Genomic DNA, 72,089 nt, shown 5'->3' with positions numbered 1-72,089 from the left:
GGAGAAGTGAGGGAGTTATTTCCTTATCCCCACTCCATTCCAGTAGGTGGCGGTAATGCAGGTCTAAGCTGGTTTGGTCAACCGCAAACCCACAAAAAGAAGAAGACGACGGAAAACTGTAATGCAGCTAATGTGGGTCAGATTGGATCGGATTACATTTTTTATTTATTTTCGATATCCGATCCATTAATTTAGGCCAGGATCGGACCGATACCGATACTGAATATCGGATCAGCGCATCCCTTGTTTATACCATAACATAATGTACTGTACCATACCAGCTTTATACCATACTGTTCTATACTATACTATACTGTATTGTACCATACCGTGCTGTTCCATACCAGCTTTATACCATACCGTACCGTACCGTACCATGCCATACCATACCATACCATATTGTACCGTACCGTACCATACCGTGCTGTTCGATACCAGCTTTATACCATACCATACCATACCGTACCATACCTGCTTTCTACCATACCATACTATACTGTACCATACCACCTGTTTACCATGCCACACCATACATGCCATACCATACCGTACGACACCGTACCGTACCATACCGTAGCGTACCATACAATACACTTCACAGTCTTTAAGTATCTTTGCCCTGAAGGGTTCTTCCAGCAAACATGAAACTATTTTCCAGAGAACTGACTTGGTTGTATGTGGTAGTTTTTTACATGCAATTGTTATTTCTTATCTTGAACAGAACCTGCTCCAGAGCAGTTTAGACCTGCATAGGTTACCATATCTATGTGGTAACTCACCTTTGCAGTACTGAAAATTCAGGATTAAACCATTTTCAGCTTTATACCATACCATACCACACCATAACATACCATACCATACCATACCATACGTACAATACTGAACCATACAAGCTTTATACAATACCATACCATACCATACCATACCATACCATACCGTACCTTACTGTACCTTAGGGTATCACACCGTATGGTTCTGTACCGTACCGTAGCGTACCTTACCGTACCTTACCGTATGGTACCTTACCTTAAGGTACCTTGGGTTTTGTACCGTATCGTACTGTACTGTAAGGTACCTTAGGGTATCGTACTGTACCGTACCGTACTGTACCTTACTGAACCATACCTTACCTTACCGTACCATACCGTATGTTACCACACCGCATGTTACCACACCGCATGTTACCACACCGCATGTTACCGTACGGTACCTTACCTTACAGTATCTTACCGTACCATACCATACTGTATCATACTGTACCGTACTATACCATATCTTACCATACCATATGTACAATACCATTTTATACATACCATACCATATCGTACCATACCATACCATACCAGCTTTATACCATACCTTACCATACCATACCATACAATACCGAACCATAAAGGCGTTATACCATACCATACCATACCGTACCATACCATACCATCCCATACCAGCTTTATACCATACCATACCATACCATACCATATTGTACCGTACCGTACTATACCGTGCTGTTTGATACCAGCTTTATACCATACCATACCATCCCAGCTTTATATCATATCATATCATATCATATCATATCATATCATATCATATCATATCATATCATATCATACCAGGTACTTGGATAAATTTTTAAAGTTGTCAGTTTGATTTCCGTTCTAAGCTAAAGTAATAGAACCCTTCCCACAGATTACAGAAGACTTTAGTTTTAGGAAATTGGACTTCACATTCTAGAGGGATTTTAATCCAGCAAATTTGGGGGCAAGTCGTTAATACATTTTAATGGTAAAACAATGAAAAAACTGTGATTTTATTCTACGATTTTGAAATAAAACGTAATACATCTTCAAATAGACTTTCAATCACTTTCTTAGCAATTGCACAGGTACCTATCACATTTAGGATTGCATTTACATTATTATGACCTTGGCATTAGCACTTAACCTGGACCTTTAACCTTTAAGGTAAAACGGTCATGACTGTGAAATTTTGATCATATCGGAAATATAGAAAGTAGTATATCAAAATGAAGGGAGTTTGACAAAGATTATGAATCTGCAAATGAAATAGGCTGATGGACTCATATAAGCCAGCAATTACTTGTAAAATCTCCTCCTAATACAAGTCAAAACTTGATTACCATAATTATCAATAAGAACATGTTCCTGAAAAGAAAATGAAAATTGAATTATTTATCATATTTTTATAATATCATATTCGGATTAAATTATTTATATTTAATATGTCTTTAATATAATTATTATTTATATATTTTAATATATTTATTAGAAATTCCCTTATGGAACTATACCGTACCGTACCTTACAGTATCTTACCATATCTTACCGTACCTTACCATACCTTACTGTATTTTAGTGTACCATACCGTATGTTACCGTATCATGCCATGCCTTAAAATACCTTACCGTATCATACCGTACCATACCGTACCGTACCATACCGTACGTTACCGTAACTTACCGTATGGTATCTTACCTTACCTTACGAAACTATACCGTACCTTACCGTACCGTACCTTACCGTAGCATACCGTACCTTACCGTATCTTAGCATATATTTCCATACGGTACCGTACAATACCATACTTTACCATACTTGTACTGTACCTTACCGTACCTTACCATACCTTACCGTATTTTACCGTACCATACCGTATGTTACCGTATCATGCCATGCCTTAAAATACCTTACCGTATCATACCGTAGCATACTGTACCATAACTTACCGTACCATACCATACTTTACCGTACTATACTGTACCTTACCATACCTTACTGTATTTCACTGTACCATACCTTATGTTACCGTATCATGCCATGCCTTAAAATACCTTACCATATCATACCGTACCATACAATACCGTACCATACCGTACGTTACCATACCGTACGTTACCGTACCGTAACTTACTGTACGGTATCTTACCTTACCGTACCTTACGAAACTATACCGTACCTTACCGTACCGTAGAATACCGTACCTTACCATATCTTACCATATATTACCATACGGTACCGTACAATACCATACTTTACCGTACTGTACTGTACCTTACCGTACCTTACCACAACTTACCGTATTTTACCGTACCATACCGTATTTTACCGTATCATGCCATGCCTTAAAATACCTTACCGTATCATACCGTAGCATACCATACCGTAACTTACCGTACCATACCGTACCTTACCGTAGCATACCGGATGGTAAGGTACCATACCTTACCGTATTTTACCACATCTTACCGTACCATAATGTACTGTACCATACCATACTTTACCGTACTATACTGTACCTTACCATACCTTACTGTATTTCACTGTACCATACCATATGTTACCGTATCATGCCATGCCTTAAAATAGCTTACCATATCATACCGTACCATACAATACCGTACCATACCGTACGTTACCATACCGTAACTTACTGTACGGTATCTTACCTTACCGTACCTTACGAAACTATACCGTACTTTACCGTACCGTAGAATACCGTACCTTACCATATTGTACCATATATTACCATACGGTACCGTACAATACCATACTTTACCGTACTGTACTGTACCTTACCATAACTTACCGTATTTTACCGTACCATACCGTATTTTACCGTATCATGCCATGCCTTAAAATACCTTACCGTATCATACCGTAGCATACCGTACCGTAACTTACCGTACCATACCGTACCTTACCGTAGCATACCAGATGGTAAGGTACCATACCTTACCGTATTTTACCACATCTTACCGTACCATAATGTACTGTACCATACCATAGTTTACCGTACTATACTGTACCTTACCATACCTTACTGTATTTTACTGTACCATACCGTACATTACCGTACCTTAACTTACCGTACGGTATCTTACCTCACCGTACCTTACGAAACTATACCGTACGTTACCTTACCGTAGCATACCGTACCTTACCATACCTTACCGTATCTTACCACATATTACCATACGTTACCTTACCATACCATACTTACCATACTTTTCTGTACCTTACCGTACATTATCGTACCATACAGTACCTTACCATACCTTACCGTATTTTACCGTACCATACCGTATTTACCGTACTGTACCATACCTTCCCGTATTTTACCGTACCTTACGGAAGCTTACCATACCATACTGTACAGTACCATACTTTACCGTACCCTACCGTATATCACCATACCGTATGGTACAGTACTCTACTGTACCATATCGTATGTACTATACCTTACGGTAACTTACCGTAACATGCAGTACCGTACCATATAGTACAGTACCATACCGTAAATTTCCGTACCGTAAAATACCATACTTTACTGTAGCTGACCGTACCTTACGGAACCATACTGTACCTTACCGTATGGTACCATGCCTTACCATATAATACTGTACCATACAGTACCGTACAGTACAGAATCTTACCGAACCATACCATACCTTACCGTACCATACCGTATCTTACCGTACCATACAATACTGTACCATACAGTACCTTGCCATATCTTACCTTATTTTACTATACCGTACAGTACCGTACTATATCGTACCTTACCATACCATACCCTACCGTACCATACCATAACTTATGGTACTGTACCGTACCTTCGGAACCATACCGTACTGTACCTTACCTTACCGTATCTCACCGTACTGTACGTTGACGTTGCATACCGTACTGTACCTTTCCGTAAGGTACCTTACCTTTTCGTACCTTACGGGACCATACCGTACAGTACCTTACCTTACCGTACCTTAGGGTATCATACCTTATGGTACTGTACCGTACTGTACCGTACCGTACCTTAGGGTATCGTACCGTATCGTACTGTACCGTACCGTGCTTTACCTTACTGAGCCATACCTTACCTTACAGTACCATACTGTACCTTACCGTATGTTACCACATCGCACGTTACCACACCGCACGTTACCACACCGCACGTTACCGTACGGTACATTAACTTTGAGTATTTTACCATACCATACCATACTGTACCATACCGTACCGTACTAAACCATAACTTACCATACCATACGTACAGTACCATTTTATACATACCGTACCATACTGTACCATACCATACCATACCATACCGTACCGTACCATACCTACCATACCATACCATACCATATCGTACCATACCATACCATACCAGCTTTATACCATACTATACCTTACCATAACATACCATACAATGCTGAATTATTTAAGCTTTATACCATACCATACATACCATACCATACCATACCATACCAAACTATACCGTACCGTACCATACCGTACCATACCATAACATACCATACCCTACCATACCATACCAGCTTTAAACCATACCAGGTTTATACTAGGGATGGCACAATACCACTTTTTTATGTCCGATACCGATAATTTACATTTGGATATCTGCCGATACCGATCCAATCTTTTTTTTATTATTTTTAAAAATTGTTTTTAAATACCTGGATCAATTTTACGTAAGTCAACAGTCTCTCACACAACAAAATTGAAATCTTTTAGTTGTCCCACATACAAGACTAAGGACTAGGGGTGCAGAGCTTTTCAGACAGTGGCGCCAAAGCTCTGGAACTGTTTACCATTCCATCACCTTTTAGGTGACTCTGTGCCATCTTTTAAAAAACAGTTAAAACTTTTCTGTTTAACCAGATGTTCTGTTGACTTTATTTTTTATTCTTTTTCTTTAAATATGGTAATGTTATGTTTTTAACATGGTGTTTTACCTGTTTTGTTTTTTTTTTGATATTGTGTTTTAATTATTTTACAGACTTTTTGTCTGTGTAAACCGCTATACAAATAAACTTTACTTACTTACAACAATCACTCTATCACCTAAATCCTGTTGCTCCTATGTGAGAAGGTGATGCATTGGCTTATGGTATGTTGCAAATTTCATTAGGGCTGCAACTATTGATTGTTTTAGCATTCTATCGATTATTCCATCAATTACCCGAGTAACTGGATAAGAAATACTTTTTTGTATTACCAGTACATCTGCATATTTTAACTTCTGTACTGCCGTTTTTCCCTGTGTGAAACAAACAGGGCGGATGAAGCAACTACAAAGTTCTCGTTTCTTCACTTACTGATCAGGTGGTTGATGAAGGACCTCCAGCTGTTTCCCAGTAAGGTTTAATGGAGGTTAAAGGGGGAAAGCTTCATCTGGATGCTAGAAAAACATTTCCTCCACTCCATCTGAGCTCACCGGCTCCGCCTCTTTGCGCTTGTGCAGACAGACTGCAGGTAAAACAGCTGATTGCTGTTGTCAGATTATCAGTGTTATATTGAAAAACTGGGGGCTGTGTGAGTGTAATCTTGTAATGCTTTATATTCACAAGTGTTCTCCTAAATATGTTTCTACTGCAGGTCTATATTTAGTCACTAATCAGGGAATAGAGTATAAAAAATATTTTGACGGGGAAGGGGTCCTTCCGGTACCGGACGCGACGTTCGCTAGCAGTATGTCTGGGAGCTGAAGTAGAGAAAAAAATAACAGCTGAAATTCTCAGCACAGTGAGCACAACACACAAACACGCAGAGAGCGGTGAAAGCGTGGAAAAACCTGTCAGCGACCATCCACTCAGTGTCAAAGGATATCAGTTGCAGCGACGGAGAAGTGAGGGAGTTATTTCCTTATCCCCACTCCATTCCAGTAGGTGGCGGTAATGCAGGTCTAAGCTGGTTTGGTCAACCGCAAACCCACAAAAAGAAGAAGACGACGGAAAACTGTAATGCAGCTAATGTGGGTCAGATTGGATCGGATTACATTTTTTATTTATTTTCGATATCCGATCCATTAATTTAGGCCAGGATCGGACCGATACCGATACTGAATATCGGATCAGCGCATCCCTTGTTTATACCATAACATAATGTACTGTACCATACCAGCTTTATACCATACTGTTCTATACTATACTATACTGTATCGTACCATACTGTGCTGTTCCATACCAGCTTTATACCATACCGTACCGTACCGTACCATGCCATACCATACCATACCATATTGTACCGTACCGTACCATACCGTGCTGTTCGATACCAGCTTTATACCATACCATACCATACCGTACCATACCAGCTTTCTACCATACCATACTATACTGTACCATACCACCTGTTTACCATGCCACACCATACATGCCATACCATACCGTACGACACCGTACCGTACCATACCGTAGCGTACCATACAATACACTTCACAGTCTTTAAGTATCTTTGCCCTGAAGGGTTCTTCCAGCAAACATAAAACTATTTTCCAGAGAACTGACTTGGTTGTATGTGGTAGTTTTTTACATGCAATTGTTATTTCTTATCTTGAACAGAACCTGCTCCAGAGCAGTTTAGACCTGCATAGGTTACCATATCTATGTGGTAACTCACCTTTGCAGTACTGAAAATTCAGGATTAAACCATTTTCAGCTTTATACCATACCCTACCACACCATAACATACCATACCATACCATACCATACCATACCATACGTACAATACTGAACCATACAAGCTTTATACAATACCATACCATACCATACCATACCATACCGTACCTTACTGTACCTTAGGGTATCACACCGTATGGTTCTGTACCGTACCGTAGCGTACCTTACCGTACCTTACCGTACCTTACCGTATGGTACCTTACCTTAAGGTACCTTGGGTTTTGTACCGTATCATACTGTACTGTAAGGTACCTTAGGGTATCGTACTGTACCGTACCGTACTGTACCTTACTGAACCATACCTTACCTTACCGTACCATACCGTATGTTACCACACCGCATGTTACCACACCGCATGTTACCGTACGGTACCTTACCTTACAGTATCTTACCGTACCATACCATACTGTATCATACTGTACCGTACTATACCATATCTTACCATACCATATGTACAATACCATTTTATACATACCATACCATATCGTACCATACCATACCATACCAGCTTTATACCATACCTTACCATACCATACCATACAATACCGAACCATAAAGGCGTTATACCATACCATACCGTACCGTACCATACCATACCATCCCATACCAGCTTTATGCCATACCATACCATACCATATTGTACCGTACCGTACTATACCGTTCTGTTTGATACCAGCTTTATACCATACCATACCATCCCAGCTTTATATCATATCATATCATATCATATCATATCATATCATATCATATCATATCATATCATACCAGGTACTTGGATAAATTTTTAAAGTTGTCAGTCTGATTTCCGTTCTAAGCTAAAGTAATAGAACCCTTCCCACAGATTACAGAACACTTTAGTTTTAGGAAATTGGACTTCACATTCTAGATGGATTTTAATCCAGCAAATTTGGGGGCAAGTCGTTAATACATTTTAATGGTAAAACAATGAAAAAACTGTGATTTTATTCTACGATTTTGAAATAAAACGTAGTACATCTTCAAATAGACTTTCAATCACTTTCTTAGCAATTGCACAGGTACCTATCACATTTAGGATTGCATTTACATTATTATGACCTTGGCATTAGCACTTAACCTGGACCTTTAACCTTTAAGGTAAAACGGTCATGACTGTGAAATTTTGATTATATCGGAAATATAGAAAGTAGTATATCAAAATGAAGGGAGTTTGACAAAGATTATGAATCTGCAAATGAAATAGGCTGATGGACTCATATAAGCCAGCAATTACTTGTAAAATCTCCTCCTAATACAAGTCAAAACTTGATTACCATAATTATCAATAAGAACATGTTCCTGAAAAGAAAATGAAAATTGAATTATTTATCATATTTGTATAATATCATATTCGGATTAAATTATTTATATTTAATATGTCTTTAATATAATTATTATTTATATATTTTTAATATATTTATTAGAAATTCCCTTATGGAACTATACCGTACCGTACCTTACAGTATCTTACCATATCTTACCGTACCTTACCATACCTTACTGTATTTTAGTGTACCATACCGTATGTTACCGTATCATGCCATGCCTTAAAATACCTTACCGTATCATACCGTACCATACCGTACCGTACCATACCGTACGTTACCGTAACTTACCGTATGGTATCTTACCTTACCTTACGAAACTATACCGTACCTTACCGTACCGTACCTTACCGTAGCATACCGTACCTTACCGTATCTTAGCATATATTTCCATACGGTACCGTACAATACCATACTTTACCATACTTGTACTGTACCTTACCGTACCTTACCATACCTTACCGTATTTTACCGTACCATACCGTATGTTACCGTATCATGCCATGCCTTAAAATACCTTACCGTATCATACCGTAGCATACAGTACCATAACTTACCGTACCATACCTTACCTACCTTACGGAACTATACCGTACCTTACCGTAGCATACCGTATGGTAAGGTACCATACCTTACCGTATCTTACCATATCTTACCGTACCATACTGTACCGTACCATACCATACTTTACCGTACTATACTGTACCTTACCATACCTTACTGTATTTCACTGTACCATACCATATGTTACCGTATCATGCCATGCCTTAAATACCTTACCATATCATACCGTACCATACAATACCGTACCATACCGTACGTTACCATACCGTACGTTACCATACCGTACGTTACCGTACCGTAACTTACTGTACGGTATCTTACCTTACCGTACCTTACGAAACTATACCGTACCTTACCGTACCGTAGAATACCGTACCTTACCATATCTTACCATATATTACCATACGGTACCGTACAATACCATACTTTACCGTACTGTACTGTACCTTACCATAACTTACCGTATTTTACCGTACCATACCGTATTTTACCGTATCATGCCATGCCTTAAAATACCTTACCTTATCATACCGTAGCATACCGTACCGTAACTTACCGTACCATACCGTACCTTACCGTAGCATACCGTATGGTAAGGTACCATACCTTACCGTATTTTACCACATCTTACCGTACCATAATGTACTGTACCATACCATACTTTACCGTACTATACTGTACCTTACCATACCTTACTGTATTTTACTGTACCATACCGTACATTACCGTACCGTAACTTACCGTACGGTATCTTACCTCACCGTACCTTACGAAACTATACCGTACCTTACCTTACCGTATCATACCGTACCTTACCATACCTTACCGTATCTTACCACATATTACCATACGGTACCGTACCATACCATACTTACCATACTTTACTGTACCTTACCGTACATTAGCGTACCATACCGTACCTTACCATACCTTACCGTATTTTACCGTACCATACCGTATTTTACCGTACTGTACCATACCTTCCCGTATTTTACCGTACCTTACGGAAGCTTACCATACCATACTGTACAGTACCATACTTTACCGTACCCTACCGTATATCACCATACCGTATGGTACAGTACTCTACTGTACCATATCGTATGTACTATACCTTACGGTAACTTACCGTAACATGCAGTACCGTACCATATAGTACAGTACCATACCGTAAATTTCCGTACCGTAAATACCATACTTTACTGTAGCTGACCGTACCTTTCGGAACCATACTGTAGCTTACCGTATGGTACCATGCCTTACCATATAATACTGTACCATACAGTACCGTACAGTACAGAATCTTACCGAACCATACCATAACCTTACCGTACCATACCGTATCTTACCGTACCATACAATACTGTACCATACAGTACCTTGCCATATCTTACCTTATTTTACTATACCGTACAGTACCGTACTATATCGAACCTTACCATACCATACCCTACCGTACCATACCATAACTTATGGTACTGTACCGTACCTTCGGAACCATACCGTACTGTACCTTACCTTACCGTATCTCACCGTACTGTACGTTGACGTTGCATACCGTACTGTACCTTTCCGTAAGGTACCTTACCTTTTCGTACCTTACGGGACCATACCGTACAGTACCTTACCTTACCGTACCTTAGGGTATCATACCTTATGGTACTGTACCGTACTGTACCGTACCGTACCTTAGGGTATCGTACCGTATCGTACTGTACCGTACCGTGCTTTACCTTACTGAGCCATACCTTACCTTACAGTACCCTACTGTACCTTACCGTATGTTACCACACCGCACGTTACCACACCGCTCGTTACCGTACGGTACATTACCTTTGAGTATTTTACCATACCATACCATACTGTACCATACCGTACCGTACTATACCATAACTTACCATACCATACGTACAGTACCATTTTATACAGACCGTACCATACCAGCTTTATACAATACCATACCATACCATACCATACTGTACCATACCATACCATACCATACCGTACCGTACCAGCTTTCTACCATACCGTACTATACTGTACCATACCACCTGTTACCATGCCACATCATACATGCCATACCATACCGTACGACACCGTACCGTACCATACCATACCGTACCATACAATACACTTCACAGTCTTTAAGTATCTTTGCCCTGAAGGGTTCTTCCAGCAAACATGAAACTATTTTCCAGAGAACTGACTTGGTTGTATGTGATAGTTTTTTACATGCAATTGTTATTTCTTATCTTGAACAGAACCTGCTCCAGAGCAGTTTAGACCTGCATAGGTTACCATATCTATGTGGTAACTCACCTTTGCAGTACTGAAAATTCAGGATTAAACCATTTTCAGCTTTATACCATACCATACCACACCATAACATACCATACCATACCATACCATACCATACCATACCATACGTACATACTGAACCATACAAGCTTTATACAATACCATACCATACCATACATACCATACCGTACCTTACTGTACCTTAGGGTATCACACCGTATGGTTCTGTACCGTACCGTAGCGTTACCTTACCGTACCTTACCGTATGGTATCTTACCTTAAGGTACCTTGGGTTTTGTACCGTATCATACTGTACTGTAAGGTACCTTAGGGTATCGTACTGTACCGTACCGTACTGTACCTTACTGAACCATACCTTACCTTACCGTACCATACCGTATGTTACCACACCGCATGTTACCACACCGCACGTTACCACACCGCACGTTACCGTACGGTACATTACCTTACAGTATCTTACCGTACCATACCATACTGTATCATACTGTACCGTACTATACCATATCTTACCATACCATATGTACAATACCATTTTATACATACCATACCATATCGTACCATACCATACCATACCAGCTTTATACCATACCTTACCATACCATACCATACAATACCGAACCATAAAGGCGTTATACCATACATACCGTACCGTACCATACCATACCATCCCATACCAGCTTTATACCATACCATAACATACCATATTGTACCGTACCGTACTATACCGTGCTGTTTGATACCAGCTTTATACCATACCATACCATCCCAGCTTTATATCATATCATATCATATCATATCATATCATATCATATCATATCATATCATATCATATCATATCATACCAGGTACTTGGATAAATTTTTAAAGTTGTCAGTTTGATTTCCGTTCTAAGCTAAAGTAATAGAACCCTTCCCACAGATTACAGAACACTTTAGTTTTAGGAAATTGGACTTCACATTCTAGAGGGATTTTAATCCAGCAAATTTGGGGGCAAGTCGTTAATACATTTTAATGGTAAAACAATGAAAAAACTGTGATTTTATTCTACGATTTTGAAATAAAACGTAGTACATCTTCAAATAGACTTTCAATCACTTTCTTAGCAATTGCACAGGTACCTATCACATTTAGGATTGCATTTACATTATTATGACCTTGGCATTAGCACTTAACCTGGACCTTTAACCTTTAAGGTAAAACGGTCATGACTGTGAAATTTTGATTATATCGGAAATATAGAAAGTAGTATATCAAAATGAAGGGAGTTTGACAAAGATTATGAATCTGCAAATGAAATAGGCTGATGGACTATTTGATAAGCCAGCAATAACTTGTAAAATCTCCTCCTAATACAAGTCAAAACTTGATTACCATAATTATCAATAAGAACATGTTCCTGAAAAGAAAATGAAAATTGAATTATTTATCATATTTGTATAATATCATATTCGGATTAAATTATTTATATTTAATATGTCTTTAATATAATTATTATTTATATATTTTTGATATATTTATTAGAAATTCCCTTATGGAAACTATACCGTACCGTACCTTACAGTATCTTACCATATCTTACCGTACCTTACCATACCTTACTGTATTTTAGTGTACCATACCGTATGTTACCGTATCATGCCATGCCTTAAAATACCTTACCGTATCATACCGTAGCATACCGTACCATAACTTACCGTACCATACCTTACCTTACCTTACGGAACTATACCGTACCTTACCGTAGCATACCGTATGGTAAGGTACCATACCTTACCGTATCTTACCATATCTTACCGTACCATAATGTACCGTACCATACCATACTTTACCGTACTATACTGTACCTTACCATACCTTACTGTATTTCACTGTACCATACCATATGTTACCGTATCATGCCATGCCTTAAAATACCTTACCATATCATACCGTACCATACAATACCGTACCATACCGTACGTTACCTTACCGTATCATACCGTACCATACCGTACCGTACCATACCGTACGTTACCGTACCGTAACTTACTGTACGGTATCTTATCTTACCTTACCTTACGAAACTATACCGTACCTTACCGTACCGTAGAATACCGTACCTTACCATATCTTACCATATATTACCATACGGTACCGTACAATACCATACTTTACCGTACTGTACTGTACCTTACCATAACTTACCGTATTTTACCGTACCATACCTTATTTTACCGTATCATGCCATGCCTTAAAATACCTTACCGTATCATACCGTAGCATACCGTACCGTAACTTACCGTACCATACCGTACCTTACCGTAGCATACCGGATGGTAAGGTACCATACCTTACCGTATTTTACCACATCTTACCGTACCATAATGTACTGTACCATACCATACTTTACCGTACTATACTGTACCTTACCATACATTACTGTATTTTACTGTACCATACCGTACATTACCGTACCGTAACTTACCGTACGGTATCTTACCTCACCGTACCTTACGAAACTATACCGTACGTTACCTTACCGTAGCATACCGTACCTTACCATACCTTACCGTATCTTACCACATATTACCATACGGTACCGTACCATACCATACTTACCATACTATGCTGTACCTTACCGTACATTATCGTACCATACCGTACCATACCATACCTTACCGTATTTTACCGTACCATACCGTATTTTACCGTACTGTACCATACCTTACCTTATTTTACCGTACCTTACGGAAGCTTACCATACCATACTGTACAGTACCATACTTTACCGTACCCTACCGTATATCACCATACCGTATGGTACAGTACTCTACTGTACCATATCGTATGTACTATACCTTACGGTAACTTACCGTAACATGCAGTACCGTACCATATAGTACAGTACCATACCGTAAATTTCCGTACCGTAAAATACCATACTTTACTGTAGCTGACCGTACCTTACGGAACCATACTGTAGCTTACCGTATGGTACCATGCCTTACCATATAATACTGTACCATACAGTACCGTACAGTACAGAATCTTACCGAACCATACCATACCTTACCGTACCATACCGTATCTTACCGTACCATACAATACTGTACCATACAGTACCTTGCCATATCTTACCTTATTTTACTATACCGTACAGTACCGTACTATATCGAACCTTACCATACCATACCCTACCGTACCATACCATAACTTATGGTACTGTACCGTACCTTCGGAACCATACCGTACTGTACCTTACCTTACCGTATCTCACCGTACTGTACGTTGACGTTGCATACCGTACTGTACCTTTCCGTAAGGTACCTTACCTTTTCGTACCTTACGGGACCATACCGTACAGTACCTTACCTTACCGTACCTTAGGGTATCATACCTTATGGTACTGTACCGTACTGTACCGTACCGTACCTTAGGGTATCGTACCGTATCGTACTGTACCGTACCGTGCTTTACCTTACTGAGCCATACCTTACCTTACAGTACCATACTGTACCTTACCGTATGTTACCACACCGCATGTTACCACACCGCACGTTACCGTACGGTACATTACCTTTGAGTATTTTACCATACCATACCATACCATACGTACAATACTGAACCATACAAGCTTTATACAATACCACACCATACCATACCATACCATACCATACCATACCATACCATACCATACCATACCGTACCTTACTGTACCTTAGGGTATCACCCCGTATGGTTCTGTACCGTACCGTAGCGTACCTTACCGTACCTTACCGTATGGTACCTTACCTTAAGGTACCTTGGGTTTTGTACCGTATCATACTGTACTGTAAGGTACCTTAGGGTATCGTACTGTACCGTACCATACTGTACCTTACTGAACCATACCATACCTTACCGTACCATACCGTATGCTACCACACCGCATGTTACCACACCGCATGTTACCGTACGGTACCTTACCTTACAGTATCTTACCGTACCATACCATACTGTATCATACTGTACCGTACTATACCATATCTTACCATAACATATGTACAATACCATTTTATACATACCATACCATATCGTACCATACCATACCATACCAGCTTTATACCATACCTTACCATACCATACCATACAATACCGAACCATAAAGGCGTTATACCATACCATACCGTACCATACCATACCATACCATCCCATACTAGCTTTATACCATACCATACCATACCATACCATATTGTACCGTACCGTACCATACCGTGCTGTTTGATACCAGCTTATACCATACCATACCATACCATCCCAGCTTTATATCATATCATATCATATCATATTATATCATATCATATCATATCATACCAGGTACTTGGATAAATTTTTAAAGTTGTCAGTTTGATTTCCGTTCTAAGCTAAAGTAATAGAACCCTTCCCACAGATTACAGAACACTTTAGTTTTAGGAAATTGGACTTCACATTCTAGAGGGATTTTAATCCAGCAAATTTGGGGGCAAGTCGTTAATACATTTTAATGGTAAAACAATGAAAAAACTGTGATTTTATTCTACGATTTTGAAATAAAACGTAGTACATCTTCAAATAGACTTTCAATCACTTTCTTAGCAATTGCACAGGTACCTATCACATTTAGGATTGCATTTACATTATTATGACCTTGGCATTAGCACTTAACCTGGACCTTTAACCTTTAAGGTAAAACAGTTATGACTGTGAAATTTTGATCATATCGGAAATATAGAAAGTAGTATATCAAAATGAAGGGAGTTTGACAAAGATTATGAATCTGCAAATGAAATAGGCTGATGGACTCATATAAGCCAGCAATTACTTGTAAAATCTCCTCCTAATACAAGTCAAAACTTGATTACCATAATTTTCAATAAGAACATGTTCCTGAAAAGAAAATGAAATTGAATTATTTATCATATTTGTATAATATCATATTCGGATTAAATTATTTATATTTAATATGTCTTTAATATAATTATTATTTATATATTTTTAATATATTTATTAGAAATTCCCTTATGGAACTATACCGTACCGTACCTTACAGTATCTTACCATATCTTACCGTACCTTACCATACCTTACTGTATTTTAGTGTACCATACCGTATGTTACCGTATCATGCCATGCCTTAAAATACCTTACCGTATCATACCGTACCATACAATACCGTACCATACCGTACGTTACCGTACCGTCCCATTACCGTACCGTAACTTACTGTACGGTATCTTACCTTACCGTACCTTACGAAACTATACCGTACTTTACCGTACCGTAGAATACCGTACCTTACCATATCGTACTATATATTACCATACGGTACCGTACAATACCATACTTTACCGTACTGTACTGTACCTTACCGTACCTTACCATAACTTACCGTATTTTACCGTATTTTACCGTATCATGCCATGCCTTAAAATACCTTACCGTATCATACCGTAGCATACCGTACCGTAACTTACCGTACCATACCATACCTTACCGTAGCATACCAGATGGTAAGGTACCATACCTTACCGTATTTTACCACATCTTACCGTACCATAATGTACTGTACCATACCATAGTTTACCGTACTATACTGTACCTTACCATACCTTACTGTATTTTACTGTACCATACCGTACATTACCGTACCTTAACTTACCGTACGGTATCTTACCTCACCGTACCTTACGAAACTATACCGTACGTTACCTTACCGTAGCATACCGTACCTTACCATACCTTACCGTATCTTACCACATATTACCATACGGTACCGTACCATACCATACTTACCATACTATGCTGTACCTTACCGTACATTATCGTACCATACCGTACCTTACCATACCTTACCGTATTTTACCGTACCATACCGTATTTTACCGTACTGTATCATACCTTCCCGTATTTTACCGTACCTTACGGAAGCTTACCATACCATACTGTACAGTACCATACTTTACCGTACCCTACCGTATATCACCATACCGTATGGTACAGTACTCTACTGTACCATATCGTATGTACTATACCTTACGGTAACTTACCGTAACATGCAGTACCGTACCATATAGTACAGTACCATACCGTAAATTTCCGTACCGTAAAATACCATACTTTACTCTAGCTGACCGTACCTTACGGAACCATACTGTACCTTACCGTATGGTACCATGCCTTACCATATAATACTGTACCATACAGTACCGTACAGTACAGAATCTTACCGAACCATACCATACCTTACCGTACCATACCGTATCTTACCGTACCATACAATACTGTACCATACAGTACCTTGCCATATCTTACCTTATTTTACTATACCGTACAGTACCGTACTATATCGTACCTTACCATACCATACCCTACCGTACCATACCATAACTTATGGTACTGTACCGTACCTTCGGAACCATACCGTACTGTACCTTACCTTACCGTATCTCACCGTACTGTACGTTGACGTTGCATACCGTACTGTACCTTTCCGTAAGGTACCTTACCTTTTCGTACCTTACGGGACCATACCGTACAGTACCTTACCTTACCGTACCTTAGGGTATCATACCTTATGGTACTGTACCATACTGTACCGTACCGTACCTTAGGGTATCGTACCGTATCGTACTGTACCGTACCGTGCTTTACCTTACTGAGCCATACCTTACCTTACAGTACCATACTGTACCTTACCGTATGTTACCACACCGCACGTTACCACACCGCACGTTACCATACGGTACATTACCTTTGAGTATTTTACCGTACCATACCATACTGTACCATACCGTACTGTACTATACCATAACTTACCATACCATATGTACAGTACCATTTTATACAGACCGTACCATACCAGCTTTATACAATACCATACCATACCATACTGTACCATACCATACCATACCATACCATACCGTACCGTACCATACATACCATACCATACCATACCATACCATACCAGCTTTATACCATACTATACCTTACCATAACATACCATACAATGCTGAATTATTTAAGCTTTATACCATGCCATACATACCACACCATACCATACCAAACTATACCGTACCGTACCATACCGTACCATACCATAACATACCATACCCTACCATACCATACCAGCTTTAAACCATACCAGGTTTATACTAGGGATGGCACAATACCACTTTTTATGTCCGATACCGATAATTTACATTTGGATATCTGCCGATACCGATCCGATCTTTTTTTTATTATTTTTAAAAATTGTTTTTAAATACCTGGATCAATTTTACGTAAGTCAACAGTCTCTCACACAACAAAATCGAAACCTTTTAGTTGTCCCACATACAAGACTAAGGACTAGGGGTGCAGAGCTTTTCAGACAGTGGCGCCAAAGCTCTGGAACTGTTTACCATTCCATCACCTTTTAGGTGACTCTGTGCCATCTTTTAAAAAACAGTTAAAACTTTTCTGTTTAACCAGATGTTCTGTTGACTTTATTTTTATTCTTTTTCTTTAAATATGGTAATGTTATGTTTTTAACATGGTGTTTTACCTGTTTTGTTTTTTTTTTGATATTGTGTTTTAATTATTTTACAGACTTTTTGTCTGTGTAAACCGCTATACAAATAAACTTTACTTACTTACAACAATCACTCTATCACCTAAATCCTGTTGCTCCTATGTGAGAAGGTGATGCATTGGCTTATGGTATGTTGCAAATTTCATTAGGGCTGCAACTATTGATTGTTTTAGCATTCTATCGATTATTCCATCAATTACCCGAGTAACTGGATAAGAAATACTTTTTTGTATTACCAGTACATCTGCATATTTTAACTTCTGTACTGCCGTTTTTCCCTGTGTGAAACAAACATGGCGGATGAAGCAACTACAAAGTTCTCTTTTCTTCACTTACTGATCAGGTGGTTGATGAAGGACCTCCAGCTGTTTCCCAGTAAGGTTTAATGGAGGTTAAAGGGGGAAAGCTTCATCTGGATGCTAGAAAAACATTTCCTCCACTCCATCTGAGCTCACCGGCTCCGCCTCTTTGCGCTTGTGCAGACAGACTGCAGGTAAAACAGCTGATTGCTGTTGTCAGATTATCAGTGTTTATATTGAAAAACTGGGGGCTGTGTGAGTGTAATCTTGTAATGCTTTATATTCACAAGTGTTCTCCTAAATATGTTTCTACTGCAGGTCTATATTTAGTCACTAATCAGGGAATAAAGTATAAAAATATTTTGACGGGGAAGGGGTCCTTCCGGTACCGGACGCGACGTTCGCTAGCAGTATGTCTGGGAGCTGAAGTAGAGAAAAAAATAACAGCTGAAATTCTCAGCACAGTGAGCACAACACACAAACACGCAGAGAGCGGTGAAAGCGTGGAAAAACCTGTCAGCGACCATCCACTCAGTGTCAAAGGATATCAGTTGCAGCGACGGAGAAGTGAGGGAGTTATTTCCTTATCCCCACTCCATTCCAGTAGGTGGCGGTAATGCAGGTCTAAGCTGGTTTGGTCAACCGCAAACCCACAAAAAGAAGAAGACGACGGAAAACTGTAATGCAGCTAATGTGGGTCAGATTGGATCGGATTACATTTTTTATTTATTTTCGATATCCGATCCATTAATTTAGGCCAGGATCGGACCGATACCGATACTGAATATCGGATCAGCGCATCCCTTGTTTATACCATAACATAATGTACTGTACCATACCAGCTTTATACCATACTATTCTATACTATACTATACTGTATCGTACCATACCGTGCTGTTCCATACCAGCTTTATACCATACCGTACCGTACCGTACCATGCCATACCATACCATACCATATTGTACCGTACCGTACCATACCGTGCTGTTCGATACCAGCTTTATACCATACTATACCATACCGTACCATACCAGCTTTCTACATACCGTACTATACTGTACCATACCACCTGTTTACCATGCCACACCATACATGCCATACCATACCGTACGACACCGTACCGTACCATACCGTAGCGTACCATACAATACACTTCACAGTCTTTAAGTATCTTTGCCCTGAAGGGTTCTTCCAGCAAACATGAAACTATTTTCCAGAGAACTGACTTGGTGTATGTGGTAGTTTTTTACATGCAATTGTTATTTCTTATCTTGAACAGAACCTGCTCCAGAGCAGTTTAGACCTGCATAGGTTACCATATCTATGTGGTAACTCACCTTTGCAGTACTGAAAATTCAGGATTAAACCATTTTCAGCTTTATACCATACCATACCACACCATAACATACCATACCATACCATACCATACGTACAATACTGAACCATACAAGCTTTATACAATACCATACCATACCATACCATACCATACCATACCATACCATACCATACCGTACCTTACTGTACCTTAGGGTATCACACCGTATGGTTCTGTACCGTACCGTAGCGTACCTTACCGTATGGTACCTTACCTTAAGGTACCTTGGGTTTTGTACCGTATCATACTGTACTGTAAGGTACCTTAGGGTATCGTACTGTACCGTACCGTACTGTACCTTACTGAACCATACCTTACCTTACCGTACCATACCGTATGTTACCACACCGCATGTTACCACACCGCATGTTACCGTACGGTACCTTACCTTACAGTATCTTACCGTACCATACCATACTGTATCATACTGTACCGTACTATACCATATCTTACCATACCATATGTACAATACCATTTTATACATACCATACCATATCGTACCATACCATACCATACCAGCTTTATACCATACCTTACCATACCATACCATACAATACCGAACCATAAAGGCGTTATACCATACCCATACCGTACCGTACCATACCATACGATCCCATACCATCCCATACCAGCTTTATACCATACCATACCATACCATACCATATTGTACCGTACCGTACCATACCGTGCTGTTTGATACCAGCTTTATACCATACCATACCATACCATCCCAGCTTTATATCATATCATATCATATCATATCATATCATATCATATCATATCATATCATATCATATCATACCAGGTACTTGGATAAATTTTTAAAGTTGTCAGTTTGATTTCCATTCTAAGCTAAAGTAATAGAACCCTTCCCACAGATTACAGAACACTTTAGTTTTAGGAAATTGGACTTCACATTCTAGAGGGATTTTAATCCAGCAAATTTGGGGGCAAGTCGTTAATACATTTTAATGGTAAAACAATGAAAAAACTGTGATTTTATTCTACGATTTTGAAATAAAACGTAGTACATCTTCAAATAGACTTTCAATCACTTTCTTAGCAATTGCACAGGTACCTATCACATTTAGGATTGCATTTACATTATTATGACCTTGGCATTAGCACTTAACCTGGACCTTTAACCTTTAAGGTAAAACGGTCATGACTGTGAAATTTTGATCATATCCGAAATATAGAAAGTAGTATATCAAAATGAAGGGAGTTTGACAAAGATTATGAATCTGCAAATGAAATAGGCTGATGGACTCATATAAGCCAGCAATTACTTGTAAAATCTCCTCCTAATACAAGTCAAAACTTGATTACCATAAATATCAATAAGAACATGTTCCTGAAAAGAAAATGAAAATTGAATTATTTATCATATTTGTATAATATCATATTCGGATTAAATTATTTATATTTAATATGTCTTTAATATAATTATTATTTATATATTTTTAATATATTTATTAGAATTCCCTTATGGAACTATACCGTACCGTACCTTACAGTATCTTACCATATCTTACCGTACCTTACCATACCTTACTGTATTTTAGTGTACCATACCGTATGTTACCGTATCATGCCATGCCTTAAAATACCTTACCGTATCATACCGTACCATACAGTACCGTACCATACCGTACATTACCGTACCGTACCATACCGTACGTTACCGTAACTTACCGTATGGTATCTTACCTTACCTTACGAAACTATACCGTACCTTACCGTACCGTACCTTACCGTAGCATTACCGTACCTTACCGTATCTTAGCATATATTTCCATACGGTACGTACAATACCATACTTTACCATACTTGTACTGTACCTTACCGTACCTTACCATACCTTACCGTATTTTACCGTACCATACCGTATGTTACCGTATCATTCCTTTCCTTAAAATACCTTACCGTATCATACCGTAGCATACCGTACCATAACTTACCGTACCATACCTTACCTTACCTTACGTAACTATACCGTACCTTACCGTAGAATACCGTATGGTAAGGTACCATACCTTACCGTATCTTACCATATCTTACCGTACCATAATGTACCGTACCATACCATACTTTACCGTACTATACTGTACCTTACCATACCTTACTGTATTTCACTGTACCATACCATATGTTACCGTATCATGCCATGCCTTTAAAATACCTTACCATATCATACCGTACCATACAATACCGTACCATACCGTACGTTACCATACCGTACGTTACCGTACCGTAACTTACCGTATGGTATCTTACCTTACCGTACCTTACGAAACTATACCTTACCTTACCGTACCGTAGCATACCGTACCTTACCATATATTACCATACGGTACCGTACAATACCATACTTTACCGTACTGTACTGTACCTTACCGTACCTTACCATAACTTACCGTATTTTACCGTACCATACCGTATTTTACCGTATCATGCCATGCCTTAAAATACCTTACCGTATCATACGTACCGTAACTTACCGTACCATACCGTACCTTACTGTAGCATACCGTATGGTAAGGTACCATACCTTACCGTATTTTACCACATCTTACCGTACCATAATGTACTGTACCATACCATACTTTACCGTACTATACTGTACTTTACCATACCTTACTGTATTTTACTGTACCATACCGTACATTACCGTACCGTAACTTACCGTACGGTATCTTACCTCACCGTACCTTACGAAACTATACCGTACCTTACCTTACCGTAGCATACCGTACCTTACCGTACCTTACCGTATCTTACCACATATTACCATACGGTACCGTACCATACCATACTTACCATACTATGCTGTACCTTACCGTACATTATCGTACCATACCGTACCTTACCATACCTTACCGTATTTTACCGTACTATACCGTATTTTACCGTACTGTACCATACCTTCCCGTATTTTACCGTACCTTACGGAAGCTTACCATACCATACTGTACAGTACCATACTTTACCGTACCCTACCGTATATCACCATACCGTATGGTACAGTACTCTACTGTACCATATCGTATGTACTATACCTTACGGTAACTTACCGTAACATGCAGTACCGTACCATATAGTACAGTACCATACCGTAAATTTCCGTACTGTAAAATACCATACTTTACTGTAGCTGACCGTACCTTACGGAACCATACTGTACCTTACCGTATGGTACCATGCCTTACCATATAATACTGTACCATACAGTACCGTACAGTACAGAATCTTACCGAACCATACCATACCTTACCGTACCATACCGTATCTTACCGTACCATACAATACTGTACCATACAGTACCTTGCCATATCTTACCTTATTTTACCATACCGTACAGTACCGTACTATATCGTACCTTACCATACCATACCCCACCGTACCATACCATAACTTATGGTACTGTACCGTACCTTCGGAACCATACCGTACTGTACCTTACCTTACCATATCTCACCGTACTGTACGTTGACGTTGCATACCGTACTGTACCTTTCCGTAAGGTACCTTACCTTTTCGTACCTTACGGGACCATACCGTACAGTACCTTACCTTACCGTACCTTAGGGTATCGTACCGTATCGTACTGTACCGTACCGTGCTTTACCTTACTGAGCCATACCTTACCTTACAGTACCATACTGTACCTTACCGTATGTTACCACACCGCACGTTACCACACCGCACGTTACCACACCGCACGTTACCGTACGGTACATTAACTTTGAGTATTTTACCATACCATAAAATACTGTACCATACCGTACCGTACTATACCATAACTTACCATACCATACGTACAGTACCATTTTATACAGACCGTACCATACCAGCTTTATACAATACCATACCATACCATACCATACTGTACCATACCATACCATACCATACCGTACCGTACCATACATACCATACCATACCATACCATACCAGCTTTATACCATACTATACCTTAGCATAACATACCATACAATGCTGAATTATTTAAGCTTTATACCATACCATACATACCATACCATACCATACCATACCAAACTATACCGTACCATACCGTTCCATACCATAACATACCATACCCTACCATACCATACCAGCTTTAAACCATACCAGGTTTATACTAGGGATGGCACAATACCACTTTTTTATGTCCGATACCGATAATTACATTTGGATATCTGCCGATACCGATCCGATCTTTTTTTTATTATTTTTAAAAATTGTTTTTAAATACCTGGATCAATTTTACGTAAGTCAACAGTCTCTCACACAACAAAATCGAAATCTTTTAGTTGTCCCACATACAAGACTAAGGACTAGGGGGCAGAGCTTTTCAGACAGTGGCGCCAAAGCTCTGGAACTGTTTACCATTCCATCACCTTTTAGGTGACTCTGTGCCATCTTTTAAAAACAGTTAAAAACTTTTCTGTTTAACCAGATGTTCTGTTGACTTTATTTTTTATTCTTTTTCTTTAAATATGGTAATGTTATGTTTTTAACATGGTGTTTTACCTGTTTTGTTTTTTTTTTTTTGATATTGTGTTTTAATTATTTTACGACTTTTTGTCTGTGTAAACCGCTATACAAATAAAACTTTAATTACTTACAACAATCACTCTATCACCTAAATCCTGTTGCTCCTATGTGAGAAGGTGATGCATTGGCTTATGGTATGTTGCAAATTTCATTAGGGCTGCAACTATTGATTGTTTTAGCATTCTATCGATTATTCCATCAATTACCCGAGTAACTGGATAAGAAATACTTTTTTGTATTACCAGTACATCTGCATATTTTAACTTCTGTACTGCCGTTTTTCCCTGTGTGAAACAAACAGGGCGGATGAAGCAACTACAAAGTTCTCTTTTCTTCACTTACTGATCAGGTGGTTGATGAAGGACCTCCAGCTGTTTCCCAGTAAAGGTTTAATGGAGGTTAAAGGGGGAAAGCTTCATCTGGATGCTAGAAAAACATTTCCTCCACTCCATCTGAGCTCACCGGCTCCGCCTCTTTGCGCTTGTGCAGACAGACTGCAGGTAAAACAGCTGATTGCTGTTGTCGGATTATCAGTGTTTATATTGAAAAACTGGGAGCTGTGTGAGTGTAATCTTGTAATGCTTTATATTCACAAGTGTTCTCCTAAATATGTTTCTACTGCAGGTCTATATTTAGTCACTAATCAGGGAATAAAGTATAAAAAATATTTTGACGGGGAAGGGGTCCTTCCGGTACCGGACGCGACGTTCGCTAGCAGTATGTCTGGGAGCTGAAGTAGAGAAAAAAATAACAGCTGAAATTCTCAGCACAGTGAGCACAACACACAAACATGCAGAGAGCGGTGAAAGCGTGGAAAAAACATGGCAGCGACCATCCACTCAGTGTCAAAGGATATCAGTTGACAGCGACGGAGAGAACTGAGGGAGTTATTTCTTATCCCCACTTCCATTCCAGTAGGTGGCGGGGTTTAATGCAGGTCTAAGCTGGTTTGGTCAACCGCAAACCCACAAAAAGAAGAAGACGACGGAAAACTGTAATGCAGCTAATGTGGGTCAGATTGGATCGGATACATTTTTTATTTATTTTCGATACCCGATCCATTAATTTAGGCCAGGATCGGACCGATACCGATACTGAATATCGGATCAGCGCATCCCTTGTTTATACCATAACATAATGTACTGTACCATACCAGCTTTATACCATACTGTTTCTATACTATACTATACTGCTCGTTACCATACCGTGCTGTTCCATACCAGCTTTATACCATACCGTACCGTACCGTACCGTACCATGCCATACCATACCATACCATATTGTACCGTACCGTACCATACCGTGCTGTTCGATACCAGCTTTATACCATACCATACCATACCGTACTATACCAGCTTTCTACCATTACCGTACTATACTGTACCATACCACCTGTTTACCATGCCACACCATTACATGCCATACCATACCGTACGACACGTCCGTACCATACGTAGCGTACCATACGATAACTTCACAGTCTTTAAGTATCTTTGCCCTGAAGGGTTCTTCCAGCAAACATGAAACTATTTTCCAGAGAGAACTGACTTGGTTGATGTGGTAGTTTTTTACATGCAATTGTTATTTCTTATCTTGAACAGAACCTGCTCCAGAGCAGTTTAGACCTGCATAGGTTACCATATCTATGTGGTAACTCACCTTTGCAGTACTGAAATCAGGATTAAAACCATTTTTCAGCTTTATACTATACCATACCTACACCATACCATACCATACGTACAATACTGAACCATACAAACTTTATACAATACCATACCATACCATACCATACCATACCGTACCGTACCATATCATACCATACCGTACCTTACTGTACCTTAGGGTATCACACCGTATGGTTCTGTACCGTACCGTAGCGTACCTTACCGTACCTTACCGTATGGTACCTTACCTTAAGGTACCTTGGGTTTCGTACCGTATCATACTGTACTGTAAGGTACCTTAGGGTATCGTACTGTACCGTACCGTACTGTACCTTACTGTACCTTACTGAACCATACCTTACCTTACCGTACCATACCGTATGTTACCACACCGCATGTTACCCACACCGCATGTTACCACACCGCATGTTACCGTACGGTACCTTACCTTACAGTATCTTACCGTACGATACCATACTGTATCATACCGTACCGTACTATACCATAACTTACCATACCATATGTACAATACCATTTTATACATACCATACCATATCGTACCATACCATACCATACCAGCTTTATACCATACCTTACCATACCATACCATACAATACGAACCATAAAGGCGTTATACCATACCATACCGTACCGTACCATACCATACCATCCCATACCAGCTTTACTACTTTACCGTACTATACTGTACCTTACCGTACATTATCGTACCATAGAGTACCTTACCATACCATACCATACCTTACCGTATTTTACCGCACCATACCGTACATCACCGTACCGTAACTTACCATACGGCACCCTTACCTTACCTTACGGAACTATACGTACCTTACCGTACCTTACCATATCTTACTGTATCTTACCGTACCGTACCATACCGTACCATACCATACTTTACCGTATTATACTGTACCTTACGTACCATACAGTAACTTACCATAACTTACCATATTTTACCGTACCGTACCTTTCCCTATGGTACCTTAGCTTTACATACCTTACGGTACCGTACTGTACTTTACTGTACCGTACGTTATGGTACTGTCCCTTACCATACGGTACCTTACCTTATGTACCTTAGGGTATCGTACCGTATCGTAGTGTACCTTACCGTATTGTACCTTACTGAACCCATACCATATGTTACCACACCGCACGTTACCGTACGGTACCTTACCTTACCTTACAGTATCTTACCGCACCATACCATACCATACCATACTATACCGTACTATACTATACCTTACCGTACGTTACCATTTCTTACCATATCTTACCGTACCGTACAGTACCATACAGTACCGTACCATACCGTACCTTACCATATCATACCGTACCTTACGTACCATACTGTACCTACCTTACTATACCGTACCTTACCATGCCATATCATATGGTACCATACCTTACTGTACCATACAGTACTGTACCATATAGTACAGTACCATACCGTACGGCACCCTACCTTACGGAACCATACCATATACCATACCCTACGTTACCATACCCTACGTATACCATACTTTACGGAACCATACTGTACCTTACTGTACCTTATTTTACGGTACCATAGCTTACGTATCCTACTCTACCATACAGTACCGTACCATACCGTTCCATACCGTACGTCTGTATGACATGACACTGAAGTCCATTTTCACATCATACAGTTACCCCCTGGCACAGCAGGACACTTATGAATGATACAAGATTGTTGCATGTTCTTTTAAATCACTTAAATCTCTTAACAGTTCAGTTTCATGTGAGTGGTTCTTGCATATGCTCTGCTGTTTTTTACATGACATGAAGGTACAGTCTGTTACATTATGGAAAACTGCATCAGGACTGCCTCTACCCTCGTAATATGTATTAAAGATTGGTAATTAAGTATTTAGAGTTACCTAGAAGTTAATTTGTTGCTGTAGTTCCAGGGAGGCTGCATGCTATTTTATTTGTAGTTGCAGCTATGATGAGCCAGAGGTGTTGAGGTTCAAAGCTAATTCAAATGATCTTCAGTATCATGCAGTGAGGTTATACTGTCAGTTTCAGGCACAGCACTGCCTCTAGTTAGAGATCAAATCCTCCACTGACTCTGTACAATGAGTTTTTAGGTAACTACTTCAGCTTGCTCCTCTCCACCAGCTGATGTAAGAGTTTGCTGGGTAACCACAAGCTGAGAAATCACAGCTGTTCTCAGTTACACACAACATTTATTTTTCCACACACCTCCAAAACGAGCTACTTATGACAGCTACTGAACAAACATATACTTACAGTGAGCATTTGGTGAATCCACTGTGATCTGTCTATCTGAGCCTCTCTTGCATCGGCACATCCACCGCTACCATCCGACTAACGTGACGTTTGAAGACTAAGTAATATGCTACCTGGTGGCACGCACTGAGCATGTGAGAAAACCTGAGCCTGTGAGCCTGAGCTCAGGGTTAGTGAACCTTTGATTACAGACAAATCTCTCCACAGGAGTAGAAGAGCTGCAGGGATCTGCTGCAGCCAACTGAAAAGCTGGGTGAGTTCTAGCTGATGACTTGTGTGTATTTTCAGTGATTTGAGCAAAACTTTAAGACTTTTCAACCAATAATATCTACGGATGCTTGCAGTTTTATTTACACATTTACAAATCTGATTACACACAGATCTAAATATGCACACATAGATTTCAGTAGACCCACACAAATTTCCACATAGATCAAAATACACATGCCGATTGAGAGATACATACACACAAATAGTTTTGCTACAGTAATAGCTCCATACCAAGACAGCTTGTGAAACATCTGCTTACATCTTGCTAAATTCTGTCGTAAATCCATAAAGAGCAGTAAACCTCAAAGCAGCAGCAGCAGCACCACTGGCCAGCTGATCACAGTCTGTACACAAAGAAAATCTACGGGAACTCATGAAATGATTGAGTTGTGATTCTTTTCACCACGCTGATCTTAGGGTTCCCCCACCTGCCGAATACCACTTTAACCCCTGACTGTACTCATTATTATATCTAGGTGTGGAGACAAAGTCATGTTGTACAATATAGGCAGCAGAAAATAGTGCTGTATTTTAAATTCTTTCTTTTCTTTACTTGTGTTCTACATAGTTTTTTTTTTTAATTCTTTTGGGTAGATATCATTCATGTTCTTAATTGCATAACCATTTCAGTCCAAGAGGGCTGGAGCCTACATCCAGGTTGCTTGTTCATCATAGAGCTACCACAGAGACAGACAACCATTTGCATACATATTCACACCTACAGTAACTTTAATCACCCATTAACCTAAAATCTTTGAATCACAACATCCTGAGGCACAGACAGAAGGTTTCAAACTCCACACAGATAGGACCTAGCTGGCCAGCAGATTTAAATCTAGAACTTTATTGGTGTGAGATGGCAGTGCTCCCATTCATGATTTTTTAATTGAAGTGAATGATACACATATAAGCCAGATTATGAGGAGATTATGGCTTCTAAATGTAAGATTTTGGGCTACCTAGTAAGCCTACAGGATAATGTGACTGACCTCAACCAAGACAAAAATCTAGTCCATTATTTCTTGCTTGGGCTCTGCAGATGTTCAAAGCATCTCTACGAAACCATTAGGGCATCCAGGTAGTTCAGCACCTTAGTGATGGCTTCCCATCTAGAGCAATCATTGTGCCACATTCTCTCCTCCTGCTCCTTTAAGATGCAGCAAGGGAGAAGCAAGTAGTAAGAATTTGTACAAAATGGTTCTTGTGTTTATGTGAGAACAGTTCAACTACTCATGACCCCCAGTTATAAGTTTGATGTTCTGGCAGCCTTAATCTTGTGACCCATGTTTTGATCAATAAACACTTTGCATGTAGTCAACAACAGCTTTAATTTCAGTTTTATTGACTTTCTTTGACAATGAACTTTATCTGACATGGTGTGGGAATTCTCTATACAATCACATCTCAGGTAAACCACCTTTATGTCGTTTCTCATGTTCAAATGTCAACCTGTCTGACTGTGTCAGCCTTTCTGCTGCAACATCATCCTGTCATGCCATGTCAGTGTCACATTAGCTTCTGTTTACCATTGGTTCACTTTGTGCCCCTCATGCCAGTTGTCATTTACTCTGGTTTCAGACACATTTCCTCAAGTATGTAATGAATCCACTCGGCATTCAAATATATTTTCTTCTGGCTAGTTTCCAAAACAAGCCAGAAAAAGGAAATTAAGTTGGCCCAAAATGTATGAAACTGAAAGATGTTTTTGGTTTTCTTCCCAAATGCAACTGGTGTTTTCAAGCTTAGCCAATTAAGAGGGGATTTGTCTGAGCTTATCATCTTCATCCCCTCCCTTCCTTCGTATCTGGGTCTGTTCCCTTGTCCTTTTCACTAGTTTTTGTTCCCCTGTGTCTTCATCTTCTTCTCTTTCCTCCCCTTCTAATCGCTCGTACTCCATCTCCTCTCTTTGCACTCCAATTTTTCTCTACTACCCCCTCCTCTTATCAATATTTAGTACTGGTAGATATATTTCACTTTTTTCATTTTCAGGTTGGATGCGTGTTTGCCCTGTTTATAATTTATTCCCTGCTTATGTTTTATTTTGTCAGTTATTCAGGGATCTGGGTAAATATTTGCACAGAGAGGCTGGCAGTAAGCAGCCAATTGGCGTATCATCACTCTATGTCAACTAGAGCTGGCTTGTGCGTTTTTTGTGCTTGTGTGTATTTATACATATGCAAGGCAGAAAGAGATTGCATTGTGATGTGTTGTAAGAGAAAGCTAGTGTGTGTGGGGGGGAGTTTATTGCGGTTGGCTTTGGCTGTGGGTCAGGAATGAATTCCAGCTTCCAGAGTGAACGAGAGTAGGATCCAGCAGTGGCTGCAGGCTGTTATTGATCAGATGTTGTTTTATAGTGCCTTCTAGATAGAAAATAAACTGTATGAGGGGAAAAAGATAATTGAATCACACAAATATTGTTATAACAATAATCTTTTAAGCTGATTGCACTCAGATCTCTGCCTGTTCCTGTCAATTGTTTCATTGTCTTCACATATTTCCGATACCTGGTGGGAGGGTAAAGGGATTGTCGGTGCTAACTGGAGGCACCTGGGCCCGTGTTCTCAGTGTCTCAGTGTTGCTGGCACCCTTCCTCTCTGGCCCTGGCAGGGAGCCCTGTTGTTTTGTTATCTTAGTTTCTCTTCAATTGTTGTGTTTTTTTTTTTTTCCGGCACCTTACCACACTTATTTTGGCTCCCTAAAAACTGTGTGTTCCCCTTTATCACAGACTTATGAGCTGTTGTGGCAACAGAGATGGAAAAAGGTAGAGGAAAAACCAAGTATAGGAAAATAAGGCAGGAGAGAGACAGAGAGAAAGGAACAACAGTCAGAGGTGTTGTAATAAACTGGTTTAACTTGTGGCTCTGTAATGATACAATTTGATATTATGTCTGTCCTAAATTTCAGACCTTTACTACACTTTTTGTGATTGACAACAGTGATTCATCAGTTTGACAGTTTGGCTCAAAGTTGTACACAACATTGCAGATTTATTTATCAATACATCAAAATATTGACATTTTTCCACCGTCTGATACTCTCTTAAAAAGGATGAATGCACTGAGCAGCTCAGCAACAGCAAGATGCCCGAAAGACCAGAGAAGACAACTAAAGTCCTCGATGACAGAATTATTTCCATGGTTAAGAAAAACAATTTCACAAGATCAAACCAATCAAGAACACTGTTGAGGAGGCAGGTGTACCACTGTCAAAGTCTACAGTCAAGACATGCTTTCATAAATGGAAACACAGAGAGTTTACAATAAGGTGCAAGCCACTGATTATATTCAAAAACAGGAAGGCCAGGTTAGACTTTCCCAGAAAACATCTAAGAGAGCCTGTACAGTTCTGAAAAAAAAAAAGAGAGAGAGATTAAAACAAGATTAATTTGTACCAGAATGATGGGAATGCAAAAGTATGGAGAAGGAGAAAAACAGCTCATGATCCAAAGCAGACCACATTATCTGTCCAATGTGATGGACCTAACATTATGGTGTGAGCATGTATGGTTGCCAGTGGAACCGGGACACCAGTGTTTGATGTTGTGACTGCTGATAGAAGAAGCAGGATGAACTGTGAAGTGTGCAGGGCTATACTCTGCTCAAATTCAGCCACATGCTGCAAAACTGATCAGACAGCACTTCACAGTGCAAATGTATAATGACCCAAAGCAAACTGCAAATGCAACCCAAGAGTTTCTCAAGGTAAAGAAATGGAATATTCTCCAATGGTCAAGTCAGTCACCTGATCTCAGCCCAACAGAGCAGAGCAGGGCACTGTAGACCCATGCACTGCTTTCAAATCTTGTTGGAGAAAAGTAACTAATGAGCTTGTTTGCACAGCTTTGAGTGATATTTATTCACTCTACTACATGGGAATTATTATTAAGAGTGTTTAAATTACATTTTGGTGAGCAACTGCCTGTGTTTTTAACACCCAGCCTTACTTGTTTGCTTCAAATAGGGAACATAGACAGTATGCATTGCCACTGCAGAGCACTGAATGATAGGCATATCTTGAAAAAAACAACTTGGAATTTATTTATTGACAGATTTGTGAGTGGTAAAAACATGTATTGGTTTATAATGTGTGGTTTCAAATGCATGGTACATATTACAGTAAGTGTCTTTTTGTTTTCCAGTAGCTGAAGCAGCATCGTGAATGGCTGCATCCCTGTTGCTGCCCTCTATTGAAAAGCATGCACTGCCTCACTGGAGTCTCCTGGCTCTCTGCCGTCCAGCCCCACAGACCTCTAAGCACTCCTCACAGGAAACCTCCGGGCCCCAGAGAGCCTCTGGCACCTGCCAACCTGCCATTCTTTGTGCTCTGAAATAGACCCTTACAGGCACTTATCTGATCTGTGAGTGTTGCTGAGATATTATTCAGGCTGTGGGACCTAAATCTGTTTACAGACTCACATTAAAGGGGAGTGTGCTCTCTGTGGGATAGAAAAGGACATATCTGCAATTTTTAAGGTGAAAAACATACTTTAAAGTTATTGCTGGTAAGGTTTCCAGGAAATGTATGTAAGGCAAGTGTGTGTGTGTGTGTATGTGTGTGTGTGTGTGTGTGTGTGCCTATGTGCCTGTTTCTTTATCTTGATTTGTTGGTATAGAGCCATGCTGACTGCAGCACATTCCCTGACTTCCTGTGGAGCCCCAGACAGCTGCATATTGATCAGTACACTGATGCATCAGTTTGGAGGCCACATACAGTACACACACACAGCATACAGACATACAATGCATGCAATAGCATTTGTGCATCCATATAGACAGATGTGAGAAATGTATCCCTGTCTTTCTCCCATTAGCGAGGCTGTAATTTCAGACAGATTTCCATTATCAGTCTGTGGCTGCATCACTGATATCCAGATGGATAATAAAACAGGCTGAAAGGGCTGAGCAGACAGTGAAGGAAAGCATAGGAGTAGAGTCTGAAAAATGGAAGAGACCAGACCAGGCTGCTTGTTCATCACACATTATAGGGAGCAGTGTATATGCAAATTTCACAAAGCCACCGTGGCCTCCAGGTTCTGCACTTCACAGAATTATATTTATGGACAGGTTGCAGGCCAACTGACTGGGCTGAATGCTCCATACAGAGCAAGAAAGGGAGTCAGCGTGTCTGGAATGCCTTCCTGGGAAAAGTCCCACCAACCTTTTTGAATTCCTTCCCCACTTTTAAATAGACTGGAGAAGGGTGGCCTTTTAAACAGAGTTGACTATATTGCTGCCTTGGTTACAGTGCACTGTATCCTTGTTTGATGACCTTTTATGTTTGCACTATAACCATGTCAGGCTACAATAAACCATCCAGGGAAAATTACACTTTGATCAAGACTTGTATGTGCAAAATATTTTGCCTGAGGGATTTCTTTGGACATTACCGTAAAACAGTTATGCAGTGACAGTTTAAGTAAGGCCACTTGTATCTGATCAGCTATGGTTCCTGATATGTGAATGCAACAATATTTTGACAAGTTCTTCTCAGATAACTGGTTTGTGTCAAGTGGAAAAGTATCCTCAGTAATCTGAGTGAACTGAGGGGGTATTTTGGTTCCTCTGCAGAGATGCTAAGGGCTGTGAATAGAGGTAGAGGATGTGTGGATGGAAATGAAGGATTTATGCAGTCAGAAACCTCAGACCAGACCACAGGGCAGGAAGTGTCTCAGCCTCCTTCTGTTTTTGGCACATATTTTCCTTTCTTTTTTCCTTTGCCATCTCTTGCCATTTACAGTAAATTATCCTCTCATTCTTGTTTATTTATGATTATCCACTGTCTGCATGCCCATGATTTCTAACTCTCACTCACCCAGCGTCACACTTCAAGACTGTACAAATCTTTACAAACCTCAGTAGTTACACTGTAGCTGTGATTTAAACAGCTCAGAATAATAAAAAAAAAGACAAAACTCTACTGAATTGTTTTAAAGAAGCTATTTATATCTGTCTGTTTTTGCACAGCACTGTGATCTCAGAACATTTCGAACTTTCATCTGCCACCCAGAAAGGTGGAAACTCATGGTACATTATTAAATGTTTCTGTGAGGAGTTAGAGTAGACAGTTCCTCAGACAAAACCCATATCACATATGCATTGGGAACAGAAATACATCCAAAACCAAATACATACACCCCCCCACCCCCCCATCTTAAATTGGAAGCCCCATTGCCTTGCAGTATTGCTGCTCAGGAGAAACCAAGCTTAATCTTAACCTTCATCTTGATCTTCTTCCAACCGCCTGTTTCGTATGTTTTGAAATGCCTACTTTGTGTATACAGTTTTGGTTGTTTGACAAGATGCTGACACAGTGCTAGACTTGAAAGAATCCACGACCAGCTCACTGGTGTCATACAGAGGTGTTTTAGCCTATTAATCATTACAGGTTATTATGGGGTTTTACCATCAATATCCATGTTACAATAGTGATAACTTGACAATGGGCCATGTTAATATAAATGCCAAATACCTGTGCCAACACAGTAATATGAGTCCTGGGTGCTTTTTGAAGGTTTTGTCAGTGCTACTGAATAAGGGCAGGTCTGCAAAGCCAGAGTCTCAGTGTGCAGTGTTTACAGAGTTGTGACAAAAAGCAGATCTCTCTGTGCAGTCCATACGCCAATGATGGATAACATTATAGTTTATGTTCAGCGATAAATTATTGCTTGTGTTTGTATGCGGGCCAGTCTGTGCACCAGTATTATACATGTTTCTTTTTTTTCCCCTTAAAAAGGTAAAATGAGCAAACGTATATGAAATGTACAAAATAGCTGTATTGCTGCGCCCCCTGGTGGGGGACATCTACATTCGCGTGTTGGCACTGACCTTTATTTCCTGAAGTCTTGTTTCTAGGGGGACCGATTTCAAAGTCACACCACCAGACTGCCATAAAGTAAGGTTGGTTTTGTGTTTCTAAGCGTTTTATAATAATAATAGTGACATATTAAAATGTTATATACGAATTTTACGAAACGTACAGTTCTGCTGCTTGTTTTATTCGTACTCATTAAAGCCAGAAAAGGACATTTAACCCTATGTGTTTCATTCACTTATGAACAAAAATGTACCAAATTATTTCAATTTTTGATTTTTCTTTTGGGATTTTTAAGGATAAATGATTTACGAACTCTTTGTGTGAGTAGTCTAATAGTTTCAAACATATTTTTCTTTAAAAGTGATCTATAGCTGTACTGTAGGCTGGGCTGGGTAAATATTACAGATATCAAAGGCTCCCGTTGCTTTTGCCAGTCTCATCTTAATGCTAATAAAGCTGTAATATACATATATACACATATACCCGTAATTTGTCACCCTCCCAAGTCATGGGAGGGTCATATTTTCAGGTTTTTCAGAAAATACAAAAAACTGAACCAGATACTGAAAATATGATGATTTAGATAAAAATAAAAAATTTTCGTGAAAAAAAAAATCACTTGGGCCATTATTTTAGGAGGATGACGATCTAAGGACTGTTTTTAATAATTCGATGAAAACATCTGAAATTGGGGAACACCATCAGGACTTTTTGTTGTTTGAATAAAATTAACATATAGAACATGTTAAAAAAAATAGCTGTTGTTTTCTTCCCTCGGCAGATTATCTCAGCAAAGTTAATTTACCTCAAAGTGTCCATTACGTATTCCCACTATAATGCTTTATAAAGTGATGTGTTTCTGAGGTGGACGGTGAGGCAAAGTATTGATTTCAAAATATATTTCAAAATATGGAGCTCTATCCAGTTTGATTTACAAAGGTCTCTACTCCTCATGATAGTGCTTCTCAAATTATTAAGTGTAAAGTAGACAACAGTTAACCAACAGGCAGTGAAGAAGAAGAAACTCACAGGGGCAATGGTGGGCAGCAGAGGAAGACTAATCACAACGCTTTTACCACATCAATGTAAAAGTGAATATTTTCTCCCTTGTTCTCTGCCTTCATGCAGCAGCAGGATGGTCCTCTGTGCACTGAGGCAACAGGTGCTGAGGAGCAGCAGTCACTGTGGAGCCTGGGCCAGGTAATGGAGACAGTAAATAACAAAATATCAAATCTACAACAATTTCTTCAACATGCATGGAAAATTTTGATCCTCTTATCAAAATTTCATCCAAATTTGGATTATTTATTTACCATTTATTTGTTTGATTCAGTAGCATATATTCTCAAGGATGATTTAAACAGAGGTTATAGTGTTTTTAAAGCATTCCTCCTTCCTCTGCTTGAGTGTAAGCTTTCAGTTTTAGCCTTGAGCAACACAAGGATTCATTTGGCTTTTGCAATTTTTCAATAAGATTTGATAAAAGAGTGTATTTAAATAGCAAAAAAAAAATCCCCAAACTTGCCTTTTTGGTTTAAAAAACATCTCTTAGTAAACTTGTTGGCCTTACACTGGCCTTGCGCCTTACATTTAATAGTACATGTTTTGTAAAGCTGTAGTAGCATATAGATATTCTATAACTGGGATTCAAAATGATAAGAAAATCTTTCATTTGTTTGCACATTCAGTTTTCCTGATGTGTCATTTGGCTCTCAAGGAAGTATCAAATCATATAAATAACAGAGTTTAAAGACAAAGGACCTTTATTCATTCATAAGTGTTCCTCCAAGGCCGCTGCAGAGACAGAGCAGCGGCTGGGTTTACTCCAGCATCCACGGCTTCAACCAGGCTGAGATCAAAGAGAAGCTGCAGGCCTTTCCTGGAGGCTCCATTGATCTGTTGAAACAGGACTCTGGCATAGCTGTGCTGACCATCAACCACCCGTCCCGCATGAACGCTTTCTCTGGTAAGGTGACCTTACGTTTTATACAGACTGACAGATAAAACTCAGCCTCACAGGGACAGTGCACTTCAGTTTATTGTTTTGATTTTTTTCCCGTTCCTGTCAGGCAGTATGATGGTAGATCTGGAGGAGAGGGTGAGCCAGCTGGAGAACTGGCCAGAGGGCAAAGGCATCATTGTTCAGGGCGCTGCTGAAACTTTCTGCTCTGGATCGGACCTCAACGCTGTCCGGGCAATATCTAACCAACAGGTAGCAAAGCAGACAAATTCTTCACTGCGTCTCTTGATCTGTATAACCATATCTGACTGCTTGCAGATGCAGATACCTAAATCATGGTTTTCTTACCTTGTAGGATGGGATGAGGATGTGTATGTTCATGCAAAATGCTCTTACAAGGTTGCTCAGGTAAGGACTCCAGTTTTCCTCTCTACTGTTTTTGCAAACTACAAAAGCAGCAAGTATTTTAGTTTAGATTTTATATAACGTGCACCACAGTATGCTTACAGAATAATTTTCTTAGTGTAGGCTCCCCCTCATCTCTGTTGCTCTGGTGGAAGGGAGAGCATTGGGAGGAGGTGCGGAACTCACCACTGCTTGCGATTTCAGGTAAGAAAGAAAATTCCTAAAGATCTCTGTTACATAACAGCATTTTATCCAAAAGCAAATAATTTAGCATGTGTATGTTATTCCTTTCCCACAGATTAATGGCAGCAGGCAGCGTGATCCAGTTTGTCCATAAGCACATGGGTCTGGTCCCAGGCTGGGGCGGTGCTGCCCGACTCGTCCGCTTGGTTGGAAGCCAGAATGCACTCAAGCTGCTTGGCGGAGCTGTAAAAGTGGATCCTGAGCTTGGCGTGGACATCGGACTAGTGGATGGAATCCTGGAAGGCCACCAGAAAGCAGAAGGTGCAGCCACTCTCCTACAGCAGGCTGAAAATTGGCTCGGTCGCTACACAAAGGGACCTGCCCCAGTGATCCAAGCTGTGAAGAAGGTGGTGTTGTCAGGCAGAGAGCTCCCTCTGTCAGAGGCTCTGAGGACTGAGAAGGACGTATTTGGGATGGTGTGGGGTGCTCCGGCTAACCTGGAGGCTCTGGCTAGCAAGTCCAAACACAAATGACCTTTATGGGTAAACAGATGTACTTTATTAGTTCTCATTGAGGACTTTGTTTAGTTTCAGTTACTACTAGATACATCATTGCTGGAATCCACTGATAATGAGAGACGAGTCATTGCGCAGTGCTGTGGTTCTGATTCATGCTGCATCTCTATGACCTTAGACCTACAGGTATACAGAATGTCCAGGTACAGTAAGTAACTAAAAATCTGGATTGTGCATTTGCCTTGTCACAAAGAAATCCAGCGTCTGTGGTGCAGTGTCAAGTAACTTGAATGAATGCTTCATTTACACTGTGTAGACTGAAATTATTTGGGATTTCTTTTGTTTAGATCAAGCTCCTTGATAACAGTGAAGATGCTGTATTATCCTGTGGTATTATGAAGTTAGACTTTTCTTAACCCTTCCTGTCCCGATCCAAAAGACAAACAATCTATCCTCCAACTTTCCTGACTGTGTGATTATGGTAATGATTAGATCACTCCAGGCTGATTCAAACCAAAGCAGGCAAGACAGTGATGAGGCCTAATCAGCATCTTCCTGCAGGACAGAGAAATGCTGCAGCTGTCTTTCCTCTTTTACCTGCCTTTGTAGGTTACATCAGCTGATCTTTCAGATTTCCTCAGTGCTCATGTCATTATCACCTTGATCGTCCACTTTTTGATTTTGTAATATTAGGAAATGCTTGGTTTTAAGAATGTTTTCTGAGTGGTTAACACTGCTTTGCTCAACAGCTTTCGAATCTATATTAAGAACGTTGGAAGATTCTGAAGCCCTGGGCCAAATTAGGCATTTCACCTATACACAGGCAATATCATGAGTTGTAGACCCCCCCCCAGCCTCAGTGTGTAGTTCATTTTTCAGTAACCCACAGAGCAAATTAGGCTCTGCAAAAGCACAATGTTCACAGACTGCAATGGCAAGAAAAAGGACAGGTCCCTGGGGGTTGCAAAGCTTGTATCCCCTGTTCCCCATCCAAAGGTCATGTTTCCTGGCAAGACAACCAGATGGAGTGTTAATATCCGCTGTGGTCAGAATATCAAACACCATGAAGGTGAGTGAAGGGAAGTCAGATACTTGGTGTGCAGAAAACGTGGATGAAATGTTACTTAAAATGGGCCCATTGATTGCAGTGCTTTTAAAGTCAAGCTAGATACATTTTCCCTGAAAACTAAAATGACACGCACTGTATCACAGAGTCAAATGAGAAGACAAAACAACAAAAGAGAACCCCCAAGGAGAGAAATATACCTTTTGGATGATGAAATGACACTTTATTCTTAAATTACAAACCATAAAACAAAAAGTTACCAAGCAAAAAATGATTACACAAACTTTATTCTTTGAAATGGAAAGTCTAAAACTGAGCCAATGGTGGAGGCATGTAAGAAATAGAAAAATAACGTAACTTGAAATTTCTGCAGGATGACCAATAGCAATGGCATACATTTGTTCTCTTACTCCCCCACACATCATACAGAAGAGGATTTACAACCATAAGAAATGCACAAACACAAAATGAAAACATTTACTCCAACTGAAAACATCAATTCTCCACAACCTGCCGACCAGTAGTGTTTAAATAACTCTCTCTTCAAACACGCACAGATTAGAATACACACTAATTGAGAATACTTGAATCAGTGTCAGTAAGATGGAGGCTTCAGAGGCATCAGCAGCTTTAAAGGCACAATGCTGCTATTTCACAGAAAAATGCCAATTCTTCAAAGCTGGGAAAAGTTCTGCACATTCATTAAAACATTTTAGTTTTGTAAGACTGCAGGCGAAATCAAACACAAAATCTCGGCATATAGCCAGCTACCCTCTGGTATCCAGAAATTCTATGATGCTAAATATTAAGTCTCAAATTTACAATCCCATATAGCTTAAGAGCATCACGTTGTACTTCTGTTTCCTGTCTTCATCTGGACAAACAGATTGTTTTCAAACCACAATCAGCTCTGAAATGACAGACACTTCAAAAAAAAAAGTTAAGTTAGGTTTAAGACTTTTGAAGAAAATGCTTCATAATTAGTTAAATGTGAAGGAGATCATTTAAGTAAGGTGGAGGCTGGATATAAGGTATTATGGGTTAAATTCTCTGCAAGAGTAGGCAGATGACTCGAGCCGTAATGAGCTCACTTCTGCGTGCTATGTTAGCTGAGAGAGTTAAGTGCAGATGACTAGAATGCAGCCGTTTATAATGGCTGAGTTCCAATATCCCATTATGCCTTCTTTCACTCCTAGTCACAAATCTGACTGGGGTACCAGAACCCCCCCATAGTGTTAGATAATAAATGTAAACAATAGGTAGATTTGGCAGAAGTCCATTTTAGCTTCCACTTGCCTGCAATTTGAAAAGAACAGATTTGATATGCCTGCAATCAGAAGTGAACAGACGGATGACAGCTGAGTCTGTTGCATCTCCCTCAAATGATGTGCTGAACAGAAAATATGGCTCGTAACAACACTGTGTATCCATCTGAGTGTTTACCAAGCTGTACCTTCTCTCTCAGTACGAGAACACTCAGTTCCAGAACATCAAAACAAACTTCTGCTGACTGAGTATTTTTGTGTTGAGACAAATCACACAGATAACTCCAGATTATTGTGAACTAACAATGGGGCACACAAATGGAGGAAAACATGGTTCTGTTTATTACTGGGTGTGTGGTACCCCATTTCTCCTGCACATAGTAATCCACCCCCATCTGATCTGTGACTGAGTGAATAACAGCATAAAGCGAAGAATAAATTAATGAGGAACACAGCCACTTGGTGATGATGTATTAATAATCACTTCACACTTCAGTCACTGTACACTGGCCATCAGGCATTCTGGACCTTCCGCTGCTACTGGATGAGGAAGAGGGGGAGGCAGACTCTGAACGAGGAGGGACTCTGTCCTCTGGATTCAGTCTTTGCCTCTGTTGCCTACCCACCCATGGCTCCACGCGCTCTCCGTCTCCCCCATCCTCTTCTTCATCCTCCTCTTCCTCATCATCACTCCAATCTCCAGAGCCAGACTCGTCCACGGAGGTGTGAGGGTCAGATGACCTGGAAGGTGAAGCCTCCTCTTCCTCATCTTCCTCTCCTTCTCCAGCCTCAGACCGCTCATGAGAAGGTGTGGGCCTGGGGCTGATTTGCAGCTGAGAGAAAGCATCCTCCAGTGGGGGGCTAGTACTGGGGCCTGGCTGACCACCGAGGGAAGTGGGAGGCCTTGCAGGAGCTGAAGGTGCTGATACAGTAGAAGAGATACCTGTAACCTGTTGCTGTATACTTGCTAGTGTGGTATCAGCCCCATCAGCAGAGTTCTCTCGACTTGCGGCCCCCACTGCCCCAGTAACACTCTCAGTGTCCAAACGAAGTCCTGCCACTCCCTTCTTGGGAATATCTAAAATGTCCCGCTTCATCTTGCGTCTGCGACCGTGCTCGTTGCGCCTGTACTGCACCATGTTCTCCAGGTCAGCTACATACAAAAAACCAGCAATAAGCATTTCAGCCGTCTTCTTGCCCTTAGAGAAAGCGTCCTCCAGCTCACGGCTGGTTCGCTCGTCATATTGCCACCAACCATTACGGCCCTCGTAATACCAAGCGTGATCACTTGCTGCCCCACCCCGACCTCCCGCTGATGCTTTCAGCTCCTCTGGAGAGAGAAGCGTAGGCCTTTCCAGGAAGTCATCAGGTACTTCTTGTCTGCAGAGAGCACATCGTTTGCTCTGCCAAGATGCTCCCTTTACACACAGGAAACAGAAGACGTGATGGCATGGCAGCTGGACTGGGTGGACACAGCTCTGCAGACAGATGGCACACTCAGGTACTGAGAGGGCTGGGGATGAGTTGCTGGAGCCAGAGCATGAGGATTCTGCACTGTTCCCACTTCCACCACCACTATTACTTACTGCCTTTCTTACTGGATGGGAGTGAGCTAACAGAGTGGTCTACCTCTCCACAACTAGCCATCATGAGGAAGTACTGAAAATAAAAGAAAAAATTGTAAAGGAAATGGTTATAATAAATGTGTTCTAACTTTTTTGGCATCAGTAGTGTTAATTTCAGAACATTCGTGTTGTATAGGACATTATTACTACTGCTGTAGATATTATTGTGTGGCTATCTATAGGTAAATAAATAAACCTTTCACACTCTGCAGTTCATTAATTTTTGCTGTCATGACTGCACTTAACACAAAGTCACAGCCACAAACTAACAAACAGATAAAAGGTTAAGATAAAACCAACTTTTTGTGTTTTGTGGTGGTACATTGGTACCATCATACAACACAAATACACTAGCCATTTTGCACTTACTGGAAACAGCTTAGTGCTGATGTATCATTAGGAGAGCTGTTGGACCTTGAAACTTGCCACTGTGAAAACGAAAAGAGAAGTGAGTGAAAATGTGTTTTATTTAAAAATAATTACAACTGTGATGAATAGTATCAAAACATTTCTTATATATACACACACAACCCTTTAGGTCTTGCATTAAAACTTATTACGTACAGGTTAGCGTTAATTCAATCAGTGTGTACGCAACAAAGGGCTGCTCTGTTAACGCACAACAATCAGTGAACTGTGCCAGCTGACTGTTACAAGTTTGTGCTGACTGAAATCATTCTATTCTTATGGCAGGGCTAGGTATAAGCACGTTATTTAAGTACATTTAACAGCCAACGACGTGATGGTTATAATACTCACACTAACTAGTAACAGTTTATAGGGAAGCTTGTCTGGCTTATTACTCAGCAGCTGCTCACACAATCCTGTCCCACGTATAAAACGTGTCAAACGACAACGTTACAGAGGCTTTTCTCGACCGATGAGGCTGCCTTAACAATGAAACCTGTTGTAGTTAGCTAGAGGAGGCTAGGCTGACGGCAGCGCTGAGACTCCAGCAAATAGACGGCGTTCATTTGACGGCGCTAGCTTATTTTAGCAGGGGCGACATAAACAGTCAGGAGAAGCGCTTTTCTCCCGGCACAAAGATCGCAACGACTGCGCACGTACCGTACCGCTGGAGCCGACTGTGTTGAGTTGGTTTCTGTTACAATTGGTTTGATGGTACTAAATTCCCAGTTTAAAATTTTCGACTTCTACTGCTCACTGGCTTTGTTTTCCTACGAAAAAAGAAGCTGAGATAAAGACGACGGGACGCAGGCGTGCGAACTGACGCAAATCAGACGTAAAATCGCGCGGCCATTATCTTCGACGCATGACAACTCGGTAGTCTTCCGGTTTGCTCGTGGCTAGAGGACGTTAGTGTCACAGGACAGAGGGGCTCCAAAGGTATTTCAATTTTCACCAATTTCAAAAACCGAAGCAACAAAAACAACAAAACAAGATGTTTTCCCGTGCCGTGAGACCCACCGTTAGCTTCGTCCGGAGCTTGTCCACCTCGTCGCAGAACAATGCCAAGGTGGCGGTGCTCGGCGCTTCGGGCGGCATAGGCCAGCCGCTATCTCTGCTGCTCAAAAATAGCCCCCTGGTGAGCCACCTCTCCCTCTATGATATCGCCCATACACCCGGAGTGGCCGCAGATCTCAGCCACATCGAGACGAGGGCTAAGGTGAGCGGCCACATAGGCCCCGACCAGCTCGACGCTGCGCTGCAGGGCTGCGAAGTTGTGGTGATTCCAGCCGGTGTGCCCAGAAAACCGGGCATGACCCGCGATGACCTCTTCAACACCAACGCCACAATCGTAGCCACCTTGGCCGATGCCTGCGCCCGCACTTGTCCCGAGGCTATCATCTGCATTATCGCCAACCCTGTTAACTCCACCATCCCGATTACATCAGAGGTCATGAAGAAGCACGGAGTGTACAACCCTAACAGAGTGTTTGGTGTCACAACCTTGGACATTGTAAGAGCTAACACCTTTGTTGCAGAGCTCAAAGGCCTGGATCCGGCTCGTGTCAATGTGCCGGTTATTGGAGGCCATGCGGGGAAGACCATCATTCCCCTCATTTCTCAGTGCACACCCAAAGTCGAGTTCCCTGCTGACCAGCTGTCGGCCCTGACTGAAAGGATCCAGGAGGCCGGCACAGAGGTGGTCAAGGCCAAGGCCGGAGCCGGATCTGCTACACTCTCTATGGCCTATGCTGGTGCACGCTTCACCTTCTCTGTCCTGGATGCCATGAATGGAAAAGAGGGAGTGGTGGAGTGCGCCTTTGTCAGGTCTGAGGAGACAGAGTGCAAGTACTTCTCCACACCTCTCCTTCTAGGAAAGAATGGAATTGAGAAGAACCTTGGCCTTGGAAAGCTGTCCGCCTTTGAGGAGAAGCTGGTTGCTGATGCCATCGGTGAGCTGAAGGCTTCTATCAAGAAGGGCGAGGATTTTGTCGCCAACATGAAGTGAACAGTTAACCCAAAAACATACAGCTGTGATTGATAAATAGTTCTGTCTTTATTTAAAGGCATCTGGCTAAATCTCCACCTGTCAGTGTCTCCTCCTTTCATTTTTGATTTAGAGTCATCTTGATTCAGATATCCTCATTTTGACCATGGATCTCTTTGTCATGTATAATTGGTGTTGCCTTTTCAAACATTACATTATCCTGCACTTTAGACTTGTGTACATACTGTAGTGTTACTTATCTATATTTTGCAAATGTCAATTTGAATCAGAATTTCATATTTTCATGTGCAGCCCATATTAATGGCAACTGTTCTGTAAAATAATTGAGGAGGAAATACTGTCATGCCTGGTGCAAAATGCAGTAGATGCTGCTGCTGAGTAAAAATGATCACTCCACCAATAAACAGTTTAGCTTAAAGATGTCTCTTTATTTATTTTGCACAAAAATGGCTTGAATGGGTTAACCCAGATGTGTCCTACATTTCACATGTCAAATGTAGTTACTTGTCTAAATTGAGGAAAATGGTTTATGGATTATTCAAAAATGTACACAAATTAATCATGCTCTTGGATAAATTCAAGTATGTTCTGCCAGAGTAGCTTAAGCGATGCAAAGCTGGACTTTCTGTATCTAAAACAAGACTTCAAGGGCATGATTTCTTATTACTGCGACCAGATGTAAGCCAAATGAAGGCGTGCTATGCTGAGTTTCACTTTCGGTTTGAGCTTAGTAAATGATTGATTGGATTGCACAAGATGATGGTGAAAGGGCAAAAAATGATTAAAACAGACACAGGTATAAACCCATTATAGTTTTATTTTGACATACAAGTGTTTTGGTTCCTAGTTAAGGAGCTTTATTGAGAGCATAGAATCTATTTACACAAAGAAAAAACCAGTGGAAGATTAATCACTTTTCTGGATAAAATTAACATTTCCCCTCAGGCACACGTTTTTAAGTTCTTGACCATATGTCCTCTGATTTATGCCATGTGGGTTCCCCTTTAGCCTGACATGCCCGATGCTTTGTTACACTGAATCCTCTTATAATCTTGCAAACTGCAAGAATGCAAGGTCTCCCCCCAGCTGTAGTGATTATGAAGCTGTCACAAGATGGAAAGAGCAAAAATTCACTTTTATTTTTTTTCTTTACAAAATCTGCACCAAATAAAGAGATCTAAAGAACAGTAACAATAATGAGAATTCTTCTACATAATGCTGGAAAATCTACATTCAAAATCCAAGATGCACAATGTTGTACCAGAGCCCTATTAAATAACCATTTCAACAAGCACTTAACGTCTTTGTCTCTCAGTACGTCCGTCTGACAGTCCTCCACACAGTCACAGACGATTCTCAGTGTTCTGCAGTCCCAACAGCAGTCTCAGCAGTGTCTCCTGGACTTTTCATAAGAGACCTTCTCAGCGGTTGAAGTGAAAGAGTTGAAATCGATAGCGGCCTGAGCCTTTTGGCTGAATACGCCCCATCCTGCTTGTGCATAAACAGTATATTCAAATCATATAGGTAGCAGCAACACCCCTGCAGAGAGAGATTGTGAGGGGCTAACAGAGGGTGAGGGTAGGAAAGTTCTGGAGCATGAAGGATGGGAAGATAACAGAAGGAAGGTGGTGAGGCATTAGGTGTTGTCTCTCCCGAGCACTACTGGATAGGGCTGTCTACAGGTGAGACTAGCTCTGTCTCGTGCCCTCTGCGGTGCCTGTGCTCTGTTTTGTTCCTGTTAACAGCATCTTCACCTGTGCCTCTCTCCTTCTGTCTTTCCCTTTCCCTCTTCCTCTCCCGCCTCCCCTCCTGGTTCTCCTTGTCTTTGCGGTTGTTGCGACTCCTTCCTTCTCTCCGATCATTCCGATCATTCTTCTTCCGTCCTGAAAATGAAAAATATTTTAAAAAAGAAAAAGAAAATTAAGATCAGCAGTGTTCATGAGTTAATGCACCATTTTCAGGAGGTGGCAAAAAGAAACAAATCTGTATGTTAGCTCTGTGTGCGATTTTCATTACAGAGCAATATACCAAGTCCATCACTAGATGTCAGTGTTTAATCAGAGAGAGCAGTTATATGGTGAGTCTGTCAGCTGTTGCAGCCCTCTCTCCAATGCCTGATGAGTGGACCTTTGTCCAAAATAGAAAGCCTTTAAATAAACCCCCAATTTATCTGTTCTTGCAACATCATCTCATAAACAAAACAGAGAATTTTGGAATGTTGAAGGTTTATCTCTGCTCGAGCCATAGTTAATAATGATAATAACAAGATCCAGCCGGGGGGAGGTTTGGAGACGGGACCTGCAAGTGAAAGCAGAGGAGGCTCTTTCCTGTTGTTGTACTGCTGCCGCTCATGTGTGAGTGGAACAGAGCAGCACGGCCTGCTCGACTGTTGGCTGGCCGGTTGGGGATTGTGAAACTGCTGAAGTCGGCAGTAGGCAGAGACACACACACACAGAGAAAGAGAGATAAAGTGGGAGAGAAAAAGAGATCCCTGTCTCTCTTCTGTCTGCTTCATGCCCCCCCATCCCCCAATGCTCATCATCTCCCACTCTGTTCATTAATCAAGGCAGGTGTCTGGTTGGACCATACACCAAGTCTGACCCACACATTTTGACCTTGTGATATGAAGCGCTCCCTGCCAGCTGTGTTTAATCTTCCAGAAATAATGAAAGGACAAGAGGACAGGGGATGGACAGCGGAGTGAGCGAAAAGTAAGTAAAAAAAAATATATATATATTTTTAAAGAAATCAATTATAGTGAACACAGGTGATTTTAGTGATGGATGGATGGTTGGATGGATGGATGTAGTAATCTGACTCACTGACTCATTTGGGGTATGCCCCCCGTCCTCTGTAAACACAGGAAGTCCCCTTTGCTCTCATTGTTTTCTCTGTCCTGACACCATAACTATTTACAAGTTCAGTGGATTAGTCATACTGTAGCCCCTGTGCTTTTGTCCTGCCAGAGGAGAAACCTAATCCATGCCAGTGTTGAGATGATTATGAGAGTGTTTATCAAACCAACCTGCATTTGGTTAGTTGGAACAGTTTCTGATGGGCTTTTTGTAAACTGTGTGCTGACATGTGTATAATGGTCTGCAAATGAGACACCTTAAGAGGTTTTGGAACATTTTCAACCAACATTTAGCACATTCCCAAAAGTCAAGTTTTGATGAAAAATATCACAGAGGTTTAAAAGACTGAGTGAAGGAGTTGCTGGCTCTGTGAAAAACACATGACAAAACATCCAGTAGCGTCATAAAGTGGAACTTGAGCCCATGGACCATCAGCTTTCTAAACCACCATGAGTTTAGCTCGTTTTGGCATAAAGACTGGAAGCAATGAGAGCTTCTCCTAACAACACATAGGCTAATGCTGCTTTTTTACCAGCTGGAAATAGATGGGAAACAGTCCTTAAATGTTTATATTTTTTGGCTTGTTTTAGTAATCCTAAAACAAGAGACAGTGTATTATTTAGTGAGGTTCAGAGGCACTGGTTGGCTGATTTGTAAACCTTATATCAGGGGTCTCAAACACAAGGTCTGGGGCCCGGAATCGGCCTGGCAAAGTCTCCAATCTGGCCATTTTGAATCCTTTAGAAAATGTGAAGGGTTTTGAACATTTAACTATATTTTCATAATTTTTACAGCGTTTCCTGTTGCAAAATACCTCCCCCCATTACCCTTCATACTGCACAAAATAAGTAATAGACAATAAGTAATAAACAATTAAATGACAGAAGAGCTGCTGGTTTTCACCATCTGCTATAGAAGTTTTGGGGACAAAAAAAAAAAAGGAAAAAAATTCCTGTGAATTAACAAAAAAAATTTGTTTCATAAATACAGGACAGTCTGGACAATGAGCTACCAGAACTTTTTTATGTAATTTTAAACATTTATCATGTAGAAAAACTGAGACATACTGTTGAAATTGGTTTCACTGGTCTGGCCCACTTAAGATCAAAGGTTTTTGCACTAAGCAAGCAGTGTCCTGGTCCTATCCCAGTACATAACTGGCATGACAGTCATACACAATTTGACATAGTGTTAAACTTTTAGCAGCACCTACTTTTTAGGGCTGTTAAAGTTGAGGTAGCTGCCAGAGCTGTGAAGCAATGGAAACATTCATTTGAGTTTTTGAGCCCCTTCTATGGCTCATAAAAGTAAGAACAAAAAGTATATCAGACAGGTGTACTCTAACAGAACAGCTGTAAATCTCTGAGGTTACTCTTTTACCTGTCACTTCTGTTATGTGCAGTGCATCTGATGCAGCCTATACCCGTTATGCTCCATTCCAGATTTTACCATTTGTATTGATACTTGGTATGCTTGAAAAGATTTATGTCTAACACAGTGGTGAAAAAAAAAAAAAAAGAAACGGTGAGGGGGAATAGACATTTTTGGGAAATCTGGATCCAGTAAAAATCAAGTCTGTAACTGCTCTCTCCTTTAGCATAAGATTAGTGCCACAGATGACAAACATTTGTCTTTAGTACAAGTTTCCTGTAATCTATCATTAAGGATTTGGAATACATGTAGAAATATATCTGCTGGCATTTACAGGAGTTTTATGAGACCGTAAGACTAATGCTACTCTAACGCTACACTGCTGGTGGGGGAAAAGCTGGGTACTGAGACATATTTGAGGGCAGGGCAGTGCAACCCCTGCCCCCCCGACACACCTGTGCTGTCAGCCTTTTTGTCCCATGTAACTTCCTTGAAATGCCTGCCTGTGCATTGTAAACACAGTTAGTGCAGCCCTGCTGAATTGTCCATAATGTGACTACAAGAAATCTGTTGCAGCATTTGCACAAAGGACTCAACTGTACAGAACGCACAGAGAGGGGCTTTACTGATTGGGACACAAAACACTGTGTGTGTACAATAAGTGATTAAATATGCTATTAGAAAAAAACAAAGAGAAAGAGAGCAGCAGAGGAGGAATAACAAAGAGAGAGAGTATTAGATGAACTGATGAATGGGGTGAGAACAGCAGACAGACAGAGATCAAATGAGAGAGCAGAGGGGCAGTGAGGGTAAGGGGACGTGTGTGTCTATGTATGTGCATGTTTAGAGGGGCACTGTGGGTTTTATGGTGGCACATCCTCTGTGGCAGGCGTTCTGTCGTCCGGGGAGATTTTGGCGGGAGCCAGGCAGGGATTATAGGCTATGGGCTGTCCCACAAGTGGAATGCTGGCTGCATGGCTGCCAGAATGTCATAAGGGGGCTGTGGGTGTGTGTGTGTCTAAACCTCCGCCCTCACTGAGTGGTTGCTGCTAGCTGGCTTAACTGTATGCTTCTCTAATGTGCATGAGTTTCTCTGAGTGTGTGTAGGCTGGAGTTAAAGGGGGCTAAGGTTTGCAGAGGGCAAATGGTCCATCTAGTTACAGAGATAGCGAGGTGAACAGCAGGCTAATTGAAGGACAAATCAGACACTGCAACGATTGAGGGATAAGGCAGTAAATGAGGACGCGTGTGCAAACATTCTAACTCTAAGACTTAGTATGTCTGGCTCCCCATGGTTTTACAGCTTTTCAGATTTTATATCATTAGTTTAAAAACATTCCTCAGTGGTTAATCAGAACCGAGTGGAATTTAGGATTTTGAAATTGTTTTGTAGAATTGGGGATGGAGCTTTAAAAGTAAAATAGTTGACATTTTTTTTTTGCTTTTTTTATGACTATGTCTTTGATCTTTGTGTAACTCTTGTTAAGAAAGCAAGCTTTTTTTCTTAATATCACTCTTCTTGAAAGAATGGTTATGAATGATTGGCTGTAATCACATGCATGCAGTGCTGCCGTGAACCTTTTTTGACATCAATTGATGGAGGTGCGTGTGAGAATGCAAATATCAGTACGACTCGATTGGACATTAACTTGCCCGATCCATAGAAGAAACAGTATCACAGCACTTTAGTTTTGGGGTACAGATGAGTGAAAAAAGTATGAAGAAAGAGGAAGAGGAATGGCACAGAAAAAAAAAACCCAATAGAGGCAGGTTAAACTGGTTGAAATGAGCAAAGGACTTAGTGTTCTAATGTAGGAGAGTAAAACAATATACTAAGAGAAGGAGGAACAGCAGAGATGGGATAGAAGGTGGTTGGGGGGGGGGGGGGGGGGGGGCAAAAGGAGAAAGTGCAAAAGAGGAGGAAAGGATGAGGACAAGCGGAAGGATGTATCAGTGTCGGAGAGCTGTTGGAGGATTACAGGGGGCTCTCTGAAGTCAGACCACTGACCCTCTAGCGTGTGCAGAACGTAAACAGCGAGTAGAGGATGCACCGAGGCAGATAATTAGCTCCCACACACCAGAGTTTCTCTTGGAGCTGGGGCAGCTGGGTTATCCCACAAATGAGTAAAGTTGATAAGGGTCTGTACTGTGTCTATGCACACTCTTTCTTTCTTTCTTTCTTTCTTTCTTTCTTTCTTTCTTTCTTTTTCTTTCTTTCTTTCTTCTTTCTTTCTTTCTTTCTTTCTTTCTTTCTTTCTTTCTTTCTTTCTTTCTTCTTTCTTTCTTTCTTTTCACTTCCCTTCTCTCTCTGTACCTCTTTCACCAAGCCCTGGCTACATCAACAGATCTGTCGACTCTACACTAGAGTCTCAGCACCGACCCCAAATGTCTGGGAGCGCTAGCGGGAAGCTTATATGGGGGTCTATGTTTTCTTTGGTGTGGTGGGGAGTGTGTGTGTGTGTTGGGGTTGAGAATGGGGGAATGGATCAGTGAAGAGATACAGATAGAAAATGTGTGAGAGCGAGACAGAGGGCACATTTCACAGTCTGCCTCACAAATCACGCCAACTCAGTATACTCTCTTCACAAATTACCACTATGAGTATGGCCGTGTAGTTATTTCAGTGAGACAATGCTGGTATGTGCCTAGCGTGTGTATGTCCTTACATGCAAGTGTGAGTTCGTACATCTATCGCTTGCTCGAAATGGAGAGGGAGTATCTATATCTGAAATTGTTTGTGCATGTGTTGGTTTGCATGTGTGTGTGTGTGTGTGTGTGTGTGTGTGTGTGTGTGTGTGTGTGTGTGTGTGTGTGTATTGGCAGCTGTGGGGATAAACCAATACTGATCCCCTGGTCGCCGCGTGCCTCCCAGGGGGAGGATGTTGATGTTGAGCTGGCTGTTCTGCTCTAGAGTCAACTGCTTTTTTGCTGCATCACACACACACACACACACACACACACACACACACACACACACACACACACACACAGTGTTTGTTCTGTAAGTGTGAGGCCCCAGGGGGCTGGATCTCAGCCTCCTACCCTGTCTGCAATCTGTCATTTAACGCTACAGGGCCCAGGCGAAAAAACAACCAGCCGTAGCCACCAACCACCTCAGTAACCACACACGCTCAGTACGCACAACACAAGACAATTGTAAATGCACCAAGGCATCGGGTTTTACACAGCCAGACGAGCCAGTCTGAAAGCAGTTTTCACTCTATTCATTAGAAATGATCACGCTATTCCCTGTTTACTAGGAGCACAGAAAGCGGTTTTACTGTTTAAAATCCAAAGAGCTCTTGTGGGAAAACACACAACATAGCCATTGCAACATCACACATGTGTTCTCCCCACTGTCCTCACTCTAGCCACAATGACAGTCCTCTGAGTAAACAGTCATAGTCCTGAGCGGAAGAACGGCTAGCTCTGGTTGTTCAAGCTTAAGCAGTGTGGTCTGGAATTCATAGAGAGTTGAAACCATGCCATGTGTCACAAATACAATGTTGGCAGTAAGTGTGATGGGTCAGCAGCAATTACCACTGACAGTATACTGTATAGTAAGCATCCCCTTTGATAATTCCTTCTGTTTTTTGCATTTTAGCTTCATATGGCGAATCACGTGGGACTTAAATGGGGATCCATCAAACAGTTGAGACACATAAGCCATGTTTCTTTTTTTTTTTTCCCTACCTGGACATCTCCTCCTCTTGACCAGGCATTCTCTGATCTCGGAGATGTCAGGGCAGGATTTGCCAAAGGGCGATGGGTGCTGCAGGACCTGCCTTGTGCGGGTCTCCTGGCCCCGCTTAAAGCCACAAGTTCTACCAGACTTAGAGCAGGGGCTCCACTCGCTCCATTCGCCCACCTCGCAGTGCACTGACAGGGGGAAATATGGAGAAGGAGAAGTTTAAGGATGATAAATATTTTCCAAATTTTTAAATGTGGTTACTCGCATTTCAAAATGGGTTGTAGCTAAAACAGACATTTTTATTTATTTATTTTTTTTTACAACATAGCCACACTCACACTGGACTGACCTTGCAGAGTGCACTCCATGAGTTTCTCATTGGGTTCGTAGTCCTCTGGACAGACATGGTGGCACCTCCCACTGAGCTGGTATAGGCCTTGCCGGCACTGCGTACATGTGTCACTGTTCACACACAACTCACACTCTGCAGGGCACTCTGCACAGACAAAATGTAATCTGACATGTAATATGTCTAATATACCAGTTCTGCAACCCAAGTAAAGTGAAATCATCATCCTTGAATAATGTAAACTGCGAATACTCACTGGGAACACACTCCCTCTGTGTGTCACTGCGGACCAGGCCCTCAGGGCAGTTCTCTTGGCACTTGCCCAGGTGAAGGTAAAATCCTGTTCGGCAGCGTGTGCAGAAGTTCTTGTTGAAGCAGGAGTCGCACTCCGACCTGCACTCTGACAGAGAAACACAGACCCACCGCCAGCGTTTATTTAAACCGTACTAGTTATCGTGTGTGTCCTGCACGTTAAATATACATGGTGTCAGTGTGTGTGTGTGTGTGTGTGTGTGTGTGTGTGTGTCTGGCTGGGAAAACAATATAGGCCACTGCAGGCAGATTGATGTTTTACAGGCTGGCTCATGATAAATTATTTTACACAAAGCTACACTTGATTTCATGTAATCTCACCAAAAGGAAATGTACTAACAGGGTCAGTCTCAGGTTTTTCATTTTTTAGAGAACACATAGGCCAATACATGCTATACTACATTCCAAAAGACATATATTTTGACAGTGTTTCAGAGGCAACTTGATTTTGTATGCTTGTGGTTGTTACAAGTGTTCATTTAAATATGCTCATTTCAACTGGGAACATGCACTTCTGTTCTGTCATTTTCTGTGCAAATCCAATTTATTTGACTCACTTGTACAGGTGTTTCTTTCAGGAGAGCGTGTGCCATAAAAGCCCGGAGGACAGGAAGTCATGCACACCCCGATCTGCTTCATCCCAATCCTCTCCAAATGCATGAAGAAGCGCGGCTTGCAGGAGAGACAGCCATTGTAGTCAGAGCAGGTCAGACAGCCACCCTGCTGGCACCCTGAGCTCACACCAGAGATCTCTGTTGACAGGAGCAGGTCGATGGGTTTTGTATTAGGTACAATTTCAAAAACAAAAATATTGGGCTTGCACTGGAAAAGTCATAATTATGAAGTTGTAAGCACATTTCTCCAGATATTTTAAAGTGATCATTTTGTTTGTAGTTCAACAGACACTTTGGACAAGGCATATATGTTTTGTTTTGTTTTTTCACTAGTTGCTTTTCTCAGTTTTTCTAAGTCCTAACTGCATGTAAAATTCATTCCTTCAAGGTTCCACTTTATTATACTGTCTAAAAAAGGCAGCAAATACCAGTGCATGTCAAAATCACAGGAAGAATGCTGTTATTATAGATCTTCCCCATCTTTTTATAAAACAGGCCAAACTCACAACCAGCGCTGAAAATCTGACTTAAGAGTTTTGCATGACACTATTGTGTGTGCTGTGTCGCCTATCTATGATAGCTTACTGTCTGCGACATTTTGAAAATCTTGCAGAGGCAGTAATAAAGTAGGGATTTACTGAAGGATTGTGTGACAAATCTGATGAAGATGAATAAATAATGAAAATGAAGAAAGGGTTAAAACCCACATCTCTAAGAGTGAAGTCAAAGGTAAAGTCAGCTGTATTAGACAAACCACTTAATGTCACATTAACTTATAGCCCAGTGTCAGTGACAGCAATTTATTCCATGTTTGCAACTCTGTTTATGTGCATAAGTACTGCAGTGTTTAGCTTATGCTGATTTATTTAAGAGTAGAGTTTTCCTCCCCAACTCTATACCAGTTGGTGAGATGATTCACCACACTGTGTTTTCCATGGATGGAATCAAAGGTTAGAGGGTTTAATCACTTTAATTGTATTTTGCAACTTTGTCACAGACACGTTTAATGTTACAGTGTCTCAAGTTACAGCATGTTTGTATCAACATTTTAATTAAAGGACTCATAATACAGGGTAATGGTGACAAATTGTAGAAATGTGTCTTTTCTGGGGAAAACTTGTGCAATATAGTACAATAAAGCGCAATGAAGAACAAGAAAGAAGACTTTGGTTATTTATTAAATACCAGCAGATGCACCTACCAGGTCCAAAGCACTTGAATTTTGATTTCAGTTACAGTGTTACTGTCTTCATGAAGAGATTGATTAACAGACTTCTTTAAATAATGGCACGTGTAAGTTAATGAAGGGTTTAAGAAAACCCACTCATGGACAACTGTGCAACGGACACATAATCTATACAGGGAGTGACCCCTGTGGCAGTATATAGGCAACAGCTATGAGAGATTTCCCATGTTTTATATACTTGTTTATGTATGCTGCACTGCTTCTCTTTTTTGAAAGACGTTGCCCTAATCACATGTGTTAGGTAAATTAAAAGCAACCCTTGCAGGCACCTCAGGAATTGGTTTTTCTTTCCAGTCTTGGCATTGCATGCCACTGGCTTTCATGGGCCAGCAATTTCAGCTCAGGGTTTAGCTGTCAGTTTACCATAGATCATGGATACTTTGTTTGAAATATCCTGACTATCTTTACAATTGCTGTCCATTTGCCCACACGTGTTCCTGCCAAGCTGCACTGATTCACAGAAGCCTTAAGACACAGGAATTTGGCCTTCCCCTTGCATTTTGCACCAACGAAACCTCAGTTGGACAGCGGTAGCTTGCATAACAGCAACAAAGTTACACATGAAATAAACACATTTGCACACAAGCGGTTGCGTGCGCACACACACACACACACACAATGTTTTTTCATGAAAAAATTTTTTGCTTAATGTGTTACATGCCAGCTTCTCCCCTCAATTCCCCCTGGCTTTACAGTGTGCATACTCTGTCCTTAGCCATAAATCAAGGGCTAAAAATAATCCCCTCCAACTTCATCCTTCATGACACTCAAATGTCTTCATTAACTATATGTGACATTAATGTAATTCCCACTGTTAGCACACACTTCATTTCTGGATGTATCATCACAGACAGGAAGCTCACAGCTTGGGTTCTGTCTCTCCATGCTGATTTGGACCTGCTAACTGAATGGTCATTGACCCACCCCCACTCACGCTTACCCCCTTCTTTCCCTCTAATGTCTGTACTCATTCACCCTTTCACCAAATAATCCTTCCATCCTCCCTGATATCTGCTTCCTTAGAGGAAGTTGGGATTTATAGAAGAACCCATCAATTAATGGTTACTGAGGCAGTCTGGAAGGAAGAAGATTAACCCACTCCTCAACCCAAAAACAAATTAATATTGGGTCAGTATGTCAATATATGCTAGTGGTAACACACACAAAAAATTTCTATAAAAGAACACATTTTAGCATATCATCCTGCACAGAAGTTGTTGACTTTCTCCTTTCATCTCTTTCGCACTCTGTTGAGAGGCTCTTTAATATTGTTTAGAGGGAAATAAACACTGAAAGTGCAAATATGTGGTGGGTCTAAAGCAAACACTGGTGTCTACATTTGTATGGTACAAACACGTTTAAGTGAAAATAATCTACTCATTACATGCTAGAGGTAGATTTGACATCTTTTTGGTCCTGTGTGCAGATCGGAGCTCTGTAATCTAACATAAAGAGAAACAGGTGTGGTGAGATCTTTCAGTGCCAGGTGGCAGGGATAAAAACATCACTCCAAAGGTCCATTGTTGTAGATCACAGACAGTTTTGGCCATGTTGGCAAGTGATACATGGAATATTGCAGTTATCGCGGCTCTTCTCAAACAGAGTTAGTCACAGAACACATCTGGAGACCCTCAATGATAAAGTGAGCGTAGGAAGAACAGAAAAAAAATATACTTTATTGATAATTATTTCATAGTGTCATGGAAAAAGGCTTCTCATTGCCCAAGAAAGGAGACATAATGTTGGACCCCAGAGAGAGATATGGGAGATGAAATACCAGCAGGCTCAGTGTGGAACTTGTCTGCTCTTTGTTGGAGTCAGTTGTGCATTGACTCACAATTACGAGAACAAGAAGAAACATGATTTCAAATAATGAGTTACAATTTTGGACTTGCATACACAAGAATCCCATTCACTCTTTTTGATGTGGGCCATCATATTTAAAAAAAAAAAAAAAAATCTCCAAAAAAATACACAATCAAGAAGAAGCAAATTCAAGCAAATCTCCACTAAGTACTTGAGCTAAAGCTTCTATATTAACAACCCTGATACCCAAGCAGCAAACTCCGCGCCTGAAGTCTGCGCCGCTGACCGCTAGAGAGCGACGGGAACCACGAGACCGAGCACACGGAGAGGCTACTGCAGGCTCCAGGTGAATTAATCCAATTAAGGGAAAAGGTCGTTAATAGAGAGTTTGAGCGACTCATCCAATCTACTTATGGGCTTAATCAAAAACATTTTAATTAAAAACAAATTTTCCAAATTAAGCAAACATAAACCTTTATTGCAGAAATTAGAGTTGGGATTGCGGACGCCAGTAATGTGTCTTGCTTTCAATCCAGAGTATCACTACAGTGTAACATGAGTGCAATTTTGTTTTTGCTTTAAATCCGGCGACTTAGAGAGAGAGAAAGAGAACTTTTGATGATGTTCCTCTGATTTGTTGATCTTTGGAAATGTGCATCAGGAGGATTGCTTGATGACCTTCACATCTATCAATTTACTACGCAGCACGAAAATAATGTGCCGGCCACCAGGCATTAGCTTAGAAATCTGACTAAATATTGGAAGATCCTTTTTAATGGTAGTAGAAAGTTGGGTGAAGATCTTGGCAACTTTTACACCTCATTGACTGAAATCGGCCAATAAATGTTGTTGAGCATGAAATGAAATTAGGTAAATGCGAATAAAAAATAATAATAATATAAAAATTTGCTAATGACAGGACTTTGTGGAGAAAAACACCACGCAGGACGCCGCACTTTACTCACGTTTATGTTGCCGGTGCCTGGAGCTGCTGTGCTGACAACCAGTGTAATCCATGCAGTGCAAGATGACCAAAACAAAGGAGAGTTGTAATTGCATAGTAGCCCGGAGGTGAGACTCGTAAAGCCAATGTCAATGTTCGCCAAAACACTTATTAATAAGATTCCGTTTTTTTGTCCCCAGACGAAGCTAGAGGCGGGAGTGCAGGTAATTCCTAGACACAGCAAGACCCCCAGCAATGTGGTGATATGTGGTGATGGTAATGTACAGTGGCCCAATGATGCCTGGGCCGCTTAGACTGTAACATCCTGGATAAGGTCCACATATGTGCCAAGAAAGCCAGGCTGAATCAGGGATCCGTTATCCTTGTAGTGATAAAGAACATCCCCCCCCCCCCATAAAGAAAAAACAAACACACAAAAAAGATGGATTTTCATCCGTTGCGCGCAGGAGGAAAGCAGAATCAAACATCAGCGAAGGTCAAAAAGATAAACAGAATAATTAATGAAGCATTATCGTGGCTTGCGAGAAGTTTGAGGAATTAAATCCATTTGCAGAGTTCCAAATTAACCTTTCCCTCCCTCTCCAAGTCTTTCTCAGTAGAGATGCGCCGTGCGTCCCGGTGTGTAGATAACGCCAATATGCCGAGGGTCTCGGCTTCATCTGATCATCAGCTGACTTAAAAGCCACTACAGGGTCAACAAACAGCAATCACAAAATCAGTTTTTAAGTTAAATAGTTCGCTTTGGTCTAGCTATCAAACGCACACACCCTCCTTCTCGCTGAGCTACAACTGCTCCAAAGTAAATCTCCGCAGTTTCAGCGCTTTTCTGCTTTGCGTGCAGGACCCATTCACTTCCCTCTCGCCGGCCCGCTGATGACTTCAGCTCTCTCTCTCTATCACTGTCTCTCTCTCTCTCTTTCTCTCTCTCTCTCTCTCTGAAGCTTGGTGCATGCCCTCTAAATAAACTTTGGGGTTCAGAGAGAGAGAGAGAGAGAGAGAGAGCGAGAGAGAGAGAGAGAAAGAGAGGGAGAGAGAAACTTTTTGTTTTTTCTTTTTTTTCAGCGAGGGTTTAGTAACGTGAGCTGTTGCTTCTCTATGATTCCTATTTGGTTTTGTTCTGAAGCTTTGGATCATCACTGAACAGTAATTGAATTTTAAAAGATGTAATCAAATATGTGGGAAATTTTGCAAAACTTTTGGTGCCAATTCATGAAAATGGATGAATGGATGGATGGATGGATGGATGGGTGGATGGATGGATGGATGATTGGTTGGATGGATGGATGGATATTTTCTACATCTCATAAAGGGAGTATTTCCCCTCCTAAACAACATCAGTGCAGATGTTTTCAAAGATGTTTTGCTTTGGCTGACACAAATTCAGTGCTGAAAGAAAGAATAGCTCTACTATAGTAGCAGATGTTAATCAGCATTTTTTTTTTCAACATTTAGATCGATTGCCCTTGAACTCTTTTCCTCCTGACAGATGAAACATTTTAAAACCACTCCAGTCATACTGAAGTCTGCAGAGTATGCAACAGAAAGAAAGTGTTATTTCATGTATCTGAAACATTGTGAAATTGCCTAAATGAGGAAAATAGTGCAAAATGGCCCAATGACTTTCTTTTTAATGCAACTTAAATGCGTTTTTAGTGGCAGGGACAGTTTAGCCAGGAGGTAGAAAATTCAAAAAAAGCAGCAGCATCGCATTGCCTCTAGAGGGAGTTCCATAAAAGCTTGTGGCATATTCTGGATAGACAAGCACAGGGATCAGTAGGTTATGGGGAACTTTACACTTGACCTTTCTTTTTTTTTTCTATTTATACAATGTAGAAGATCATTCACAAGAATAACAACCAAGTTTAAAATAGGCATCATACATATAACCCAAGATTAATATACAGAACTTATTTTGGCCTCAAATTATTTTACATCAAGAACATATATAAATACACTCTCAGTCACTGATACATATGTCAAGAGAACCTAAGCATACAGACACAGATAATACAGGTTTAGACATTTGGGTGATAAATTCTGTTAAATGGATAGACTTTGTGATTTACCTCTACATTTAGTGAACTGGAGCCTCTGGAGACCAGAGCAGAGCAGTGGAAAGGGCAGCTGAAGCTTCATTTGTCTAACTAGTGTGTTGATGTTTAGGGGGAACAGTATCCACGAGTCCAGTGCTTTTCCTCCCTGTGGCTTCTGGTCATCCATCAGTCACTGTGCTGAGGAAAGCAATGCAAACACAGTGTGGACTAGTTCTTTATAGCAATACTTCCCTGTTTGCCTGTCTGTACTAACTCAGGACCAGGACAGTGAGACATAACAGAGATTGATGCATTGTTTTAAACCCTTTCACCTCCACTGAGGCGGACTCCTGGATCCAAACTTTGCCACAGATGCATTAATGTTAAACATGTGACTAATACACACATTACTTTTCAAAACTGGTGTGTCTTTGAACAAATGCTTTGTAATGCCTTTGTTAAACTTTGTCAGATTATGAAACATAATGAAATATTGCGTGTTTCTCTTCCTTGAGCAAAAAGAAAAAAGGGGAGGAAATTGCAAAAATGTTCTGATAAAATGTTATGAAAAAATATGAAATCTTCCACCTCCCTTCCTTTAGTTCCATTGGTTTGGTGTAAGGGGATATAGAAGAATAATGCTTGTCTTTGTGTGCCAGTCTGAACAAGCCCATAGGGATAGGCACGTGTGTGTGTGTGTGCGTGTGTGTGTGTGTGTGTGTGTGTGTGTGTGTGTGTGTGTGTGTGTGTGTGTGTGTGTGTGTGTGTGTGTGTGTGTGTGGCACTGGGGTGCGGAAGGTTAAGGTCACTTGGTCAGTCCCTGTGACCATCCAGTGAGAGAATCAGTCGACACCTGTAAATGAAGTCAGGCAGGTGCATAAACCCTCTCGACCAGGGATGGATGCACACTACAAGTTTTTTTTCTTGTTAATACCACATCTAGTCCTATTTTAGACTTAATCCAATTTAGGCTTTGCATGACAGTTTATGCCATTATACTTGATGGCACAGAATCTGACACAATCTAATGTTAACATGAAGAACTTTCAAATTCTCAGCTGATACTTCTGCTGTTTTGTTTAATAATATGGGCCTAATTCTGAGTAGAATATATTGGGAGCTGTGACCATTAAATCCTATCTTATAGTCTCTTAAAATATCTGTTTCCAGTACATGTTAACTGCCCTGAGTTTCCCATTAGTTCCAGCTTAGTATCAGAAATAAAACTTGCATCTATTTGGATTTATGTAACCACCAAAAATTCAAAACTAAAACTTGGTCTCCTTTAGCTCTTTCTACCACCACCTGAGTGAGATATCTGCGTCTTCTCTGCATTCACTGGCTATTTGTTAACTTTGTGTGTTTTGGAGTGGGGCAGCCCACCCGTTTTGAATATAATTAGCCCACTGAATGGCCGTTATCAGACATGCACTGGCTACCAGTAATTTGTTATCACCTCATTCAATACCATTTATTTCGTCGTGCTGAAGTAGTGTAATAGTCAGCGTGTTTTCACAACAAACTTGGCAGCACAGTTGGGTTTTGCTTAGCACCAGAAGGTACTGGATTTGAACCCACAGGTTAATGGCTGTCTGTCCAGGGTGTACCCTGCACCTCTCGCCCAGCTAGGATAGGCTTCAGTTCTGGAGCAACCCTGAATCGGATAAGCATAATAAAATAGATGGATTTAAATGCCAAAGATTCTTTTCACACAGCTGCTAAACAACTCCAACATAATCTGTTTTGCTCTCTATTTGTTACCAATTGTGATGGATGATCACAATTTTTTTATCCAAGTAAGAGTAGGGCACCTACTGGGAATATCTATGGGGCTGCTAAAACTGATGATGGCAATTTAATGGGCTCATAATACCGAAATCAGATGACTTGGGCCATATGCAGTTGATTTTAAATGGACTTTAAAATATGTGTTTGAGTGTTTGAGTGTCAGGAGCTAATTATTTTTACAATTTCCCAGTTTAAGCTACACATAAGCTTTCCATTAATATAAACAGAAATCTGCTCTGTTATAACCATGTAACATTGCACAGATCTAGTCACCCCCACCTCATCAAGAAGTCATACTCTTGATCCTTAACTGCATCAAAGCACTGAACATACCAGGACACCACAAAGCTTTTACCTATGATCTCCAAAATGCTCATTCCCCAGCCTATGACTCATAAAATTCCCATTTGACAGTGACAATGTTGATCAAGTGTCCTGTCATCAGCTTATGAATTAGGCCGGTGTGGACAGCAGTCTGTGGTGTTATAAGCAGAGTTTTCTGACATTGCATCTAATAAAGCTGCAGATATCCCAGCAGCTATCACGCACATTCTCTCTGCATGAAGCAAGCAGAGAGTGAGACAGTGACATGGGGCAGCAGAGGGTGGACAATGTTATGAAAATAGACATGCAGGAGCACACACACACACACACACACACACACACACACACACACACACACACACACACACACACACACACACACACACACACACACACACATAAATAAAGGATCTAGAAGTTCTAATAAATAAGTACTTATTCTTGAAATTCTGTTTCAATTAGATTAATAAAAAACAAGGATAAGACAGGTGTGTGTGTTGTGGGGCGCAATGGGGAAGAACATTATCTTTACTGATTGGGACACAATACACTGTGTGTGTGTGTGTGTGTGTGTGTGTGTGTGTGTGTGTGTGTGTGTGTGTGTGTGTGTGTGTGTGTGTGTGTGTGTGTGTGTGTGTGTGTGAGTGTGTGCGTGTGTGTGTGTGTGTGTGTATACACTGGGGTGATTGAGGGGATCATTTCATACTAAGAGGGATTGAGAAGGTAGTCAAGGACAGATAATCACTGTGAGCAAGAGCTGTCAGCTGTACACACAGAGGGAAAGCAAGTCAGAGTCTTGTATAGAGAAGGTCAACAGAGAAGGGCACCATGTGTGTGTGTGTGTGTGTGTGTGTCATTGTGTGCATGTGTGTATGCATTTGGGTATGTTTGTGTGTGTGAAAAAGAGACAAATTACCACTGATTTCCAATCTTGAAGCATATTTCCCTCAGATAAGGAAAAATGTCAAAACACCCCCCTTCAAACACACACAGATATGCGTTGAGGATTGTGACTTTTTTGGTAAGTATGCTTTGCTTTCATGCCAAGAGTTTGATGGGAAGTTTGATACTATTTGCATATCTGCCAGGAGATGATTAGCTTAACTTAGCATAATGAGTGGAAACTGGAGGAAACAGCTATCCCGGATCTGTCAAAATAGCAAAACCTACCTACCACATTGTATTTTGTAAAAAAAATAAATAAATAAATAAATAAAACAAAACAATGTACTATAAAATATCTCAAGTGTGAAAACAACCTATGACTTAAAAACTGGAGTTAAATGGGATAATGTACTGGACTGGGCTATTTCTTGGCTAGGAAAAGTGAGTTCCCAGCAAGCTGTGTAAAACCTCAAATTACTGTTTTTAGACATGTTTTGTTACCTTTCTGACGCTGCCAGGCTCGCTGTTTTCCTGTTTCCACTTATTGCTAAACTAAGCCAATGCTATGCTTAAAGTAACTCGTACACATATGGAAGGCATATCAACCATCTCATGTTTTAACCAGACTGTTTAATCCAACCTACACTGTAAGATCGGACTTTAATGGTCACAGCTCGACACAGTCTCAAAATATTCTATTTAGGATCAGACCCATATTATTAAACAAACACCAGAAGTAACAGATGGAAATTCAAAAGGTTCTTCGTGTTAACATTAATTTGTGTCAAATTCTGTGTCATCGTGTATAATGTCACAAACTCTCATGCAAGGCCTAAATTGGATTAAGAGTAAAATAGCACTAGATGTGGTATTAAAAAGAAAGAAAAACTGGTAGCGTGCAGCCATCCCTGGTCCCGGACAGTGAGAGGATGCCTGAGGAATGGAGAACAAGTGTACTGGCAACCTCTAAAGGGACCAGCCGAAAGAAGAAGAAGTTCAGTCATCTCATGTAACTCGCTGCTGGACAGTGAACAGCATCATTTCCCAAATTATTCCATGAAGGGTGTGTTTCCTGAGACAAATTTGTTTCTAAAGCACATCAATAAAACATGTTTTTGTTATAGTTTCTGAGAATGTACTTGCATTGTTTAAGTTCAGAAATGCCTGTTTGGTTTGGATGTGCTGTTTCTGTTGTGCTTCACCAGAGAACTGAACCCAGGAGGGTTCTTCGCTGCAGGCTTGACTAATTTGGTCATGAGCATGGCATTAACACACACATTCCTTTGGAGATGGTGCCTCCACTTCCCTCCCCACCGTGACAGCAACACTTTAAATGCAGCTCTCTGTGTCAGACCTGTCCGTTGGTGTGACCTTGATTGACGTATTTCCGCTTCTTTTTGGCATTCCGCTGAAAATCATGACTGCCCAGTGAATTGCCAAACTGACCCTTTCCTAAAGGGGGTGGGTGATCATGAGTGGCTTTTTGGGTGGCTTTTTATCCTCAAAAAATTAGAGCAAAGCCAGGAACCCCTTTTGACAAGAGTGAGAATGTTTATATATTCTCTCTGTTCTTGCTGCCCCAGTATTGGGTTAGTTATGAAGCCATGGTGAGTCAGTGACAGAGTACAGGGGATCAAACACTGCTACCTAGGAAATTTTAATCATTGGAGCACAACCATTTTTTACCCATCACTTGTTGCTGGGCAACGGGTGTGGCAGACCCCAGGTATTCTGTATGTGTGTGTGTGTGTGTGTGTGTGTGTGTGTGTGTGTCGGGGGGGGGGGGGTATCTGGTGAGAGGAATAGGAGGGTGTGCAGATCAGGCTGTGCATAGAAAAACCTTGGGGTTATTTTATTAATCTGCATGGGGAGCCCTTTCTTTTCTTTTGCTGCTCATGCTTTCTGCCCTCGACTTTTGTCCTGTGATCTTTCAGCTCTGCAGGGACCTGTGTCCGGCGTCCCCCTCAAAGACAGGCTGTGTGAAAGTAGCTGTTGGTATGTGTATGAGACTTTGAGAACCCTGCAATCATGACAGAAAGTTTGCAAAGCCGCATCTCTCTGGAAAAATCTAGTTTATCATGCAAATACTGTTAATCATTTGTGCTGACTTTTTACAGAACACATGGTTCGGGAACAGCCCTAGAGAAATGTCAAGATTACTCACTATAGAAAGTTGAAAGAAGGCAGATGGCCCGAGCTTTATTTTTCTAGTGAACAATTTCCTCTCAATATAAGGGGCTCTAATGGAAAGAGCCTGAATTAAAACATGTGTGAAAATACAATTTCCCCCTTTGCTTCTCACCCAGGCAGAACAACCCTGGCCAACCGCACTGCAGAAAGAATTTGTCTTTTTATTAAGTAAATTAATTCAGACATTTTTCCATCCAGAGAAAAAAAATATTAGGCCTTGTTCCCTTTTTCCAGCAATGCTCAGTGTTGGCCACATCTGTTCGGCCCGAGTTACCAGTGGGTAATGTTGGGTTGTTGATTTCAGGAACTGTTGAGGCAGCGCGGTTTTAACAGTCAACAAATAGCTTCTCAGATGTTCCAAACATTAGCTCAGTGGAGTGATGCCTCTCAGAAATGCACTGGGTAAAGCATAAATTCTGTTGCCCTTGGGGGTTTTTTTTGAGTTGATTCAGTTGGTTGTTATCGCAAGGGAAGTATAATTTACAGTGTGGCATAATTGGATACACAGAAACTACCTGTTCCATGAACACTGCGTAGTAACATGTCTGATGTCTGAGATTACTATCATAAGAGCCACAGCAACAGTGTGGCAAATCACAGAACAAAAAAATCTATATAGCGTTTTTCTTGTTGTTTTTACATGTCAAATAAATGAACAGATGTGAGTTTGTTTTTCATTTTGCCCAAGAAGTGGCACGCCTTTTATTATATAATATATTAGTAAGAGTCAGAAACCCAAATACAAGCAGACAGCAATGTTTACAAAAAAGAAGAGAAAAAAAACCATCAGTTATCCATCACAGCTCTGTTCTGGTTGAAGTTGGTCGCACATTATTATAGCAACCAACAAAAGAGAAAGAATCTCTCCACCCAGAGGCCAGAGGCTCTAAAAAATTAACAAGTGTTGATTATTTGCACACAAGCAATCCATTTCATGTTTGAAAACCAGTCATATAAAAATACCCGGGACCCATAAAACAGCTGGATTCATGGGCTGGTGTTTTTATAATTAAAGCCAAAGCTGATTTCTACTAATGACCAGAGTGGGAGTGTTTAGCAGGGACCGTACATGTGTGCTGCACACAAGGAAAAATCCAAATGATCTGCAGCAGTTATAGGAAATGATGTAAAATAAGAAAAAGAACAACAAAAGTGACATAGGGGTTAAAATGTGAGCACGAGGGAGGGCAGTGTGTCTATAAATGTTCCTGTTGTTGTGTTGAGTCGAGTCTTCGGTGCTAATCTGATCAAAATTTTTTTAATATCATGAACCAACCGAAGCAGGGATTATTCATACCAATGCAGCAATCAAGGTTTCCAACAAAATCTGCAATATTTTCTAAACATTACTATGGTTGTTAAAAAATAATTACATTCTATTCTGAAAATGAACATTAAACCTCTAATCACATATGAAATATGAAAAAGGAAAGCATAATTTTTCAACATTGAAGTTATGAACCACTACAGTTATGTAAGATAAGGTAAGAACTGTGAGGGATCCCAGAATTTCATGTTGTTTCAAGTCATTATTACTGTGGGGACTAATTAGGGATGCTTCTTGAGTCCTCCTAAATATGCTCTCAAAGTACTTGGGAAGCATGCCTACATTATTTACCCAGAGTGAACCTAAATGCAGCTGGACAGCACACATGTGAAGCACATGAGGCCAGTAAAACATGACTGATCTTGCATCAGTGGGGCGATTGAATACAGTGGCTGTTTATAGCCAGTGATAATGGCCTCCATATAAAAGCAACAGCAGGCTAATTATGCTTGTGAGCTGTGACATAGGGTAATTCTTTCCTTAAAGAAAGTGCATGATGCAAAGTGCAGTCAAGCGCACCATTTATTATCTGATGGTATGTGTGAAAATATGGATTTTTGCTCTTAACAGCTTTAACGATAGGTTCAGTTAAAAAGCAACTACAAGTTTAAGCACCTGCAGGCACAAGTAATGTTGATGATAGTCTGTAAAACTACTATGCTGTGGACTTTTTGCATCCCAAACATATGTTATATACTAGATACTATACCACATAAGCTAAACTATATACAATTAGGTCCATAAGTAGGACAGTCACTGTAATTTTATCTTTGCATACCATCACAGTGGATTTTTTAATCATACAATCAAGATGTGATTGAAATGCAGACTTTTAGCTTTAATTCACAGGATTTCATCAAAAGTTTTCATGAACTGTTTTTTCATTAACATTTTTAAACACAATCCCTCATTTTCAGAGGCTTAAAATTAATTGGACAATTAACTGATGATACGGCCATCATCAGATGCGTATCAGATGGGAACGACCAGGAATACAGGGGGGTCATCAGTGACTTTGTCGGCTGGTGTGAGAACAACGCACTCCAAATCAACGCCAGCAAGACGAAGGAGATGATCATAGACTTCAGGAGGAAGCCACCCCCTACAGCACTGGTGAACATCCAGGGAAAGGACATTGAGACAGTGGTCTCCTACAAGTACCTGGGTGTCCATCTCAATAACAAGTTGGACTGGACTACAAACACAGACGTCCTGTATAAGAAGGGCCAGAGTCGACTCCACCTGCTGAGGAGACTGAGGTCCTTTGGTGTCTGCAGGACTCTGTTAAAGACCTTTTATGACTCAGTGGTAGCATCTGCCCTTTTCTACGCAGTGGCCTGCTGGGGGGGTGGATGCACCGAAAGGGACAGGAGCAGGATCGACAAACTGGTGCGGAGGTCTAGCTCTGTGTTGGGATGTCCTCTAGAGTCTGTGATGGTGGTGGGTGAGAGGAGGATGTTAGCAAAGCTGACATCCATCATGAACAACCCCCATCACCCTCTTCATGAGACCGTGGGTGAGCTGAGCAGCTCCTTCAGTCAGAGACTGAAACATCCTCGCTGCAGGAAGGAGCGCTTTCGCAGGTCATTCATCCCAACAGTAGTTAGACTGTACAACACTTCATAATGTCTTGAGTCACTTGGACACTTTACCTACACTGCCATCACTTTATCCATACAGTCAGATACATTTTATTTATTACACTCACCCATATAATGCATACCGTGTATGCTGTGTACCTTACCGGCTACAAATGTATATAATATTTTGATATCTTTATATAGTGTTTTGATGTGTGTGTGTATATGTGTGTATATGTAAATGTGGGTATTGACACTGATATATATATTTATGTATATAGTGCTTATGTATATGTGTATAGTTTTTTGCTATTTTATTTTATTCTATTGAATTTTAGTTTTTAGTTTAGTTATTTGTTCTTACTCATCCTTTTCATTTTTTCTCTGTATTGAGCTGCTGTAATGCACAAATTTCCCCGTCGTGGGATTATTAAAGTTTTATCTTATCTTATCTTATCTTAACTGACAAGCAATTTCAATGCCAAATGAGGCCTGCTCCCTTATTATTCAATGAAAAATAAGTTCATAAAAGACTGATTATGTTGTTGATTATGAGTGTTTGCTAATTTTCATTAGCTGTTCACTGTAACACTCAATACGAGGTCCAAAGAGATGTGGTTGCAACTGAAAGAGGCCAATATTAATCTGACAATCTGTAACACCACAGAAAACAACTGAAGTGAATGAGGACAGAATTATTTCCATGGTTAAGAAAAATGACTTCACAACATCTAACCAAGTCATGACCAGTGTTGAGGAGGCAGGTGCGTCACTGTCAAAGTCTATGATCGAGAGATGCCTTCATGAATGGCTATACAGAGGATTTCCAGCCAGGTGCAAACCTGCAAACACCACAGCAAGACAGCCAGATTATACTTTGTCAGAAAATATCTAAACAAGCCTGCAGAGTACTGAAAAAATCTTTGGACAACAAAATCTTGGAAACCAAGACTAACTTGTACCAGAATGATGGGAAGTGAAATGTAGATGGAGAGAAACAGCTCCTGATATGAAGCATAACACACTATCTGTCTAACATAGTGGAGGCAGTGTTATGGTATGAGCATGTATGGCTGCCAGTGGAATGGATCACTAGTGTTGAATTATAGAAGTAGAACAATGAATTGTGAAGTGTACAGGGCTATACGCTCTACTCGCTATAGATATTCTTCAGCGGCCAAGTAGGACACCTGATCTCAACCTAACAAAACAAAACTGAATGAAGACAGACTTGAAAAACAAGCAGCAACTGAAAGGTGGCTGCAGTAAAGGCCAGCCAGGTCATTTTAATGGAGGAAACACAGCATTTGGTGATGTCCATAGGTTCCAGACTTCAGTCAGTCTCTGACTGAAAAGGATTCTCATTCAATTTTATATATATATAAAAAACAATCCTTAAAATTAGGTTAGTTTGTCCAGTTAATTTTGAGCCTCTGAAATGGGGGATTTTGTATAAAAAATACCTGTAATTCCTTAAACAGTTAATGCAAACTTTTTTAAAACCTTAAATAAAGCTGAAAGTCTGCACTTCAATCACATCTCAGTTGATTTAAAATCCACTCTGGTGGTGTACATTGAAAAAAAAAAAAAAAAAAAGCACAAAAATTATTTTATTGTCTAAAAACCTTTGGACATAACTGTAATATGGATTTTGATCTTTTTTTTTTTTCTCAATTAAAATAATAATTTCTGCACTGAACAGCACCGTAAAACCAGGTTGTTTTGGAAATGTGGAGCGGGAGTGTCTTACACTCTAGGCTGGAGCCTGAAATGGGTTTTGGATGATCCCCAGATGACATTAGGTCTAATGTATCAATCTGAGAGCCAGGACAATTAGTACTTTAATTTCTTTGATTGAACCTTGAGTTTTTTGAGTGTTTATTGTATGTATTCTTGGCATATACCATTTTTTTGAATTAGTGGACCTTTATGTCCTCAGAAGAACTCTTATCCAGGTCGAAGGGCAATCTGTTCTAGGCACATACAGACATGCAATGTGGGACTGGCTGTTGAGAAGGGCTAATGCAGCACAGATTTGGGGGCGCGGAGGGACTGTGGTTGGATGTGAGCGATATGGGCAGGCTTGTTGTACTTGGATGATTTGTTTGGCAGAAAATATTCCCATCCTTGATCGTGACTAAAATTATTTGGCTCTGATGGTTCACACCAGGAAATATCTCTTACCTTACTTTACAATAATAAGTGGTTCATAATCAGGCATGCTTTAATTTACCTTGGGAAATACAACTAAACAAAAAGGGATCTGGTCTCACACACACACACACACACACACACACACACACACACACACACACACACACACACACACACACACACACACACACACACGGAGAATATGATGATATCACCCATCTCCGTAAGAGATGATTCATTGTCACTTCAACATGGAACTTACTGGAATTTCTAAATTATCAACAGGTGGTAAACATGCAGGAAGTGTTTGCCTGTGTGTGTCTGCTGTGTGACCTCGTGAATTAAATACAGGGTGTGATTCAGGGACCAGATGGAAACACATGGCCAAGCTTCGAGAGCTACTGAAAACATTCTACAGTGCACATTTTATGATACACAGATATGTATTATGATATCAAAAGGACACGTGCAGTAGCAACAGTTAACAACAGCTTCTTCAGAGTGATTATAAGCAGTGACCTCAAACAGAACTTTCTGCTTGCCTTATCTAAACCCTTGTCCCTTTATCTTCCACCCTTTAACTTTTCTTAAGGCAGACTTGTAAT

The 72,089-nt window shown here is 40.6% G+C and overlaps 4 protein-coding genes across 6 annotated transcripts; 2 read left to right on the top strand and 2 right to left on the bottom strand.

Moving 5' to 3' along the window:
- Nucleotides 1-36,609: 36,609 nt before the first annotated feature.
- echdc1 (enoyl CoA hydratase domain containing 1) lies at nt 36,610-40,881 on the top strand. Of its 3 annotated transcripts, none has more exons than XM_030750468.1 (7): nt 36,610-36,643; nt 37,689-37,760; nt 38,351-38,526; nt 38,630-38,772; nt 38,876-38,928; nt 39,049-39,129; nt 39,224-40,881. In XM_030750468.1, exons 2-7 carry the CDS (start codon nt 37,696-37,698, stop codon nt 39,639-39,641), a joined length of 936 nt encoding a protein of 311 aa, XP_030606328.1. In that variant the 5' UTR covers nt 36,610-36,643; nt 37,689-37,695; the 3' UTR covers nt 39,642-40,881. The 3 variants fall into 3 exon arrangements, with proteins under 3 accessions (XP_030606328.1, XP_030606329.1, XP_030606330.1); XM_030750469.1 differs by having other exon boundaries at nt 36,611-36,638; XM_030750470.1 differs by lacking the exons at nt 36,610-36,643; nt 37,689-37,760 and having other exon boundaries at nt 38,414-38,526; nt 38,634-38,772.
- A 5-nt stretch (nt 40,882-40,886) lies between these two features.
- On the bottom strand, nt 40,887-44,801 carry LOC115794809 (E3 ubiquitin-protein ligase rnf146-like). Its single transcript, XM_030750464.1, is given in 4 exon segments — nt 40,887-43,540; nt 43,542-43,613; nt 43,949-44,007; nt 44,653-44,801. Coding segments are annotated over 2 exon segments (1,164 nt in total). The 5' UTR covers nt 43,605-43,613; nt 43,949-44,007; nt 44,653-44,801; the 3' UTR covers nt 40,887-42,439.
- A 47-nt stretch (nt 44,802-44,848) lies between these two features.
- Nucleotides 44,849-46,413, top strand: mdh2 (malate dehydrogenase 2, NAD (mitochondrial)). Its single transcript, XM_030750465.1, has one exon. The coding sequence runs from the start codon at nt 44,982-44,984 to the stop codon at nt 45,993-45,995; it is 1,014 nt and encodes a 337-aa protein (XP_030606325.1). The 5' UTR covers nt 44,849-44,981; the 3' UTR covers nt 45,996-46,413.
- An 89-nt stretch (nt 46,414-46,502) lies between these two features.
- Nucleotides 46,503-60,084, bottom strand: rspo3 (R-spondin 3). Its single transcript, XM_030750467.1, has 6 exons — nt 59,205-60,084; nt 55,131-55,325; nt 54,518-54,661; nt 54,262-54,408; nt 53,915-54,100; nt 46,503-47,878 (listed from the first exon to the last, which is right to left on the bottom strand). Exons 1-6 carry the CDS (start codon nt 59,296-59,298, stop codon nt 47,655-47,657), a joined length of 990 nt encoding a protein of 329 aa, XP_030606327.1. The 5' UTR covers nt 59,299-60,084; the 3' UTR covers nt 46,503-47,654.
- Between the last annotated feature and the right edge of the window lie 12,005 nt (nt 60,085-72,089).

This window comes from Archocentrus centrarchus, chromosome 16, assembly GCF_007364275.1.
Source record: "Archocentrus centrarchus isolate MPI-CPG fArcCen1 chromosome 16, fArcCen1, whole genome shotgun sequence".
Classification (NCBI taxonomy): Eukaryota; Metazoa; Chordata; class Actinopteri; order Cichliformes; family Cichlidae; genus Archocentrus; species Archocentrus centrarchus.
The sequence above is the reverse complement of the archived record's forward strand: the minus strand, read 5'-3'. Positions and strand labels throughout refer to the sequence as shown.

Bases quoted from the DNA above. Each gene is read 5' to 3' on its own strand.
- echdc1 (XM_030750468.1), top strand. From the start codon at position 37,696: ATGGTCCTCTGTGCACTGAGGCAACAGGTGCTGAGGAGCAGCAGTCAC. The intron at 37,761-38,350 runs GTAATGGAGACA...TGTTCCTCCAAG, and splicing joins CACTGTGGAGCCTGGGCCAG to GCCGCTGCAGAGACAGAGCA. The intron at 38,773-38,875 runs GTAGCAAAGCAG...CTTACCTTGTAG, and splicing joins GGGCAATATCTAACCAACAG to GATGGGATGAGGATGTGTAT.
- rspo3 (XM_030750467.1), bottom strand. From the start codon at position 59,298: ATGCAATTACAACTCTCCTTTGTTTTGGTCATCTTGCACTGCATGGAT. The intron at 54,409-54,517 runs GTGAGTATTCGC...TTGTCTGTGCAG, and splicing joins ACAGAGGGAGTGTGTTCCCA to AGTGCCCTGCAGAGTGTGAG. The intron at 54,101-54,261 runs GTCAGTCCAGTG...TCCCCCTGTCAG, and splicing joins CATGGAGTGCACTCTGCAAG to TGCACTGCGAGGTGGGCGAA.
- mdh2 (XM_030750465.1), top strand. From the start codon at position 44,982: ATGTTTTCCCGTGCCGTGAGACCCACCGTTAGCTTCGTCCGGAGCTTG.